At 37.8% G+C, this 72,089-nt stretch overlaps 3 protein-coding genes, 3 long non-coding RNA genes and 1 pseudogene across 12 annotated transcripts; 1 reads left to right on the top strand and 6 right to left on the bottom strand.

The window, feature by feature from the left end:
* Positions 1–22,270: 22,270 nt before the first annotated feature.
* Positions 22,271–23,352, bottom strand: LOC147523259 (uncharacterized). The gene is made up of 3 exons (XR_015196202.1): positions 23,019–23,352; positions 22,606–22,705; positions 22,271–22,511 (listed from the first exon to the last, which is right to left on the bottom strand). It is a non-coding gene; the product is annotated as an uncharacterized LOC147523259 (long non-coding RNA).
* A 336-nt stretch (positions 23,353–23,688) lies between these two features.
* LOC147523258 (ACT domain-containing protein ACR4-like) lies at positions 23,689–24,793 on the bottom strand. The gene is made up of 5 exons (XM_086570132.1): positions 24,597–24,793; positions 24,254–24,326; positions 24,105–24,150; positions 23,896–24,015; positions 23,689–23,754 (listed from the first exon to the last, which is right to left on the bottom strand). The coding sequence occupies exons 1-5, from the start codon at positions 24,598–24,600 to the stop codon at positions 23,689–23,691; spliced, it is 309 nt and encodes a 102-aa protein (XP_086426258.1). The 5' UTR covers positions 24,601–24,793.
* Positions 24,794–26,311: 1,518 nt separating this feature from the next.
* Positions 26,312–26,993, bottom strand: LOC147523257 (uncharacterized). Its single transcript, XR_015196201.1, has 2 exons — positions 26,879–26,993; positions 26,312–26,656 (listed from the first exon to the last, which is right to left on the bottom strand). It is a non-coding gene; the product is annotated as an uncharacterized LOC147523257 (long non-coding RNA).
* A 1,098-nt stretch (positions 26,994–28,091) lies between these two features.
* LOC147523256 (anamorsin homolog pseudogene) lies at positions 28,092–29,021 on the bottom strand (annotated as a pseudogene).
* Positions 29,022–29,353: 332 nt separating this feature from the next.
* On the top strand, positions 29,354–40,434 carry UVH3 (5'-3' exonuclease family protein). 2 transcript variants are annotated; one of them, XM_086597954.1, is made up of 15 exons: positions 29,354–29,776; positions 29,865–30,115; positions 30,191–30,450; positions 30,527–30,644; positions 32,018–32,095; positions 32,179–32,232; positions 32,952–33,136; positions 33,308–35,090; positions 36,518–36,712; positions 36,826–36,911; positions 37,138–37,432; positions 37,546–37,682; positions 38,362–38,446; positions 38,721–39,242; positions 39,574–40,434. In XM_086597954.1, the coding sequence occupies exons 1-15, from the start codon at positions 29,689–29,691 to the stop codon at positions 40,192–40,194; spliced, it is 4,758 nt and encodes a 1,585-aa protein (XP_086454080.1). In that variant the 5' UTR covers positions 29,354–29,688; the 3' UTR covers positions 40,195–40,434. The 2 variants fall into 2 exon arrangements, with proteins under 2 accessions (XP_086454080.1, XP_086454085.1); XM_086597959.1 differs by having other exon boundaries at positions 29,491–29,776; positions 30,535–30,644.
* DEG9 (DegP protease 9) lies at positions 39,757–62,803 on the bottom strand. Of its 6 annotated transcripts, XR_015215975.1 has the most exons (12): positions 62,205–62,803; positions 59,578–59,777; positions 59,295–59,475; positions 58,933–59,124; positions 45,003–45,235; positions 44,039–44,140; positions 43,858–43,908; positions 43,656–43,760; positions 43,211–43,574; positions 42,873–43,045; positions 42,441–42,560; positions 39,757–41,703 (listed from the first exon to the last, which is right to left on the bottom strand). XR_015215975.1 is itself a non-coding variant. In XM_086597966.1 (9 exons), exons 1-9 carry the CDS (start codon positions 62,677–62,679, stop codon positions 43,476–43,478), a joined length of 1,638 nt encoding a protein of 545 aa, XP_086454092.1. In that variant the 5' UTR covers positions 62,680–62,803; the 3' UTR covers positions 43,047–43,475. The 6 variants fall into 6 exon arrangements, 1 of the variants encoding a protein (XP_086454092.1); XR_015215974.1 differs by having other exon boundaries at positions 42,441–43,045; XR_015215972.1 differs by lacking the exon at positions 42,441–42,560.
* Positions 54,864–58,926, bottom strand: LOC147523254 (uncharacterized). The gene is made up of 2 exons (XR_015215977.1): positions 55,666–58,926; positions 54,864–55,594 (listed from the first exon to the last, which is right to left on the bottom strand). It is a non-coding gene; the product is annotated as an uncharacterized LOC147523254 (long non-coding RNA).
* Positions 62,804–72,089: the final 9,286 nt, after the last annotated feature.

The raw sequence follows: 72,089 nt of genomic DNA, 5'->3' as shown, positions 1-72,089 counted from the left end.
AGAACACCATGAACCAGAAGAATCATTAAACCTTAAGCACCGGCTTCATCTTCTCCCTTGAAGGAGAAGATTAGCCTTCCATAAAGAAGGAACAACACGAAGAACAAGAAAAAGAAGAGTCAAAGAACATAAGACTATAAAGACTAATTTATTAAGACTCAGCTAGTTAAAACAGATCTTTTATTATTAATCTCTCTCTGCCTCAAGTTCTGGAGACAAGAGTATAAGTGAATTGGCAATTTACATGAGGCACTTAGGTCCTCTATTTATAGAGGTTACAATGAGCTCTAGAAGCATTCCAAACCGTCATTTGTTTCCTAATACAAATAGACTTCTTTCAGAGTCCAACTTCATCTCCAAAACTGAGAAGAAATTGGCTACATTGTCGTTTTATGCGTCTGGACGCACTATTCATGCGTCTCAGACGTAATCAATGCGTCTGGACGCTCGATCCATGCGTCCCAGACGCATAAGCCTATTTTCTCTCTTCTGCTTTATCCTTCTATCCTCTTTTGTGGGCTTTGGTCTAAGCAACGAATCCTTTGGCCTTGGGCTTCCAAATAGGCTTTAAAATAGGTCCAAGTCGCATCTTTAATAGCTCCATTCCTTGGCCTTCTCTATGATTGTCCACGGGCCTCCCATGTGATCCTTAATTGTCACACCCCGAATTTCGACAGAATTCGGAAAAACATTATTTGTCCCCGACTCTTCGATCTCCGAGGTGTGACGCACTCTCCACTCCCAAAAACCCATCAACAGTTTAAATATGCGGATAATTAAAAAACCAAATAAAAGTTCCATTATACAAATGTCCTCTTCATTACAAAAATTTACAAATGAAAATACAAATAACTTTGTCTCAACTAAAAATCTATATCACCTCAAGGGAAAACAAAACAAATCCTGAGATGCAACGCTAACGGAAACCACAAGCAGCAGCCACTCTTCTTCAACACTAAACCTGTCAAAACTTATCAACTATGTTCATTGAATGAACACACCCGATAAACAAACATGCAAATCGGATTGACATTATAAAAATCTTTGGTGTGAGTAGCTCTAAAAAACAACATATACTTATACAAATATATACATAATCCATACGGCAGTTAGTTCCTCCACCGAGGCACCTTAACTTTCAACGACTAATATAACATACTTAAGTACAATAATCTAGGCAGGTAGTTCCTCCACTGAGGCGTCTTAACTTCCAACAACTAATACAACATACCATACGCATAATAAAAGGCATTTAGTTCTTCCACGCTTTTAGGTTCTAACTAAAATACTAACCAGCCAAATCATATACAATCATCTATCTAAAGATATATCATTTACCAACATATTACCATAATTATATTAATTTAGACTTTCTTTGTGTGTCCCTAAAATCACGTCGTATCTATGTCTTACCTAGTTTCCTGGCTACCACAATCGCTACCCAACGCCGAACATGTACATCCACATGCCTCCCTTACATAATGAGCCACTCCGTGCGTAACTACCACGGCGGGATGCCGCGACACGGGTAAATCCTCACGGAAGCCAAATCTATGTAAATCGCCACTATTCGGCATAAAATATCGTGCGACATCGTTCTATTTTGCGAACGGAATAATCAAGCCACTATTCGGCTCGCCGGAGGGCCATTCACTTTCTTGAAACGCCCGGAGGGCCAATCACATTACTTACGCCGAAGGCCGAAGGCCATTCGGATTAAATCAAAGCGCCCGGAAGGGCCAATCACATTACTTACGCTCGAAGGCCATTCGGATTAAGCGAAGCGCCCGGAAGGGCCAATCACATTATTTACGCCCGAAGGCCATTGGATTAAGCGAAGCGCCCGGAAGGGCCAATCACATGAGTTGTGGTAGTCGGGTTCTAGGATTTTTCGTTCGTAATTTATTGGTGTCATACATTAATGACTCATAAACATTCCACTATATCGCGTGCGGGTTAAATACCTTATTGCACTAAACCACAATATTTAGAAAATATCTCAATTATATCTCATAACCACTTTCATTCTTTCACGTGCCAATATATTATTGCACTACGCCACACTCCCGTGGGCAAATATTCACCAATACTACTACCTCATAGTAGCATCTCACATATATACTAATGGAGTGTTTATACATTTATTTTTCCCAAACATATTGCATTATATATATATCCCAACATATTATATAATATTACAATATCCACGTCAAATCTTAATTAGATAATGACCCCCAAATTTATACAATTGACAACATAAAATGCAGCACAATTAAACAGTCCACAGTCCACAATCAAAGCCCAATATATATATGCTTTACACACTACTCACGTCAAATCATAATTAGATAATAACAAACAACGTTATATAATGTTCGACAATATTTTATTACTATATTAGTCCATATAATCAAATATGTGAAAAACTGGAAAACAGTCAACATTCCACAGTCAACGGTCAACGGTCAAAGTCAACGGTCAAAGTCAATGGTCAACTGTCAAAGTCAACACGTCATGGTCAAAGTCAAACTGACATTGTCAAAGTCAAAGTCAACACGTCATGGTCAAAGTCAAACTGTCATTTCCATGTGCAACAGGTTCATGGTCATAGCCATGGTTCATGGCTAATTAAGGTCAATGTGCATGGCTCGTGGGCTCATGACTAAGGTAATGGTTCGGATCCAACTGGCCAAGCCCAAACCTTATAACCCGAAAGTCTAAACATTTAAAGACCCAATTAGATCTATTTTAAGTCCTATGGACTGGCCCCAAACAATATTAGAAATTGGCCCAAAAACTTATACTGAACTGGCCCAAAACACAACTGAGTTCGGCCCGAAAATTTAAACTGAAACCGGCCCAATCAAAACAAATAAAACGGGCCCTAGACTAATATTAGAACTGGCCCATACAAAACAACTAAGTTTTCGGCCCCAAAAACTAAAACGGAAATTTCGGCCCAACCACCATTGAAATTTCGGCCAAGCCACTAAAAGAATTTGGCCCAAACCAATTAAACACTTAAACCTTTCGGCCCAACTAACCAACCCAAAACCCAACCATCTAAACCGGCCCAAAGCCTAATAGAACTGGCCCAAAACTTAAAATGAAATGGCCCCAAACAACATTAGAAATTGGCCCAAAACAGTTAAGTGATGGGGCCCAAAGGAAATTAATATAACTCGGCCCAACCACTAAAACAAAACCGGGCCCAACACAAAACAAATTAGACCGGCCCAAAAAACTGAAACCGACCCAGGCCCAAGAGAAAGAACTGTTCATCTTCTCCAATGACCTCCACCACCCATTAAATCGACCACCACCACTAATCCCCACTCATCCCAACCAAATCGAATATGGACGAGAATGAAAAACCACACAATATTTACAAAACCCGAAACCCTCAAATCAATCAATATATATCTTCTTGAAATTAGATCTAGAAAAATTTCGAACCGCCATTAATGGCCGTGAGAGCCGACTGACTCCATCTACGCCCTCACACACTACAATCAACCATAACCCATCGATTTTAGTCTATATGCAAGCCCCACAACTCAAATTAAACCAAAAAGCCCAACCACCGATTCGGCCACCGCCATTGGCGACTTCCATAAGCTTCGACAAAGACTACTATCAAGCCCCCACTCAACCCTCAACAACCCATAACCAACAACATAAAAGCGAGTTCAAAACAGACCATAAGCGGGGCGCCATTGCGTCTCGTCAAACTCAATGAGAACAACAGCGGGCCCCAACCACCGGTTTCTGACCCCTCATCGACCCAACAACTTATAACAAAACCACCCAGCGGTTCAAAACATGCACCGACGATTTTTTCTATGGCGCCAATAGCGACCTCATTTCAGCAGGTTCAGCGGTTCAGCGGTTTAACGGTTTAGCAGTTCAATACTAACCCAAAACAATATCACGAATAATTAACCCATTTAATAAATAACGCAACAGATTTTAACAAAAAAGAAATTGACAGTAACGAAGATTTTATAAAAATAAAAATCTATAAAATATCTACTCACAATAATGAACAGCTCGACAAAATCCTCCTAATCCGAGTCGTCGCACTCCAACGCTCCAGCAAATGGGTTTTTAGCTCTGCCTTCATTTTTAATATTTTTTATTCTCCCAGAACCCTATTCTCTAGAACAATGTGTTTATATACTTGGGTCTGAAACCCAAGCCCAAAACAGACTCGGGCCCAAAAACCAGGCCCACATGTCCCGAGTCCAATCCGATCCAATTTTGAAAATAAATAATTAAATTAATTAATAAATAGAAAAATACGTATTTAAAAATACGGGCGTTACATTAATGCTCCAAATTGCTCCGTTTTACCCCTTTTTCTCTAATATTCTACAAAACTCTCTTTTTCACCTGTAGAATCTTAAAACATAACTTACAAACACTATTAGTCCACTAAGATGGCTAAACAAGAGGCATAATCGAGGGTTAAATATCACTTTTTGAACACTTATCAAAGGCATCTTTCTATAATGATCTAACTTTCTCAGGTACTATTTCTTCTAATATATATGATGAGTTAGATTGTCCCCCCTCGTTTGATGAGATCAAAACCACTCTTTTTTCCATGGAGGACAATAAAGCACTTGGCCCTAATGGCTTTAATGCTTTCTTCTTTAAGAAATATTGGAACACTATGGGAGAAGATTTTGTGAAGTCTGTACAATACATGTTTGAGAATCATTATATTCCACAAAGTATTAACTCTACTTTTATTATACTTATTCCCAAGATTCTGATTCCTAAGAAAGTTTCTGATTTCAGACCTATTACGTGTACTAATGTTATCTACAAGTGTGTAGCAAAATTGATAACTAACAGGTTGCAACCTCTCATGGATAGTATTATTGCCCCTTGCCAATCTGCTTTTATACCTGGTCGTTCTACCCAAGAAAATATACTTCTATCTCATGAACTTTTAAGAATTTATACCAGGAAACATGGTACTGCAAGGTGTACTCTTAAAGTTGATATTCAGAAAGCTTATGATTCTGTCTCTTGGTCTGCCATCTCTTACATGCTAGACATTCTCAAGTTTACTCCAAGGATCAAAAGATAGATAACGTGCTGCTATTCTTCTCCATTCTACTCTGTGATAATTAATGGTGTTCCACAAGGCCGGGTATTTTGCAGGAAAGAGAGGATTGAGACAGGGAGACCCTCTTTCTCCATACATTTTTGTCATCATCATGGAATTTTTCAACTCTCTAATGTCACAAGCATACCTGAGTAAGGAAATTATGTATCATTCTAAATGCAAACATTCTAGGATCACACATCTATATTTTGCAGAGGATATCCTTCTTTTTGTCAAAGGTCATGAAGGATCTATCTTGCAATCAAAGCTCTTCTGAGTACTTTTTCTGAAGCAACTGGTCTGTATATCAACTCAAACAAATCTGCTATGATCCTTGGTAGCATGACAGCTGGTGCAGCTGACGAGTTTTCTACTTTGATGGGAGTCCAAGTTATTAAACCACCTGTCAAATATTTAGGACTTCCTTTGATGGCTGTTAAACTAAGTATCAGTGATTGCCTTCCTCTTATCGAGAAGGTCTCATGTAGGATTACCAATTGGAAGTGTATGAATCTAAGTCATGCGGGAAGGCTCCAACTCATTCAATCGATTCTCATGTCTTTTCACTCTTACTGGGCTCGAACCTTTCTCCTCCCTAAAGGCCGGTGTGTTCCTCAAGGTTTCAAAACTCTGTATCAAATTTTTATGGAGTGGGCCACTTATGGAACCTAAAATGCATCAAACTTCTAGAGAAAATTTGTTGTATAGTAAAATGGAAGGTGGGTATCATAGACCCTATCATATGGAACAGAAGTGCTCTGTGTGGATTGCTTCTCAAAATTGCAAGGAAGGAAAATAATATATGGGCTAACTGGATGTGGAGGGAGCAAATAAAGACAAAGTTCTTCTGGACTATGAAAATCCCACAAGACTGCTCATGGTCATGGTGATCTATCCTCAAAAGCAGAAAATATGCTCAACTCTATATCAAGTATATCATTGCTAAAGGTAATGATACCTTGCTCTGGCATGATATTTGGTGTCTTAAGGAGCCTCTTCTATGTAACAGTGAAGCAAAACATATCCTTCATCTACCTGAAAATGATATGGTCAGTGAACTCATTGAGGATGGTAAATGGAACGCTCTGGTTCATGGCTTGCCTGAAGGACACATCAAAAATAGCATTCTAAAGGTAGACATCTTTTCTGAACTTGCTAAGGATCAAGTGGTGTGGATAGATACCCTTTCAGGTGATTTCTCTATCAAATCTGCCTACAATTTTTTAAGTAGGAAAAGGAATAAAAGGATCTGGTCTAATCTTGTTTAGGGAAGATTGGTGATGTCCAAATACTCATTCAATGCTTGGCGACTTTTCTCGGGAAGTTTGCCATCACAAGATAGATTAGTGTATAAGAAAGTTTTGCAAGCTTCTTCATGTTGTTTAAGTCGTGACAAGTCCAGGTTTCCCCAGTCCGAGTGAAAACTCTAAACACGTGGGATTGGTAGGATTATTCTTTAACCGAGTTGCCCAACAACTTTTAGTTGGTTTTAATTAAAATATAATGCAAATAATATAAATTACTTCTGGCGATTATATGTAGGTAAATAAAAGTCGTTTCTTTTTAAAAGGTAAAAGTTGCTATTGGATTGGGGCGGCAAGTGGAACATTCAAACAAGGAGTGGTGCAATCTCATCAATATGGTTCGAGGTAAAACACCATGGGCAGAAGTAATCAAGCTATATATTTGTGCTACTATTGGGTACTTATAGACTAAACGCAATAATAGAAGATTTAATGGAGTGTCCTTGAGTCCAATAGTCATCAGTTCAATGTTGCTCAGAGATATAAAGCAATACTTGGAAGTACAAGTGGAGGAGATACAAGATTCTGCCAAACTGAGAGTTCTGGCTGACAAGATAGGTCTGAATTTTAAGTATAAGAAGACTATAATCCAATAGGTTAGATGGCTTTTTCCACCTTCTGGTTATGTCAAACTTAACTGTGATGGTTCAATGAATCTAGAGCATGTTGGCTATGGTGGAATGGCTTGAGATGAGCATGGACATGTCATGTTTGCTTTCACTGGAGGAGGAAATGTCCAGTCCATTTTGTTTCAAGAATTGAAAGCTATCGAGATTGGGATTAGTTTGTGTATTGCTCAGGATTACACAAAGGTGGTAGTAGCTTCAGATTCTTTGAGAGCAATCTAGATTCTAAAGAAAATAAAGCAACCTCCATGGACAAGATGGAACCTTGTAACTACAGTTAAAAGTCTCTGACTAAGGCTTCATGAAGTGAATTTAATTCATGTTTACAGAGAGGAAAACCGAGCAGCATATCATCTAGCAAAACTTTCATTAGGAGAACCTTTGCAACCTCATGTATTTACACCCCCTTTATGTAATCGATTAAGTTCTATAATAGAGGACGATGTAACTGAAATTTATGAGAGGTTATAATATAGATAGGGATCTGCAAAATCCCAGCATCATTTAAAAAAATAAAAATAAATAAATAAAATAAATAAATAAAAAATCTCATAGCTTTTATTGACATTTTCAGGTTACAGAGTAATTCAGACCACTTATCATGAAAGCTGCGTATTAACAACAAAAGAAGCATTAATTACGCTTATTATGAAGATTCGAAGCTACCATAAAAAAGTGCTGAAAAAAATTAAAGGTCAAAGTCAAAGGTCAAAGGTCAAGGACTCATAACCAAGGAGCTGAAAGTCAAGTCCTCAACACAAAAAGCAATAAAAAAACCTATCTTGATCAAGAAGAAATCAAAAGGGAAAAGGAAAAAGGAAAATCATAAAGCAAAGGGTGAGGTGTCTCAAATGTAATGGAGAATGGCAAATCAGTAAAAGGCATAAAGTAGGGGTATATAACCCAAAAGCTAGGGAGAGATAATGCACCTAGACTTAATCTAGTGCCATGTAGGATTTATTTTCTTGTCTAGTTTTTCAATTCAAGTCATTTTACTTTATTGTTCTTCATTCAATCTTGTTATTTGCTTTTATATTTTCAATCAATCAATCTTCTTTTTGTTGTTATTCATTTCAATCATTCATTTCAATGTTTTTGTTATTCAATCATTTACAACTTCAAACTTTCAATGTTCTTCATAGCTTAGAAACCAACTTGTCCTAAACTAAAGATCCTACCTTCCTTTCTTCAAACTCCCATCATTAAAGCCCAAACAATCTATGGTGAACCACATCAAAACAAACTTTGAGATACTCCAAACTAGTCTACTTCAAATGGCGCCGCCGTCATGGATTGAAGGAGCTAAGATGAATGGTTGAGCATCTTAGCAGGAAAATATCTTTCTCTCCTCTTCACTTCTTATTTTCTAATTTTTGTTAATTTACTTTGTTGTTTTTTCACTACTGACTTGTTGTTTTGCAAATCCAGGTTCGAGATCAACATACTGGAGAGGAGCTGAAGCTACAGTTGAAAAACGACTGAACTTCACACGGGCGTCCGCCCCCTTGCTGGAGCGCGACCGCCCAGTCACCTCCATACGCCGTGGTCCAGTTTTTTCCAGTTCCAGCTTTTTTGTGATGTGTAGTTGAGATCCAGATCCAGATTTTGTAATACAGTAGTCTAATCAGTGGAACTTGTTTGCAATAGTTAGAGATAAATAAGAAAAACGAAAATAAAATAGAAAATATGAGTTTTGATTGATTTCTTTTGATGAACATGAGTTGAACTTGGTTGAAGTTATAAACTTACCAAGGGATTAGAGTTTTCATTGCCTTGGAAAGTTCAAGTACGTGAGGCAAGTTGTGAATCATCGCTCACACACTTTGAATCAACTTGGTAATCAACACTCTAATTAGTCCATTTAACTCTAGTTAATCTAGATAATCAATCTAAACTAGTTAATCTATTAGATGAGTTTAGTATTAGTTTAGCTTTAAGTTTTGGGCCCTTGAAGGCAAAGTTGTTTAATTATAAAAAACCCAAATTGTGGGCTTTTTTAAGTGGACTTTTATTGTAACTTAAAACAAGGTAAAACTCGAAAGGTTGGGCTTGATTATCAGATCACATGTCAACCGACGTTGCCTTCTCCTCAAGCAACGTGTAAACATGGCTTGAAAGGTGAATTCTCAATCTCCTCGAAGCCCATGTAAGAGGATAACTTGGTTGTTCAAGCATGCTTACGTGATTATTTGAAATTTAATTTCCACACTGTAATTTACATTTACGTATAAGGCTAAACCCGAGCTATAACAACCATTGGGAAGTCATTGCCCAATATAGATAAATCAGACGTTGCTTGATTCTTGAAGCCCTAGACCAAAAAAATGAATTAAAATCAATCAACTAAAGCCCAAGTAGTCACGCTCCTCCAGAAAAGGACAAAAATATAACCATGAAGATTTAGAGTAATCAGTTACCAGATTCTGGTGGACCAACTACCTTCCTCACTCCCCTCCCCTAGATTCGTCGTGAGTGAGATTCTTGATAGCACACCACTTGGTGAAGTGACTGCCTACTCTTCTGAGACGTGTAGTAGAGCTATCCTAGTCTCGCGTGCCAATTGTTCCCTTGAACAGGGCATAGTAAATAATAGACCATGTAAAGTTTTCAAAACTCCATACTTACAAAAATGAATTTCGATTGTCTAAGCATACCTTGCATCGTTTGCGCATGTTAAGATAGTTTTGCTTTCTTGTTGAAAGTGCATGATATTGCATTCAAGCACTTCAAGTATTAGTAAAAGTAAAACATACTCACGTAGGAGAGCACGTCGTCATCGACAATCTCCGATTTCTTGTCCTCCACCTAGTAAGATGGCAGATGAGATAGTGCAAGCTAAAGAGCCTCTCTACAACTTCTACACACCGTTGCAAGATGGGCCTCCATCTTGTATACGACTCACCCCGCTCACGAGCAATTTTTCGCATTCCACCGAACGTGTTCAATCTTTTACCCATATTCCATGGGTTTGAACACGAGTTACTATATGAACATCTACGCAGGATATATGAAGTATGTAATATTTTCCACCATCCGGGCGTCACGGACGATCAAGTGAAGCTACAAGTGTTTTCTTGTGCCCATTGGAATGTTTTTTCATGCTTTGGGCCGCTAAATTTGGCTGGGCTGCTAGAAAGTTTAAAAATCCCTGCATTGGACTTGCTCTAAGGAGTGGGGAGAATATTTATGGCCGCCCAAATAGAGCTAGTAGATTGGGCTTGTGGAATGAATTAAAAGTTGTTTCCTTTATGTCAAATTGTCCGTGGGCTGTAATGTAAGGTGGGCTGGAACTGTGCGCTTCTCTGATGTTCTAAAAAACGCTAAGGCATTTTTATTTTTATTTTTATAATAAATAAATAAATATTATAATATATAGGCATGCACATACCATATACTACAAGACGTTAAGAAATCAAGCATTTACCATAATTTGAAAAATAAACACAAACAAAAATATTTATTACAAAAGGGCTTAACAGTTGAGGAAGTTGGCAAATGATTTGCTCGAGTTGAATAAAAATACTAAAGAGGACTCCATATAAAAACGCATTCTTTTTCTTATAGTGGCATATAATTTACATTGTGATCTAGTCTTTTAAACTCATTCAAATCTTAAGCCTTTACGAGCCTTTTATTTTTGACATTAAATCATTTTTTGAAAAAAAATTAACAATAATTAAAAATAAAATAAAAATTGAACTGACTTAGACCGATTTTTAGAACACTGACTGGTACCGCGTGGCTTCTCAACCGGAAGAATTAACAGAGGTTGATGAGGGAATATTTTCCAGGTTGTTTGGAATTCATTTCAAAATTGTAAAATGGGGACCCATTGGACACCTTTACATAAAACTCCAAATTGGAGAAAAATCTTTGAGAAATCTTTTCCCTCCGAAAATGGTAGCAAAAGTGAAACAATCCTCTCTCAGTCTCTCGAGCTGTTCTATCTCGTTCTGGACATCCATTATTATCTCAAAATCTCGCCCTAAGAGAGCTCCGGGTTGCAATAATACCAAGCGGAGCCATTTTAACATTTTGGACCGAAATTTTCCTACAATAATAATCAGTAAAGATTATGGTGAATCCTCTTTCCTTCCCAAATGCACAGGTCACAAATCTTCCTTTTTTCAATTCTGATCACTGTGCATTTACTAATAATAGTTCTACCTACTCAAAAGACGTTCATCAGCATTCAAACCAGACAGAAAGAATCATACTAACTGACAAACTCAGATAATTTAAGTTATGAAGATATGGAAGCCAAGACTGCAAAGTGATCGACAACTTGGTGTTTGGTATGGCTACATGGCTCTTTCCAGCTGTTGGGTCCATGTTTCTGATTTCCATGGGATATATTGACCCTGGAAAGTGGTCTGTAGTTGTGGAGGGTGGTGCCCATAGATGGATGTAGGGGGGTGTGTGTGGGGGAGGTCGCACCCCCTGAGATTAGAAAAGCTCTACTACCATATAACTAATTGCCTAGAAAAATCTTCAAACTATAAGGACTCGCACCCCCAATATTTTTAGCAAACTTCCACTACCGCACCTCCAAAATTGTCACAACTATAGTAAAAAAACATTTTAGAAATTCTTCGAAGTAAAAAATATGAAATCCATTTTCTTAATGTAAGTGCTGTGGAAATTGGATTTAATGTTTTTTACTTCGAAGAATTTCTTATATAAGGCACTTATTAAACTATATATGTATTCTAGCTCCTATATTAAGAAAATGGATTTAATGTTCTTTACTTCGAAGAATTTCTTAAATGTCACTTCTCGTTTATAAAAATAGATGTAAAGAGATCGATTACATATAAACTAGCAAATATTCCTGCCAATGGCTGGGCTTACTATATATTTCCTATTAATTAGTAATTGTGGGTAACAAATAGTAAGATAAGTGAACCTAGTAGCCTTCTTTATTCCTATTCCCTGTACATGGTATATTGGTACCACTTCATTATTTGTATTTCCTTTAGATTCTTTGGAGTTGTCAGTCCTACAAATGGTAAAATGACATATGATCGAGCTTATGTTGGATTCAATTATAAGAGTAGCTAGAGTTTAATACAACATGGGGAAATGATATGTTGTTATAGCATCTTCTAGTGCATATCATGCTGAAATTCAGTAGTACCAAAATATTACATAACTTAGTATTGTAATATGGATGAGATTGTTATAAGAAAAATAAACAAGAAAGTATAAATAATGTCTTTTGGGGATTTTATTGGGGGTTTTTAGGTATTGGTCCTAGTTGATAATAGGAAATTAAACATTAAGGACCAAATAATGTATAATTAAGGATTGGTCTTACTCCTGTCACTTGACTAGTTTGACCATAGGTTGACTGCTACTTGACTCAAATCATAAAAATTGGTATAATGTCTGAAATACCCATCACATGGCAAACACATGTTTCTTATTATTTCCCCAATTAAAAAGATTCCACGTGTAATAATCTTACGTATAATCCAATGACTAATAGGTTATGTCTTCTTCATTCAAACTCTCAAAAAGCAAATCTAATAAGCATAAGAAGAAACGTATGAAATACCCATCACCACCTCCTCTGTTGACTTTCCCACCTACTTCATCAACTTTGAGAAAGCAATTGATGAAGGTTTTTTCCATTGCCTCTTCCAATCATCCATGATGCTACCATTACTCAACCCTTGTTTCAATATCTCTATCTCCTCAATTAGAGTTGAATGCCTACGATCACAGCAATAATTTGCAACCTGCATAGTCAATGAAGTATTACAGAGTTACACTTGAAACCTATATATGTGCTTGAAATCAACTTCAACATTATATAAACAAGAACAAAATATTGCCTGGAACCTCCATGACCATCTGACTCCAAAGAAATGATCGAGTTGTAGCGTGACTGAGCCTTTGGTTCATTCCCTCCAATACACGGGTATCAAGGAGCATCTCAAGTGGAATTTTCAAAAGTTGGGGTATTGCAATAACAACACCCTCCATCTCCAGTCTTGTCCTACAAATGGAAACAAACCCCCAAAGAGGAATGCAATCTAATTTAAAAATGCCTCGATTGCCTATTTCACTAATTTTCTTCTCCTAGGGTAAGTTAAGATCGAATGGATTAGTGGGTTAAGATGGAATTAGTGGGGTAAGTTAAAAAACTGAAATAAGCACAAATACACAATCAAGATTGGGAAAGATAAAATCAAATTGGGTATTAACTTTAGTTTTATATCATTGAAAAAAAAATTGTATTAACTTTAGTTTCAATTATTTCATTAATCCGATCAAATTTTTTGTTTGTTTTAGATTCCTCGAGATATGTGTTTCCATTTCATTTTGTGAGATAGACGGCACGAGATTAAAACACTAAAAGCATGACACGTATAAAACCATTCCCTAATTCTAAAGGCTCTAATTCAACGCCACACTGAAGGGTATGATAGGAATTTGAGAAATATAAACAGATTGGTCACGACCAAACTTCTTAAAAGACGAAACTGGGACCAATCCCTAATTACACATTATTTAGCCCTTAATGTCTAATTTCCTATTATCAACTAGGACCAATACCTACATTTTATTGGGACTAATTAATCAAGGGAGCAACCAAAATAAGAATACTCACCAAAATAAAGATGAAACAATATCTAATCAAAATATGTTGCTTCTATAAAGTGACAAAGTTATGATCAATTTTGGCCGTACCTCTGGTTATGCAACACAACTAACACAAGAACTTAGTTTAGCTTAAAATCAATTAAAGTGGTAAACAATTATACTGAGTAATGAAACCTCGAGCAAATGTGTTTTCTAAAACTCATTTTAGGTTTGACATCTTGTGGATTAGTTAATGGATAATTTTCAAACATGGACTTTACTTTAACCATTGGAATGGGAAGCATTGAGTTGAATTTAGTTGTACCAAATCCAAAACATCTTAGAAGAACAAATACCAAATGATGGTGGCCTTTAGGTCCACTAAAATAACGGTAAAGTTGTCTTTGTTTTCGTTTTGGAGAGCAAGTTTAGATATGCACCCTTCTACTACTCGAGTGGCTGGATGAACTCTTCAGCTCCAGCTCTTTCTGCAAGAGTTTAAATACCATTCTTTTTGTGCCAGAGATGGTTCCTTCTTCGAGCCACACCACACCCTATTGCTGCAACATAACGATCATACTAGGAGTGTTCATGGGTCGGTTCCGGTTTGGTTTTTATCGGTTTCGATTTTATTTTTAACGATTCCTATCGGGTTCGGTTCTTTCAGGTTTTTTCTTGTATTTAGAAAACCCAGACCCATACCCATTAATTAAGTCGGTTCGGGTTTGGGTTTCAATTTCTTCTCGGGTTATACATTAGTATTACTAAAATAATATTTTTAATTATGTACGTAATCGATATAAAAGTTGGTTTTTAGTGTGACAACCTAATATTTTTGTCATCTCATAAAAAGTAATGGTTCTAAATTCAATAGTCTTTGAAAGTTATCTAAAAACTTTATATACATCTCATAAATTGTACATACACATGTATTTTAAATTGAACATGTGTACATTATACTATATACGTATACGCGTCATATATAAATATATATCACATTAAATTTTAACGTACATGTAGAGTTATATAGTTAGCATTGCACGTATTAGATCATTATCCTATTCATGTAATATAACAAACATGTACACATTTATCAGTTAATATATCTGATGTATTAGTTAATTCATAGTATACATGTATGTAGACGTTGATATTATTATTAACATTTATAAAACACATGTTTAACGTAATGTTATATAAAACATGTATTTAATAACACATATATTATATTTAGTAGACTTTTATACATCTAACAACAAAAACTATATATTTGTTTATTTAGTGTAATATAATAGTAAACTGTATATATCAAAATCATAATAATCAGTTCCGATTTCAGTACCCATCGGTTTTTTACTATTCAGTTCAAACGGTTTCGGTTATTTATCGATTCGGTTCTTGAAGACCCACTTTTAATAGGTCTAATATTTTAAGACCCAGAACCTCTATAAACGGTTCAAGTTCGGTTTCAGGTAATTGGGTACCCATGCACACCCCTAGATCATCACTGCAATACCATTACTGCTATTGAAGTGATAATGTACAATCTCAAACAAATAAAAAACCAAAAACTAAGAAAACCCAAATTCACAAAAATAAATAAAATTGCGAAACTAATCCAAACAATATCATATAATAAATTGCTATAATATATTCATTATGTTCTCTCAATTCTCAACCCATGTTATCCAAAACTCAAGGTTAATTTGAAAAATTAAACAAACCCCAATTAATCATAAATTTAGAAGGAAAAAGAATTCTTACCGATTTCTTAATACTTCAACACTAACTTGAAGATTCAACACCATCATTTTAGTTGGTCTCTGAGACAATTGTAGATAAGGAGGTCGCTGATGCTGAATTGCCTTCAGAGGATTCCTTGCATGAGATTGAGATTGTTACCCCAGTTGGGAAAACTTTGGAAGTGGAGGTAGATTTACAGATTGAGAAGGATGAAGATATGGGGGATATTTGGGAACATAATGAATTATATAGAGAGGTTTCTGGACCCACTTCAACATCTGAAGGCCCATAATCTTTTAGGAGTTTTAGTGGGAAGAGTGAAGAAGGTGGCAATGGTAATGGAAGCCTTTCAAGATTGTCTGGACTGGGTTGTTCTGCCAAGCGTTCATTGACTGCAATTCTTGATGAGTTCTGGGGGCTGTTGTATGACTTCCATGGGCAAGCAACTAAATAAGCGAAAATGAAGAACCTGGACGTTTTGTTTGGCATTGATTTAAAACCAACTACTCCTTCAATACAAGTGAATTCCACAATGACCTTATCTTCAGGATACTTCCCTACAGTGGCAGAAAGAGGAGCTGCACTTCCATTTAGTTCAAATATTTACAACTCTCCTAAGCAACAGAGGATAGCTAGCGGTATAGAGTCACCTTATGGATTGCAAACAGGATCCCCAATGTGGTCGACTAATACGCAATATATTCGATGGATATATTCAAAGTCAGTCCTGCAGTGTATAAGATTTTGGCGAGATGCATTATTCTAGTTTGCGCCTGCCAGCATCACCTGAAGGGTGGGATGACCAGCCACACCTATATATTAAGAAAATGTATTTAATGTTTTTTACTTCAAAGAATTTCTAAAATGTCTCTTCTCGTTTATAACAATATATAAACTAGCAAATATGTCCACCGATGGCTGGGCTTGCAACATATTTCCTGTTAATTAGTAATTTTTGGTAACAACCAATAAGATAAGTGAACCTAGTAGCCTTCTTCACTCTCATTCCATGTACATGGTATATATTGTTACCGCTTTAATTCATTGTTTTCATTGCCTTCAGATTATTTTGGAGTTGTGAGTCCTACAAATATGGTAAAATAAACATATGAGCTTATATTGGATTCAATGGTAAGAGTATTTATAAACGAGAAGTGACATTTAAGAAAATTTTCGAAGTAAAAAATATTAAATCTATTTTTTTAATGTAGGTGCTAGAATACATATATCTATTAAACTATATATGTATTCTAGCACCTATATTAAGAAAATGGATTTAATATTTTTTACTTCGAAGAATTTCTTAAATGTCACCTATTAAACTATATATGTATTCTAGCACCTGCATTAAGAAAATTGATTTAATGTTTTTTACTTCGAAGAATTTCTTATATAAGGCACTTATTAAACTATATATGTATTCTAGCACCTATATTAAGAAAATGGATTTAATGTTCTTTACTTCAAAGAATTTCTTAAATGTCACTTCTCGTTTATAAAAATATATAGATGTAAAGATATTACATATAAACTAGCAAATATGCCCGCCGATGGCTGGGCTTGTTATATATTTCCTATTAATTAGTAATTGTTGGTAACAAATAATAAGATAAGTGAACCTAGTAGCCTTCTTTATTCTCATTCCCTGTACATGGTATATTGGTACCGCTTTATTATTTGTATTGCCTTCAGATTCTTTGGAGTTATCAGTCCTACAAATGGTAAAATAAACATATGAGTTTATGTTGGATTCAATGATAAGAGTAGCTAGAGTTTAATACAACATGGGGAAATGATATGTTGTTATAGCACCTTATGGTGCATATCATGCTGAAATTCTGTAGTACCAAAATATTACATAACACAATATTGTAATATGGATGAGAGTGTTATAAGAAAAATAAACAATAAAGTATAAATGTCTTTTGGAAATTTTATTGGGGGTTTTTAGGTATTGGTCCTAGTTGATAATAAGAAATTAGACATTAAGGACCAAATAATGTATAATTACATATTGGTCTTACTCCCGTCACTTAACTAGTTTGACCATAGGTTGACTGTTACTTGACTCAAATCATAAAAATTGATATAATGTCTGAAATACCCATCACATGGCAAACACATGTTTCTTATTTTTCCCCAATTAAAAAGATGTCACGTGTAATAATCTTACATATAATCCAACAACTAATAGGTTATGTCTTCTTCATTCAAACTCTTAAAAAGCAAATCTAATAAGCATAAGAAGAAACGTATGAAATACCCATCACCACCTCCTCTGTTGACTTTTCCACCAACTTCATCAACTTTGATAAAGCAATTGATGAAGGTTTTTTTTTCCATTGTCTCTTCCAATCATCCATGATGCTACCATTACTCAACCCTTGTTTCAATATCTCTATATTCTCAATTGGAGTTGAATGCATACGATCACAGTAGTAATTTGCAACCTGCATATAGTCAATGGAGTATTACATAGTTACACTTGAAACATATATATGTGCTTGAAATCAACTTCAACATTATATAAACAAGAACAAAATATTACCTGGAACTTCCATGATCATCTGACTCCAAAGAAATGACCTGTAGTGTGACTGAGCCTTTGGTTCATTCCCTCCAATACACGGGTATCAAGGAGCATCTCAAGTGGAATTTTCAAAAGTCGGGGTATTGCAATAACAACGCCCTCCATCTCTGGTCTTGTCCTACAAATGGAAACAGACCCCCAAAGAGGAATGCAATCTAATTACAAAATGCCTCAATTGCCTATTCCACTAATTTTCTTCTCCTGGGGTAAGTTAAGATAGAATGAATTAGTGGGTTAAGATGGAATTAGTGGGGTAAGTTTAAAAACTGAAATAAACACAAATACACAATCAAGAATGGGAATGATAAGATCAAATTGGGTATTAACTTTAGTTTTATATCATTGAAAAAAAAATTGTATTAACTTTAGTTTCAATTATGTCATTAACTCAATCAAATTTTTTGTTTGTTTGTTTGTTTAGAGTTAGTTAGCACTGCACGAATTCGATCATTATCCTATTCGTGTAATATAGCAAACATGTACACGTTTATCAGTTAATATATCTGATGTATTAGTTAATTCATAGTATACATGTATGTAGACATTGATATTATTATTAACATTTATAAAACACATGTTTAACGTAATATTATATAAAACATGTATTTAATAACACACATTATATTTAGTAGACTTTTATACATCTAACAACAAAAACTATATATTATAATTAATGTTTGGGTGTGCGTTTATTTAGTGTAGTATAATACTAAACTATATATATCAAAATCATAATAATCAGTTCCTGTTTCAGTTCAGATACCCATCGGTTTTTTACTATATTCAGTTCAAATGGTTTCAGGTTCTTTATTGGTTCGGTTCTTGAAGACCCACTTTTAATGCGTCTAACATTTTAAGACCCAGAACCTCTTTAAATGGTTCCAGTTCGATTTTGGGTAATTGGGTACCCATGCACACCCGTAGATCATACTGCAGTGCTATTACTACTATTGAAGCAATAAGGTACAGTCTCAAACAAATAAAAATCCAAAAACTAAGAAAACCCAATTTCACAAAAATAAATAAAATTGCGAAACTAATCCAAACAATATTATATAACAAATTGCTATAATATATTCATTATGTACAATAATATATTCGTTATGTTCTCTCAATTCTCAACCCATGTTATCCAAAACTCAAGATTAATTTGAAAAATTAAACAAACCCCAATTAATCATAAATTTAGAAGGAAAAAGAATTTTTACCAATTTCTTAATCTGATTGCTCGTCCCAAATAAGTTATCAAATCAAGAATAACCATCACTAATACAAAATTCAGTTGAAGGAAGGTAAAATTAAAGTTGAAAAGTAGCATTTTAAAGATCGTGCTTACTTATTTTGTATTGGGCGATGGTTAGTTTAACATATAAATACAAAAAGTTTAAGATCGATTATTTCCTTTAAATTGTTGTAAGCATGATTATGTTAGCTTGGATAAAGACGCCAACCGTGTGTTTGGGTTGCTATGTAGATATGTTAGAGATATATCCATAGATTATATTAACTGGTTAATTGTAATAGTCACAACCATTTCTTGTTGTGACATTCTTCTACCTAATCAAATTTAAGAAATCTTTATTTGCGTTTGAAAAAATTGTTAGAGATATATCGCTATAACTTGAAAAACTCTTCTCTCATCACCCATCAATCAATCAAGACAATCAGGGAGTGCATTCCCAACTAAAATAGAAAAACTAATGCCCCTAAAAACAAATAAATACTTTGTAAGACAAGCGGTTTATCACATGGAATGAAGTCGGAATGATCTCATCTCTAATGAAACCTCCTTATATCCTTTATACAAATCTCCATTACATAATTTATCAAAGTCGAATGCATTAGCCTCTTCATTAGGGTTGTCAATGGGCCAGACCTGAACAGGACACACCTAGGTCCAGGCCCGACCCAGAACATATACGAATTTTCGAGTCCAGGCCCAGTCTAGGTCTTATTGGACAAGTTCAAATTTGAGCCAGGCCTAGGTCCGTTAGCAATATACATGGAAACTATTTTTTTTTCCTAAAAATCAATCAAATTTATAAGTAACAAGAGTCAAACCCTTATCTCTTATGTGGCAAGCACAACAATGACCAACATTGTTTCCAATTTTCTATGTACAATATTAGTAAATATATTACTAATATTAACTATAAAACACACAAATCTACCATAGATTTCGGGCCAGACCATTATCAGACCGGACAATAATATGTCCAGACCTGGCCCAATAATCTTATTAGACTAAATGTGAAGTCTAAGTCATTATCTTATCATTTTGGTTTCAATTCGGCTTCAGGCTTGTCCCGCCCCATTGACAGGTCTACTCCTCATCCCCTTGCTCATCACCTTTTGAAAGCGTTCCCTGCCCGACTCGCCATCAAAGCATCTTTCTTAGCCTATTGCATTGCTCGGTTCTGGTCCACCAACTTCTCTATCATCAACTGAAACTCTTCCAGTACTACAACATGGGAGAGAGTTATAGCCACGTGATCAACAACAATCTTCACAATTTTCCAATTCCTGATAGCTCCAAACTCTAGCATTGTCACTCGAAAGAACCAAAACAAGAATCACATATATATAACACGTTTGGATCAGTTATGGCGTTCATCTTTTAAAGTTCGACACCCTTAGCATTCGAATAGCAGCCACAGCACCAAGCTCATTAGCCCACTACTACTTGCAGCCCCAAGAGACGAGTTCGGTCTTAGTATCTTCTCTCCTCCAACAAGCAACAGATGAGCGCCCTCTGATCGAAGTCCACGTTGCGCTAAATTGCATCCGTTTTCTTGTGTGACTACATTAATTGAACCTAGCCTAAAAGAAGCTTGTTCCGGCCGTAGGAAACTTGCAAGCATATGCTTCTAAGCCCACATACTTACTAATAGCGGCACTAGCCTTGTTCACTGCTTTCATCTTTCCATCGAATATGCCACGCTACTACAAACAAGATGAAAAAATGCCCCGTACTATAGAAGAAGAGAAAAACAAATAAACAATTGTAACAATATATTGAAGTAGTAGAGATTACATATAAATAATGAGACGTATGGTACGAGCTTATATATATATTGTTTTATCTAAATATATCATATTGAAAACAAATATGAACTATTGAGGAGTGTGTTGCCAATGAGAGACATACAAAAGTTTTCATGGTACGGTACTATACGATGAAAAGAAATGACGAAAAAAATAAAAACATTTGGAGCCTATGATACCATAAATTATTTTTCACTTCTCGAACTATTTTTTCCAATTCAATTATATCATTTATGTGTGAAACTCCGGCCATAACATAATCGAAAGATAATACAAGACGTGTGATTTGCTTATGTATCGTTCCTTTACATAATAGTGATTTTCGAGATTTGCTTTATTATTTGATTATTTGGTTTAAAAATTATAAGTTTTTATTTGATTATTTTTTATTCCACACGGTCAGTTGTTATACAACTAGTAACAATCTTGTCTTGCCATCAAAGTGGCGCACCAAATTTAACACCAAAATTGCATCCCATTGAGCCTGTTGCACAAAATTGGTCCAACCCAACTTAGAAATAAATAACTATGAAAGTGGCATTTCATAGAGTTGTAACACTTTAGTTGATTATTTTCGGAGGCTTTTAGGTATTGAAAATGGTTATTTAGGGATAGGTCCTAAAATTATCGATTATTAGGCTTTAAACCTACTTCTATCGATTGACCTTGAGTCATCTCAGTTGACTGTGGTCAACCCATTTTATAATAATATAATTTTCGTTTTTTATAAAAATAGCCAAACTACCTTTGAGTGGGCTTGACCAGACTATCTCTAAAATGGAAAGCCCATGAGTTTTATTCCAAACTACAACATCTCCATCGTAAATAAATTCTTCAACAACAAACACCACACCATAACAGGCTATTTGCAACGGCAAAAAAGCGTTGCTAATAATAATTTTCGCAACGCTTTTTAAGCGTTGCAAATATGGCGTCGGTAAAGTGTTGGAAATATTTGCAACGCTTAAAAAGCGTTGCAAACAGAAATTTCCAACGCTTAAAAAGCGTTGCAAGCAGAACTTTCCAACGCTTATTATAACTATTGCGTACACATATTTAAAACCTTTGCAACGCTTTTTAAGCGTTGGTAATTTGTTAAAATTTTTACCAACAGTTTTTAACCGTTGCAAAGTTGTTAGTTAATTTAAAAAAAATAATTTAAAATTCGTTTGTAACGGTTATAAACCGTTGCTGATGGGTTGCTATTAAAAAAATAATAATTTCTCATATTTTGTAGCGAGACCAACTAAACCTACAATAAACAATAAATACAAGAATGGTTTCATTGTTTTTCTTCTTAAAGCGATAAGCCAAATAAGCAGCAGTAGGCTCATTACAAGAATGGTTTCATTGTTTTTCTTCTCAAAACCATAAGCCAAATAAACAGCAGTAGGCTCATTGATAATACGCAGTCTTGCTAGCTTTATTGTCAATTACAACCCATGATGACCCTGGGGGTAATGCTTTAAGACTTCATCCAACTCTTGGAATTCAAAATCCTAATGAATGAACCAACATAATAAACATGTCAATCCAACAAGATAAATGAGGCACTTGAGAGATCCTCCATCGTCGTATAAAAAAAAATATTACCTCCAAAATAGTGTCAGCACCAAACTCCTTTCTCCACTGAATCATTTCAGCCCACATGTGCTTTGCTTTCTCAACGTCCATCTTTCTTGCTTTTAAGAATCTGCAATTTAAATAATCCATTAGCATGCAAACAAACAAACAAAAAACACACATACATACAGAACCCATAAGAGAATTGATATTCACAAATTTAATTGAGCAATTATCATCAAACTTTTCATTACCAGACAAGCATATGCTCATTAGAAGGGAGGCAAAATGTCAACCTTGAGAACTTTAAGTTAAAAAAAGTATTGTCTCCATTATAACCTCAAACTTGACATAACATAAACATTCTAAAAATACTAATGTATGCAGACATGAAGAAATAAAAAAATTATTCCTTTTAACAAAAGGTATGATAGAGAGAGTACCTCAACATCATGTGATAATTGTCATGTCTTGCAGGCAAAATTCATCAAAAATCAATGCTTGACGAAATGAATCTACAGCCTACAGCTCCTCAACGTCCCAAACATCCTCAATTGAAACACAACTAACTCGAGGGTCGCTTTTCCTTCGACTGCTCTTTTTCTTAAGGGAATGTCTAAATTTGGTGGACGCATTGATTGCTTTCTTCCTCAAAGATCCAATTCTTGTCATCCTTTCATCTTCTGAATTTTCAAAATCTGACTTCCTTTCTCTTCGTTCTTCATGGCTCCTTTCTCTTCGTTTGTCATGGCTAGAGAACCCCTCAAAACTTGCAACGTAATACACATAAGACATGAACTATTCAACATCAAAACCTGCATGCAACTCTTCCAAATAAATCAATAAAAAATGGTCAAACCACAGCCTTCACGAGAGGGTGGAGTGTTGAACAGATTAATTGATTGAGTTCATTAATATTTGTGAATAGGTGTATGATGATGCTACGACAATAAAGATGAAAAGGAAAGAAGACAAAATTCCTAATATATAACAAATAAAAGTATCCTTTCCTTCCCAATAAATAAACAGAACACTCTAACAAACTAAAAACTAAAAACACTAGAATATCTTCCCAACCAACAAACATAGGTTATGATAAAAACATTATGGAACTCATAGAATGATCACTTTAGGGTTTTCACCAAAACTACTCATGCCAACAATATTCCCAAGATCGTTCTATAAAAGCGTTAAAGCAGTAAATAAACTTCCAATTGTAGAAAAATAAAATGAAACTCAATCATTTACACACACACACTAACATAAAAAGAAGTTCCGGAGAAAATAATGTACATTACCAATATTAAAAAGAAACCTTACCGATCCATAAACTAGCCTCCATCTGAAGAAATATAAGCTTTGGTAACAATAAGCTAGGTTCATATCAAGAAGAACTTGTACAACTTCAAGAAGAATACCATGTTTGTTTGCACTATCAACCTTCATTACAAAGTAAACAAAAATCAGGGAAAATGCCAACCGGATACAAACACCCGTGATTCATAAAAGGGAAATAAAACAAGGCTTACTCTAATAACTGTTGCAATCTTGCTAGCTTCATTGTCAATTACAACCCTGAAAAGTACAAAGAGAACATAATAAGTTTTCATACAACTCATTATACTGGGTTGTCTTAAAAGTGACTTTTTAACTACATGGAAAAAAGTAAATTTTGTACCTGGGTGGATTCATTCTTCTTATGAATTTCTCATATTCATCTTTTGGATCCCATGAACAACTGATGTCATACTCTGAAAAATTTAATAATCATGTTTACAGTTAATTAGAAACAACCCCCCAGGATTGGATATCACATACCAAAAAAATAGTGAAAGAACAAAAAACTGAATTAATTGAAGAAAACCCATCAACCAAAACAAGACCACCCCATAAGTGACTAATTCAACAAGAAAGGAACTAGAAAACCCTTTAAAAACAACCAGTTAAAAAAGTGATTAGAAAAAAAAAACGAACCCATTAGAGTCACAGAACAATTGGAAACGAGAAGAAAAGAGACATACCCATTATAAAATCAAATTCCTTGCTTCTCACGAAACAAAACAAAAAAGTTTCCTTAACCACTGACTAGTCTCTCTGTTTATTAAAGAAACTTATAAACAGAAACCTCTCTGTAGATTCTGAAAACAGTAGTACAACAAGAAGAAAGTAACTGAGTTTTCTCTCTTCTTCTTCTTCTTCTCTTCTCGCTTGGTGTGCTTTTATTTATTTACTAAGGAAGTCTAAACTTCACTGCGTATTAAATGAGTTTCCAAAATTTGTAGAGTTATATATACTATTTGAGCAAGAATGTATTCTTTATTATATAGCTATATATGTTTATTCATTTAGGATCAGTGAGGCCGGAGTGCCAGGCTAACTATAAACCTAGACACCCTAGAATCACTCGTCTTTTCGTGTGGTGGGGAAGTATGTAGTTGATGTTTCATATATTAGAGATGAAGTAAGCGATGTGGTTGCAATTTGCAAGTGCCTCAAGTGGCGGTGCCTATGCACCTAGCATAGGCCAACTAAATTAGGTTTAATTTGGGTCCCCAAGTACTCCCAACACAAACAGACACTTCTAAGTTGTAAGTTGGAATAGCTCATGAAGCTTCATTCACACTTTCAATTTTTAGAAAGTGGAAATTTCAGCCTTTCATAAACAATTTAAACCGCAAACGAACAAAGACATACACAATCAAAACCATAACACAACTGGCAAGTGTCAACCAAGCTAGGATGTTAAAAAGTAAAGAAAATAGTGCAATAGTGCAAAGTCCATTCTAATAAAATCTATTTATCCAAAAAAAATATACGGACGCATGGATACGAATCGACCAAACTTGGATCTAAAGCAAGAATTGTGTAATTCTAATAATTTTAAAAGTAAAAATTTAACCAACATACGAAATTTAGTGAAAAAGAGATCAGCCCAGATCTATTAGTCAAAAACCAAAAGCAGGGGGCATCTATAATTCAGTAGCTTTGATTATGACAGTCATAAACTAGAGTCTTAAATCATTAATTATTAAAACTTTTACATTTCATCTTCAGAGATCTTGGGTCCATTTCACACGCATTTGCTTACTACATTCACTAAAAGTCATAAAGGAAGAAAAAAAACACGAGTACATGACCACTCACCTAACATAGTAACATGGGAAAAAAAAAGGAGAAAGCTACAAACAATCAATCATAGACATATAATTTATTACTTTATTCATACAGAAGAAAACTCCTTCCAATACCTATGATCATTCCTTTCATTCCCACTTGCTCAAAAATATAGTCTAGTGAAACTAACAAAATTTATATAGGAGCAAAACACATGGTCGTTAAAATTATGTGTATACTTGTTTATTAACAAGAATGGGCTCGAAAAGAAATGAGAGATCCAATAAAAATAAGTTGTGTAAATGCTATGCAAAAAAGACCCCAAGATGGAAAAAAAAAAAAAAACTCTTGCTTGGTCATTTATAAGAAAAAAAGTCAGAGAAGATGAAGAAAAAGAAGGTGGTACCTGAATTTAGTGGTGGTCTTTTTGTCTTTCTTTGGAAAGAGAAGAGAAATGAAAAGACTTTGAAGAATAAGAGAAAAAAATGGGATATGAGCTGCAAACTCAGCCATTAATTCCACATGCCACGAGGTTTGGATACAAAGGAGTAGTGATGTTTAAGTTACAAGTAGTCTCACATAAGAAAATATGATTTATGGACTCCACAAACATGTATGAAGCCAATACGTGGAATGTTCACAGTAAAATCCTTACCCTAAACCAATTGTGAACAACACTTTCACAATATTGACCACACAACTACAAAACAGAACACACCCTAAGGAAATCACAACAATATAAGGCATATTATACATGTGTAATTTTAAAACCTTAGAAGATTCGGAATGAGCTCATAGTGCATATAAAAGATTGAGGTTCAATTACCTCCATATTTTCATCAACAACACACACTTGAACTAATGCTTCTGTATTGTCTTGACAAAGGACCATCTCACAATCGACAGCAACCATGGAATTTGATTTTACTGCCTTTGAAGATTTACCTAGTTTTGTGGCAACCCACTCCTGTTTATCGTTCCACAATTATAAAGCAGCAGAATTAGTCATGTTTACCGACTAATGTTACTAACAGGATGGTAATCATTTGAATTGTAAAACTAGTACACTAGTAATATATCTTTTACTAAAAGCAAAGTTCTAAAGCATTTGTACATAAATTGAGGACAGATGACTGCTAGATTACCATTGACATAAAATATATAAGCAAGTAATAAAATAGGATATGACCTCATTCTTGGATGGGAATGAGTAGTTCAACAAGTAGTCTGGGTGTTGAATTGTTGATCAAACCAGTTTATGCACTACCACAATAACAACCAAACAGGGGTTAAAAATTTACAATATACAAAAGCAGGTCAAATATTGTAATGTCCAACCAAGCCCCCTTTTTTGGGGATTCGCTACGTAGAGCTCTCTCGACAGTTGTTTGATCTGCTGCACATTTTGTGATACACCGAACCATTGTTGCAAAAAAACTGAATGAGAGAGAGCAAAAAGTTGTAAACGCGTGCTTGACCCATAGAGAAGAAGCTAATTATTATTAGTTACCTTTAAATCTTCCTCCTTTGAGAATGTTCTAAGAAAAGCAACTAAGTCATCGACCGATCTCTTTTTGCAGGATCACTCATACTAGTTCCCATCTTTGTATCATGAGCAGTCAAGAAGTCCTTCCATCCCCTTTAGTCCTTGCTTTTTGTGCCATCTTCACCACACCAACAAGAACCTACCACATTAACAATTTTTTTTTGTCATTCATAACTAAACATGTTCTTGATTCATTTTGAAACAAAAACGAGAACAAAATCAATTACAAATTAAAGTAAAGTTTGAAACTTTATGTTAAAATTAATACCTGATTGAATTTGAAGTAAAATTAATTAGACTTCGAGGAGAAGCATAGATTTGGAGGATTGATTGATTTTTGATTGGTTGAATGATGGTGGTTTTTGAGGAAAGAGAAATAAGAAAGTGATCTGAAGAAGGAGACCAAGCAAAAAAAAAAGACTATTGAAGACAGAACTGCGAAATCAAGTCATCATTTGTATTATTACTTCATACAAGTCAAGCATTTGAAGAGAGAGAACTGAAAATTTGAGGAGTGCGAGAATGCGAGATCTATTTTTCAATTTTAGGGATCTGCGACGGTGAGAGAGAGAAGAGAGAAGAGAGAAGAGAGAAGAGAAAGTTATGTTTTATACTTAGACCGAAATAATAGAGCGCGATTTTTATTGTTTCTCTCTTTCGCGAAATTTTAATTTGTAACACTTCTCAAACGCTTTGTAAGCATTAGCAATTAATTCATGAAATTCACTGAAATAACGCAACGCTTTACAACATTACTAACGCTTATATAGCGTTGGCAACTTACTAACGGTAAATAACCGTTGCAAAGCAAAAAAGGTACATGTTGCAAATATCCTATTATGGTGTAGTGAAACTTCTCTATAGATTTCTTTTGTGATAACTAGAAGTCAGATGCAAAAAAATTTCCAGCCAATGATACCTTCTCACCCAGTTTAAATGGAGGCAGACCTTTGTAAGGGCACGAGCCACAACGGAATGCATCACCTAGACCACAACTACCACATGAGGACTGAGGATTCTCAATCTGGTCCATAGTGAGTCCCAACTTCTCCACTTTCTCCACTGCCTCAGCACGTCCACAACTACAATTTTTGCATGCTTTCCTTGTGCTTCCAACTTCACAATCATCAACTGGTAGCAATTGTGGTTTCTTCAAGTCTTCTTCCGTTAAAAGATCGACTATCTTCATCAATCAGATCCAAATCATCGTCAATCTGTACTTTGGGCAGACTCTTTGTAGACTTTTTTTATTGTAAAGGAGGACCCATCTTCCACGAAGGCTTATTGGCCCTAATTGTGAAGGAATTGAGATTTTCCAATGATACTTTTGCATCTAGAAATCCCGCCTGCAATAACCTACGCTTAAGAGAGGAAACTATCTCATCTTTGTTCACTGCGACTGACTGAGACTTTTGAAAGGTAACTGCACCACCAGGCTTTAACGCTCTAAACATCTCTTCGAGCAACTCATGACCAGGAAGCTAGCTTGTGTGTCGTCAAGACAAAGACAACAGCATCCAGTGAGGAAGATGTAATTGGCAACTATTTTAAAGATAAAGCTTGTGTGATAATTAAGAGATCGTTCTGTTCAATTCCTTTAACCCCATGCTCTTCAATTGCATTCAAAACTGCACTGACAGGCATGACCACATTGTCTGTAAGTGCTAGAACACTTCCGTTCATCTCAGCAGTATCCTGAGAAATAGATCCCATTTAGTTTTGATCGAAATTTTTCCAAGATTTGACTTTGGTTTTTTTTTTTTTGGGTGTCAAAAATGAGGATTTGATGAAGCAGTTTTTGCGAGTCGCGAACGCGTTTGAGTGTTGGGATTAAAGTGAAATTTGGAATAAAACTCATGGGCATTCCATTTTAGAGATAGTCTGGTCAAGCCCGCTCAAGAGTAGTTTGGCCATTTTTATAAAAAAACAAAAATTATATTATTATAAAATGGGTTGACCACGGTCAACTGAGATAACTCAAGGTCAATTGATAGAAGTAGGACTAAAGCCTAATAATCAATAATTTTAGGACCTATTCCTAAATATCCCTAAATAAGTAGGACCAATCCCTAAATAGCCCTATTGAAAAAAAGTACTTGCTATAGCACCTTCCATTTTGGGTTGGGCGGATCCCAAATTTGTTTTTTACCATTTTCCAAAAAAAAAAAAATTATTATAAAATTACTATTGACCTAAAAAACATATTTTCCAGTTATCTCTGTCAAAAAAGAAAAGTTGTTTTCGGTTGGAGAGTTGTTTTTCCAGTTTTGTTAAGAAATCGGTTTTGGATGTAGGGCCAACACAATTAATTGAACCCGAACACAAAATGGGTCCGTGTCCCACCCAAAAGAACCATCAGTGTTTAATATCGACACTGATATTTGAGCTATATAAAAAAATAAAAAAATAAAAAAATTGGCGGACAGAGAAAAGAGGATCATCCTGATACAAAAATGGGAGTCCACGGACTATGGGAACTCCTCTCACCAGTCGGTCGTCGTGTTTCTGTAGAAACACTAGCTGGAAAGAAACTCGCTATAGGTAAATTAAAAAAACACAAAACCCTAACCCTAATTTTTAAAATTACAATTATACCCTATTAATTGTCATCTGATTATGTTTATTTTAGATGCAAGTATATGGATGGTACAATTTATTAAAGCAATGAGAGATGAAAAGGGAGAGATGGCACGAAATGCGCATATTTTGGGATTTTTTAGAAGGATATGTAAGTTATTGTTTCTTAGGACTATGCCCGTTTTCGTGTTTGATGGGGGTACGCCTGCGATTAAACGTCGTACGGTTATTGCTAGACGGAGGTTTAAAGAAAATGCCCAGGGGAAAATTCGTAAAACTGCTGAGAAATTGCTACTTAATCATGTAAGTATGGGTGTTTTTTGGAATTTTGATTGATTTGTGTTTTTATTTTGATTGATTTGTATTTTATTTTTCTAGTTAAAGGTGATGAGAGTGAAGGAGTTGGCGGAGAAGCTTGAGGAACAAAGGAAGGAAAATGAAATTAAGGGGAAGAATGTTGTTGGGGAAATAGAGAAGGATATTGAGAAGGGGAAAGATGTTGCATTGGAATTGGAGAAGGCGAAGGTTGATTTGAAGGGGAAGGGTGTTTTGTTGGAAGATGATGAAGTGGGAGGTGATAGTATGAAAGGGAATGGTACTACTTCTCAGTGGTATGATCAGCAAACACTTGATGCAATGTAAGTTTTTGAACATATGGTTGTTTTAGTAGACTTATTTTTAGTCGCTGTGAATTGTTTTGACGAGTTGGTTTAGGTTGGCAGCATCTCTTGCAGCAGAGGAGGATGGGGGGTCCGGTGGTACTGCATCGAATTCTGATCACAATGGCATTTCTGAGGAAGGTGATGGGGATGGAGATGAAGAAATGATACTTGTATGTACTTACTTGTTTTATGTTTATTACACTTTTCTTGATTTGGGTTGGTCGTGGTTTCAACAGTCTCGCTTCTATTTTGGCAAAATCCTGGTCAGTGGTAAAAATGCAACCATGCTACTTTATGTGCTTTGTTTAAGCTAATCTTAAGGTTAAGCATTTTCGTGTACGAGCAGTTTCAATATAAAACACAAAACTAAGATTTTTCTTCTTTTAGTTCAATTTCTTATTTTCTTTCCATTATTTGATTATTTTATGTATTTGAAATATCAGGATTCTCGAGGTTGAAAAAGTTAAGCTAATACTCGTGCATACATGATGTGTTCATTGGACTTTTGTTGCTCTTATGCTGTTAGTTGATCCTTCTCTTTTGACAATTAACATGTCCTTCAACTTTTCTTGCCTATATTCACCTGGTCGTTGGACACTTGGTCATAGTCATTACCTTTTGGTAACTCAACATGCAATTTAGTGGTAGACTCAACTTGATTGGATAAGTATTTGAATATTTTTGGACATTAAGTACAAAGATCACCAGATTTTATAAAACTGAGAGCTTATCCTAATAATCTCCTTCTTTATGATTTTCTTCTATCTATTAAAGTTAAGAGAATATTGTTATTGTTATTTATTCAACCACGAAGAGATACTTTAAGCTTTATGTTTCTTTTTCATCCTTTCTGTAAACTCGCAAACTTCATGCTAGTATAAGAAGCAATAATAGAGTGACTTTGAATCTCTGGCATCTTGAACTATGCAGAGGTTGAATGTTGACATAAATCTAATAGCTTCAGATGTATAACGGAAGCTATGAAAATTTGTTGTTGATGTGCTGGTGGTTGGGTACATACGTTTTTCAGTTGAAAATTGTTGGGGATGGCTTAGGGTTGCTTCTATACTTCAGTTGGTGGTTGGAGATGGATCGATTTTCAAGAAATAAGGGACGATATGGGAAGAAGATATATCATCATTTTCAATTGTTGGGGATATATTTTGCAAATTTTATAACTTCTATAATTAAATAAAATTTCAAAGTGACAATCTTGGCATTGTTGCCAAATTTTATCCTCATTAGTCATACACGCAGACCTGCTTAAGCATGAAAATGAACAGTTTGCATAAATTTAGGATCACAATTCATGGTAATTATAGTATTTGATGATCCAACTTTGTAGTTTGTAAGTTTGCTCCCATTAGTAATAGGTATGTTTTGTCTCTTTATGATAAATAATTAAATAGTCTCCGGGGATGTACTATGGTTCAAGGATTGCCTCTGTAAAGCACTTTTGTATGGTAGCACTAGTCGTACTTTTAAGCATACAGTAATATAACTCTACTTTAGTAGGTGACTTGACCTTTTCTAATTGGTTCAGCCTGTAATGCATGGCAAAGTTGATCCAGCCATCTTAGCTGCTCTGCCTCCCTCTATGCAACTAGATCTTCTTGTTCAGGTATGTATTTGGACCTCAATATTTGTTTATTTTTGTTTTTAGTAGTCTATAATACATTTTTTATATATTTTCGTATTTGATAGATGAGAGAGAGATTGATGGCAGAAAACAGGCAGAAGTATCAGAAAGTAAAGAAGGTAATACCTTATATGGTAGCACCCTTTAACCATTATTTGTGCACATCAACTTCTTACATGCACATTAAAATATTAAATCATTCTTCCAGATAGGCAGTTTAGTTAGTTTGTTTGTTTGTGTTTGTTTGTCCTTTGTTGTTGTTTCCCACTTTCCCAGCATGATATTTATTTACGATTATGCCATACTACCTGAAGACCGAACCCATCATCGTGCACAAATAACCGTGGATTCCTTCAGGTCATAAGAGATGACATGAAAACATAAAGGGAACCATTACATTTTTTTTTTGTGCACTACACTAAGCTTCCTTTGAGATGGATTAAAATTTAGTCATTTACTATGTTCCATAGGCACAATGGTTGAAGAGAAAGGGTAAATATAAGAAAATTGTTGGTGGATGTGGTAACTGTTACCATATGAGTGTCTGGAAATTTACTTCGTACAATCGACCTTATTTTCAATATTTTGTACAAACGCATTATTGAAAATTCCTACAATCACTTACCAAATCTATAATTTACAATACATTAAGCTTTAATTATGTGTCTCGTAAAATGCCTTCTCTTTTTTATTTCAGTTATTTCTTGCAAGTGCAGAATCAAAAAATCTTGTATATAGTTCTACCTCGAGTTTATTGAGTAAAATACATCTTTTGCATTGATTTAGTTTGCTCATTTTCGAACTGTAAGTCTCTATTCATTGGCTTTGATTAATGCAGGCCCCTGAAAAATTTTCTGAGCTACAAATACAGTCTTATCTCAAAACTGTCGCGTTTCGCCGTGAAATAAATGAGGTACAGAAATCTGCTGCTGGGAAGGGAGTGGGTGGGGTGCAGACTTCACGAATAGCCTCTGAAGCGAATAGAGAATACATATTTTCATCATCATTTACTGGAGATAAACAGTGAGTGAACGTCTGTCAAGCGTCTTATTTTATAGTCTGTGGATTAGTATTTTAGATTTTATACATGTTGAAGGTTTTTTTGGGCAGTCCCATTATATTTTTAGATAATTAGACACTATTTTATTGTGCCCCACAAAAAATTTCCATAAATTGCTTTTTACATTTAATCAGAACACTAACATCTGCTGGAGTTGAGCGAGATGGAGACACATCTACATCATCATCTACAAATCACATTTCAGCTGTCCCTCAGCCTAGTATTGAAACAGAGTCTGGGCGAGATGTACCTGAAAGTCATCTGAATGATGTTGAGACATATGTTGATGAGAGAGGGCGCCTCCGCGTTAGCAGGGTAAGAGCAATGGGGATTCGTATGACCCGAGATTTGCAACGGAATTTGGATCTCATGAAAGAGATCGAGCAAGAGAAGAGGGAGGACAACCATTCTGAAAGTAGAGAGGCTATCTTCAACAAAATTGTATTCGGTTGCCCTGAAGCCTTTTCCGTAAACAACCACAACCTGGATGCTACTGAGGGCAGAAATGGTGTAATTAGTAACTCTGACGATGATGGTACTGATGCAATGGAAGAAAGCAGGACTTCTCAGACCTTAGAAAACAGAACTGGCTTGAAGGTATCATTCTTTGAAGATGACACGGGAAGCAAAAGTACAGAGGATGATGATTTATTTACGTACTTAGTAGCAGGAAGTTCAGTCGCTCTATCTCCTGCTAAGAATGATTTGTCTGGTGAACATCCTTCTGATACTGCATCAGTTTGTTTGTGGGAGGATGGAATTAATGATGAACAAGGTGTTAGCTTTAGCAATGTTGTTAAGGAGGAAAATCAGCTGTCTTTGGGAAAAGAAACTAATAAAGATGAAGATGAAGTGGAATGGGAGGAAGTAGTGTGTGATGTTAGTGGAAATGCTTTACCATGTCTCGATGCAAATAACAAAGCTATGTCAAGGGGTTCTTTAATGGAAGAAGCTGATCTGGAAGAAGCAATTAGGAGAAGTATTGAGGATTTCGCGAGAGATGAGTTAAAGTTCACATCTTCTGGAAAAGAAAACGTTGAAATTTCCAGAGAAATGGATCAGCAGAACAGATTGATTCCTGATTTGATTCTTGAAAAAGATGAAATAGATTCACTTAATTTGCCCGCAGAAAAAGATATCAGACCATGCAAAACATCATACAAGGCTGCCGTAGGAGTAAAAGAGCTGGATCATGTGGTTAAAAATGATAACACGAAAATCATTGAATCCCCACACGTAGAAGTTTCATTTTCTGTAGAAGTTGAAAGTGGGAGTGAAGAAAAAGAAACACTGATGCATAGACCGTGTGAAGGAAACTTGGTCTTTGAACATGGGATCTTGAGCAAAGCGACCACTGAACTTGGCAGTGCTCACAGGGAAACACCCTACATTCATCCAGTTAGTCCTGCGGAACCAAAGGCTGTTCTCTTGATTGTTAACCAAGTTTTGGATACTTCTGTGGATGGTGCAAAAGAAAGTAACTTTGTTGGGTCAATCTGTAGCTCTAAGGTTACTTCTCATGTTTCTGCTGCATTGATGGGTGATACCACTGAGGAAAATCTTGTTGGTGCTTACCAAAATTATTTTGAAGCTGCACCAAGGTGTCATTCACTTGCGACAACCGAAGCTGCTAATTATCCGGAGAAACATTCTGCAAAAGAATTAGCAACTTCAGTCCACTTAGAGCAGATTCGGGTTTCAGAAAATGGTTTGGATGTCCCTGCTGAGGAAATGAGGCACAACATAAATAATTCTACAATCCAAAACAACGTTGAGGTCCCAATAGAAGTTTCAGAGGGTAGTTTAGATGAAGAGATGCTACAACTAAGACAAGAGCGTATAAATTTAGGAGAGGAGCAAAGAAAGCTTGAACGTAATGCAGAATCTGTCACTAGTGAGATGTTTGCAGAATGTCAGGTCTCTGCTTAAACTTATAAATTAGTATTCATTAATATAGAATTCTACCAGTTTCTTTATAGTGACACAAAGGAGGTTCTTATCCTCTTTGAACGGGAGTTCTCCATAAGTAGGTCTCTGTGTGAAAGTGCAGGGATCTTGCTAGTCTCAGTTGCAAAATTTTGTTAAATATCTCTAACCGGCAGGTTGATACTGTATACTACTTTTTGTTTTTGTCTGTGGTATTTATTCCTTCTTGGTACAGCATGAATAGTCTTTTCTGTGTCATTATTATCAGATTGCTGTCTTCGTTATTAATACCTATTTTTCCGCAATCATTGATAACCAACCCACTGAAACCAAAACTATGGCATAGCAGCGATGAACCCAAGGTCTAGACATTAAGCACGATTCTCTTCTTAAAGTTCCGTCAAGCATTAAGAAACTCTGATATTATGGTGATAATTGTACTTTTGTTATTGGTATTTGCATTCACAACATTTTACTTAAGCCTACTTTGGGTATATCCTTATTAACAAAAAGGAAATAAATGCTGTAAAGCAATTTATGTCAGTAAGAATTTAAGTGTCAAGTTATTTCTAAACATCATATTCATTATGATAATTGATTAATTTATGCGCTTTCAGTACTAACTGATGCATCCTATAGTTGATCATCCCCAAATTAATTACTATTATTATTAGTAATTTTAGGGATTTTTAGGAATTGAGTCTAATTAGTGTTTTAGAGTGTTTTAGGCTATTTCTATTTTTAGGATTATTTTAATTACGAATTTAATGTTTCTATTTTGATTAGAATTGGTTTCAAAGCAGTAGAAAGCTATAAATTGAGTTGTAGGCCATTGGCCATAGTCAGTGTGGATGAATAATAAAGTTTGAGTGTTAGAGAAAGGTTTTCTAATTCTTGAGTGAGAGTTCGTGTTCTTCGCGAGGAACAAGGTTGTCGAACCCTAAAATCGACATAGACATTGGAATTAGGTTCCAAAGTCATATTTTGGTCATACTTGACCATCACCAACTCTCGGAGATTAATTACGGAAGCAATGATTTGCTTGGCCTGGTCACTTGGTCAGATTCACGGACCAAACAGTATAAGCTGTAACCCATTGTTTAATAGTTTGAATACTGAAGACTCAAATTATACCGGAAGCCGCATATGTTTATCTTTTCTGTTATGTGAATTGTTTTGGCGAAACTCAAAAGTAGAGATGCATGGGATGTTGTTGCAGAGAAGAGTTGAAGTTTTTCAGTATTCGGCCTATGATTATGGAAGTGTTCATCTCACTATGATTAATAGGCAACATTTTGAATATAACAAAGTGTCCAATATTAGGCATCAATTAGTGCCTGATTGAAAATCTGTATATATTGTTGGATACAGCTGTTTAACCTGAATGCTTAACGGGATTTTTGTTTGGTGGTTGCTAGGAACTACTGCAAATGTTTGGCTTGCCATATATTATTGCGCCTATGGAAGCTGAAGCTCAATGTGCTTATATGGAATTAACAGATCTTGTTGATGGTGTTGTTACTGATGATTCAGATGTGTTCTTGTTTGGGGCCCGAAGTGTTTACAAGAATATCTTTGATGATCGCAAGTATGTTGAGACATACTTTATGAAGGTCTGCATCTAAGAGATGTGATTATTTTGTATATTTTCCTGACTGTTTGATGATATATCAGAGTACTTTTTATTTCCTTAATTTTAAAGTTATTGTTCGTATACTGTGGTTAGGACATTGAGAGTGACCTTGGGCTTACAAGAGAACAACTTATCCGCATGGCTCTGCTACTTGGAAGTGATTATACTGAAGGTGTTAGGTAAGTTCTGGTTCAACAGTCACAAGGATGCTGTATTCTCTTGCTTTTATGTTTTTTCTCCTCACTTTTGGGTTAATTAATTTGTGAGAATTTGGACCTGCATAACCATGGCTTGCTGTCGACAGACAGCCAACACTAGGTGATACATGTAGTATTTTCGGTTGTAATTCGTTTGAGTTGATCTATGAGCCATAAGCAGAAGTCTTACAGCTTTTTTTAACTGCAGTGGTATTGGCATTGTAAATGCTATTGAGGTTGTAAATGCATTTCCCGAGGAAGCTGGCCTAAAAAATTTCAGGGAATGGATTGAATCCCCAGATCCAACTATTTTAGGAAAGCTTGACACTCAAACTGGAGCTGGTTCGAAGAAAAGGGGGTCAAAAGCAAGTTACAATGGTGAAGATTGCTCTAAAGAGATGAATGGAGGTATTGCAACTGGTGGAGATGTTTCGGAAGGTCATGATAATAAACAGTCTACCGATGATATCCATAAGACGCAGCGTATATTTATGGATAAACATGTAATGCTCTGATTACTTTCTTTTGTTTCTTTTGGTCTTGCATTGAATGAATTACTTCACTTTTAGGCCAGCTCTTAATTTTTCTTATGTTTCTCATTCATTCATGTGCACAGAGGAATGTGAGCAAGAATTGGCATATTCCTTCATCTTTTCCAAGTGAGGCAGTCGTTTCTGCTTATGTTTCTCCACAAGTGGACAAGTCAACAGATCCTTTCTCATGGGGAAAACCAGATTTATTAGTTCTTCGCAAGTAAGTCATATTTAAAATATTCCTACTAGTTTCTATTGGGCCTTCACTTTCATTGTTATTATTATATGGGCTATAAATATAGACATCTTTTTGACTTGTTAGTAAAGATGAGCACCACAAGGCATTTTAGTCCAGGATGGTATTGGTGAATGTGTTGTCTAATGGTATATCTAAAGATATAAATATTGGATTATTTGATGCTGAAAGGGGAGATAGCATGGTTTTTGAGGTTTACAATGTGGATATTGAATTAAAACAGTAGTATTTTCACTGATTGTTATGCAAAAGTGGCCTGTTGAAGTAGCATATCATGCACCTTTGCAGTTTATGATATCTAGTGGGTGCCTGGGCCTCGTATCTGCAGTGACACCATATGCCTCTGTAGATGGTAAACTTGGTTTTACGAAAATGTTATGGGTGGGACTTGTGGCTCTACATTAAGAGTGTGTGTGTGTATGTGTGTGTTTGGGGACGTGGGGGATTAGATCCAGCAGCACATATTTACTTTCTCCATATTATCCCAACCATCCAGAAGTTGAGGGGATGAAGATATAAATTTGAGGAGTGAAATTGATATGGAGCAGTGGATGGTTGTGATGGTGAGGTACCACACCACTGCTCCATATTATATAGATGAGAATGCCACTGCTGATCTTCTGAGCAAACTGTGTACTTGCAGATTATGTTGGGAAAAGTTTGGATGGAGTAATCAGAAGGCTGATGAGTTGCTAGTGCCTGTATTAAAGGAGTATAACAAACATGAGGTCTGGCTTTTATTCCTCTCATCCTTTGTATTATTTTATGATAATCTGCTTGAATTCCATAATAATGCTATTATCCCACATATTGGTTGTTGTTTAGGCAGTATTAGAAAATTAAAAAATTATTTTGTTTGTTATGTTTCCTTTTCATTCGTAAGAAATCTATTTTCATGAGAAGAAATCAGTTGAGAATAGGCTACTAAATGTTCATATTTTTGTTGAATGAAAATGTTTCATCTTTGAGAACGTAATCATCTTACAAACCTACCTGATGCAGACCCAGCTGCGTTTGGAAGCATTTTACACTTTCAATGAGAGATTTGCAAAAATTCGTAGCAAGAGAATCAAGAAAGCTGTTAAAGGAATTACTGGGAAAAGGTCATCCGATGTGATGGATCCTCTTCCAGAGGAAGCGTCCACGAAAAGGATTAGTCCGTCTGGACCTGATAGGATCAAAGAGAACTCTTTTGTAGAGGAGGATACTATTGCTGAGAACGAATGTAGCACTTCAAGAAAATTGACTGTAAAGCAGTCAAGGAGGAAGAAGAACTCTGTACCTGTGTCAACTGAAGCAGGAGAGTCCTTGATTGAGGAAGAACAAAGACGAAGTTCTAGGAAAGGATCAAGTGGAAATGGGAGAGGGAGGGGAAGAGGAAGAGGCAGGGCAGCAGCAAAAGGAAGGGGAAAAGAAACTCCTGGACATGAATCAACTAAAACTAGCTCTAGCAATATAAACAGTTCCAATGATGAACTGGAGATGCAACTTGAAAACACAGAAAGGCTGTACGAGATGCGAGAGGTACATTTGCAGCTTTTCCATTTCAGGAAAATTACGAGGAAACTTGACATCTCGTAGATAACTGGTTATTTTACAACCACTCTAACATTCAATTTAGGAAGTTTATATCCAAAAACAAATGTGGATTTTAGCTCTCGAATTCCAGTTAGCATAGGAGATCTCTTACTTGGGAGTCGTCAATATGCTGTCTGGCTTTCTGGCCCCACATGTGGGCCCAGCCCAGCTTAATATGGTGCCGTATTCATTATTAGCTGAACTGACCTTTGCAAATACTCTACTTATTTATTTTCTTATCACTTTCTCTTCTTTTGATCAAATCTCCTTTAATCAGTCGAGAAGACCTCGGAAGCAAGTAAAATACACAGAAGATGATCCAGAGACTGCTGGACTAAGCAACCCAACTAACCAAACAGACATACAAGGCTTGGATAAGGAAGTGGAGCAAGAACCAGTTTGTGAAGACATTTGCAAAGATGCTGGTTCTAATCTCAGTCAAAAGGATGGCGAGCCATTTTCCGAAGATGGCTGCGACTACCACGAAAAGGGTGGTGGGTTTTGCTTAGATGAAGATAAGGATGAAAATGATTCACCTCAGGTAGTTTCAACGTCCACAAGATTCCCTGAAGATGTGAATGTATCTCTTGAAGATGGATTCTCTGCAGACTACCTTGCAATGGGAGGTGGGTTTTGTATGGACGAAGGTGAGCCAGATACTGAACCAGTTCAATTGTTTCCTAGTCCAACAAGAGATTTGGATGAATCAACTGGAAGGAGGGTGGACGATCTTATTATCACTGACAGTCTGAATCCTCTAAATTGCATAGTTGACCATGACTCGACTAGGGTAGGTGTATTGCAAGGAGACAGACTGCCGAAGGGGGATCCTAGTACAACTTCTACTGCTTGCTTGACTCCTATGCCTTTTCTGAGGAGAAAAAGAAGGAAGACTTGAATTTCTTGCACAGTTGCACATGGTCTCTTGCCTTCTTTTAGCATATGCAATAGTTATCTATGATTGGAAAAGAGAAAATTAGCTTTAAAGAGATTACCTGCTGGCGTTTTGAGGTTTGGTGCCTCGAGGAATGGTGTAAAAAACATTCGCAATGTACATTTTGGATCCTATGTTCTTAACAATTAACTTATTTTGGGTTGTCAACCTGGTACACAGAAATACAAAATAATTGTTTTATCCCGACTAGTCTGGATGCAGCACTGACGTTAATAACTTATTAATATGGTCCCATTCTTTTGTTTTAAAAAAAATAAGTTATAGGGTTAAGGCGGACCCCTACCTGTATCATTAATCGAAACCAAAAGTATTTCATTCCTACCTAAGAGTATGATCATTGGCGGGAGACCCAAATACAACTACGCAAGGAAAAGACCCATAAGAACTTTAGCACAGTATTAAACTCGGCGTCTTCTAGATTATATTTCCGACTAATCAATACCTTTTTGAACAGGGATTACATTATTATTATTATTATTTTGTTTTGCCCAGATACTTACTGGAATAGTGCCAGTTTAAGTGCTCAATGATCGATAATAGCCATATAGGCCAAAGCAAAGGGTACAAGTAGTTCAATCCTGAAAATGCAGAGACAAGTAGTCATGTACTGTCCCCTTCAGGAATGTCAGTGGCGAGTTCGTAGGAACTTAGCAGTTTCAAAAAATCATTTAGCAGAGGGCACTGTACTGCTATATTGGAGAGCATTGAAATCTCTGTCTGAACTCTGAAGTGGGTGGATATCTTTTTGGCAAGTCTGACTCGAAGGCGGCAGTGCGGAATTTGGCTCAGGAGTCAGGAGCAATACCATGGCAACTGAGAAGCAGATGGATAGCTAATGCAACAAGGCACAATGAGTGCGGAATCATTTACACATGGAGAGACGTGATTATAGCTTCTAACCTACCTAGTAGCAAATCGTTGAACGAGAAGTCACGTGAGCGATATGTGCATTTTTTAGGTGCCGGGTATGGTGTGTGTACTATTGGACTATTGGTTTGATTAAGCTGTAACAGACTTGTACACTATTTCTTTCATTATTTTATTCTGGCGCACATTTTTTTTTTCCAATTGTCCTCCAAACAAGATAGAATGTGCAATTGCCAAAAGTCTGTAACTACAAGAATCATAAAACTAAAATAACCGCAATATTTCATTGTATTTGTCCTTCAAACTTCCATTCCAAACTTTATTTCAGCACAGATAGATCAATATTCTCAACAAATGTTTGGGTGCAAATGTGCAATATGGTACTTGAATTGCAAGTCTTCCACTCTTCCTATGCATGACGGAACACAGTGTTCTCACATCTACATCGCTTGTCATAACATACTCCGACGCATTCTATGCATCTGATCCCACAGTCTTGGTTAGTCTTACAAGGCTTTCCCATATTTTTAAAGCAATCCTCACCAATACTTTCTGTTGATAAAGACAGAACCAAAGATGGCAGACCTGCACAAATTACAGACAATATTGTTAAGGTCTTTCTTTTACTGATTGCAACTTTTTTTGGTTAATTGACAAACAAGAAGTAGAGTACGATTGTAAGTCCATTGATTCCTTGGAGAATTAACGTTACTGATTGGCTAGTAAGTCCAGCACGAGGATAAAAGTACGTCCTTTGATGAGTGATTGTGTTCAGACAAAACATGAGATTAACTTTTATATGAAGCACAACCGAAAAGTTATAAATACACACAAAATTGTAGAATGAGAAAATTAATTTATGCATACAACTTCTTCATTTGTGTATGTACATTCTTAGCACACACTTTGAAAGCTAAAATTCAGATTTTTCAGTATTTTCGAGTACAAAAACGAGAGAATTTATATAATTTAATATCCCCACATCTAAATGGTATTAGATAAATGAAACCAAAACTAAAACCACATCTATACTTGATGCAATAAGCAAAAGAACGCAAAGGAAACCAAACTTGTTGAAGGAGGTCTTCTCCATTTCTTCTATATATGTGGTAGAGGACAAAGATTTGAGCATCATATATAAGAGAAGAAGGGAGATGATATTTCACACTACGCTGTTGGTACATATAGAAGGTCTCATAGATTTCATTTCACATTAACACTTTACATATTAGCAAATTCAGTTATAGAGATACATTGAAAACATACATCTTATTACTTATTCTTTCTCATCTTGAAGATTTTATTTGATTTAGTTGTTCTACCTAGAATGAGCTGTGTCATACTGTCATGGTTGACTATTATTCTTTTGGACTGCATTGGTGGTTCAAACGTCCAACTTCTGTTCTGGACAGCAACATCTCTAATCAACTTCACGTCTTCACCTGTGTGCTAAAAAATATAATGCATCTTCTTCGCTAGAACAATATTTGAAGAGCTATTGCTATCTTCCTCCATTTTTCAATAGTAAATTATCATTCTCGTAGTTTGTTGTAGACTTCGAACTTTCGAAGGGACGAGTTAGCATATTAGTGTCTATAACAGAAAGATCGTACTATTTTATAGATTTCTTTATCAAAGCCGTAATGGTTTCATAACATTATCTTGGGATAGAATTTAACTCCGTAACTTGAGGATCAAAAACTCAAAGAATGGAAGGATTAGAAAGAGACTGAAAGATGAAGGACAGAACTCACAGAAGTCACAGAACGCGTCTACACGAAATTGGGCCTTCGAGCCTACGTTGTTATCTGTACTATAAAGGTAGAGAGTACTAGACTCTCACTGATCTTAAACTCCATGAGCCAAGCCTAGCCCACCTGAAATGGTCCATTCATTAGTTTGCATATGGAACCGCAAGATGTCATTCCTGAATAAAATTGTTGGGATTTCAAATTGAGTTCTCATAAATTCATTAGAAATACAAAATTGATATGTGAGTTGATGCTGTTACAGTAAACTTTGTCTCAAGTACTTGTAAAAAGACCAAAAAGTATAACCAACTAATTCATTTGCGTAAAAAAAATGTTTTAACCTTCGATTTCAAACAGAGGGAGCTCAAACCACGCTTCTTCTCCTGGCGATCTCAGCAATGTGATGGCATCCAACTGTTTTAGAGAAGAGCAGCTTTAGGGTAACATCCCACTGTCTCTGGATGGAGATGGCAAAACATGGTAACCAGCATGAGTTTCTGATGGCTTTGCTGCTTACAGGAGTTGATTCTTTCTGGCTCCCTTTTCTTTCAACTATAATTTGGGTGCTAAGTAACCAAAACTGGGGTGATTGCTTATATCTCATCTTCACTGTTTGAGATCATCAGACATTGCCGACGGTATGCAATGAGTGGCGAGAATATCTAGTGTTGCTGCCTTGGCATTCTTAGTCTGAAGAACAACTATCTGCCAGAAAGTAAAAAGGGTGTGTATGAGTGTTTGTAGAGAGAGAGAGAGAGAGAGAGAGAGAGAGAGAGAGAGAGAGACCTGTTGGAACTCCAGATCAAACTTCAAATACTCGTCATTGCAGCTGTCTACCATTTTGGCCAAGTCTTTCAGATTCTTCACAGGTTTACCATTGAATTGAAGAACCTATAATACACCACGCAAGAAATTAGGTTTCGGCAACTGAAGAGTTTCAACCAGGAAACCTAGTTATGCATGAGGCATTTCTGGGAGATCTACCAACCTGAGTATTGACAATGTCCTCATACCCTATATTTATATCAGCTACAAGTACCTACAGAAATGTGCAAACACTCTCATTACACAATCCAGGACCAATACAAAGTGCATCAAGAATAAGCCATTATCACTTGGCGAAATCAAAATCAGATGCCAAAAAAATGAGAAAACAGGATACAAAATACCTGAGAAACAACCACAAGTTGCTCATCTTTTGATTGTGCCATCTCGTGCAAATGCTTTACCAATAGCTTCACCGGTGCCTCAAATTCATAATCTTTTCCATACTGTGACAAGATATTACAAAAAATTAGCACGCTTAACCAGGAGATAACTACTATTTGGTAAGTAGCACGTACTTAAGAAAAATAACAAGTTGTGTGTAGTCTTGCATTCTATTAGTACAATGACCAAATCCACACCTGGACACATGACAGATGCTACACCATTATACTTTCTAAAAAGCATAAATAACTCACAACAGATGAAAAAGGATATATGAATATATCAAAGAGTTGTTGAGAGATTTAAATCTGAAACATTTCTTGAAGACCCCAGCTTCTACATAGTTTCTTAGGATTCAAAATCTCAGTATTTCCATCTCTTACCATAAAGAAAAGCAAAGCTGAATTAGAACAATGCTCAAAAATTATCCAACTCTTGTTTTTCTCTTGCTAACTAAAATCATATCAAGGTGAGAAAAGAGAAAACACAGCTGCCCCTGGTTCAAATAATTATTCTTTTGTTACATTGGTATTTCACTACTTAATAATAAGGAAAATTACCCCGCACATTGACATGATAAGGCCTTTCATTAGGGACGGTAATGACAATGCAGTCTTAGATCAAGACCTTCCTTTTTCTTTGGATAGTGTGCTAAAGTGAGAACAATGTTATCAACCTTTAGCATGAACAGAACGAGAAACTAGCATACTTGCATATTTGCTGGTAAACAACTTCAGTTACCATAAGACCGCTTAACTATCATGAAATTTTCATGCTGTTAATTCAATTAGACTGGTACACAACTTTCCATGCATAAGCTTCCGACAATAGAAGCACTAAACAGAGATAAAGGTAAAAATGCCAAACCAAAGAAAAGAGAGAACAAGGAAGAAGCAGGAAAAACAGTGTCAAGTTTAACTCCACCTCAGAGCGAAGATACGGGACAGATACAGTTGTAAAGACGAGTCCACCAACAATGTAATACGAAGGAGGCTTTCCCTTGATGTGCGCCTGGATGAGTCGTTTTTGAGTTGCAAGATTTATGTTGAATTCAAGAATCTTTTTACTCCGGAGAACTTTAACTAAAGCATTTTCTCCAGTATATTTCTGAGAAACAAGGTAACTAAACCCAATACGCTCTCCATGCCTAAAAGGAACTGCATAGACAGCAAGAGTGAAAGTGAATGCAATGCATGTCTAGAGAAGGAAACAAAAAGAATCAGGTCAAGTGTATACAGGAATTCAAGACTACTAAGCATATCACTTTCAATATGATTTAGCTTCATACAGTAAAAATATACAAGTTATGGAATGTAAAATATATGTTTCAAAAAAAAATTGAGTAGAAACATTTGAGAGAGAGGACGGGGGGAAATTATTAATGATAATAATGCTTTATGCCTGACTATGAAGAAGTGTCAGCCTAAAGCCATTATGGTGCCCTAATGTGGTATAACCAAAGCAACATATATATCATCTGAATGATGATAAGCTAAACGCCCTGCCTTAGTGTCTTCTCAATTCTTGGAAGAAGTCGTTGAATTTTGAGGGCCTCCCATAAATTGTTCAGTACTTACTAATTCGGTGGTAATTTTCTTAAATCTGACTTTCCGTAACTTTCCCTATGCCAACTTGATCCTCGAGAGTAACAAAGACATACATCACATAAAATCTAAGTATCTACCCAACTGTGGAAGTCGAATAGAAAAGGTGCGACATTTGACCGAGTGCCCTCAAAGAAACATTGTTGCTGGGCAGTTAAATCGCTACTCGGTCGCTACTCGGCGGAGGTGCGAGTAGCGAGTAGGTCTACTCGGTCGGGGATTAATCGGGATTACTCGGGCGATTTTTTAAACCGCTACTCGGTGGAGGAGCGAGTAGCGAGTAGGTCTACTCGGTCGGGGATTAATCGGGATTACTCGAGATGTCTTAATTTTTATGTTTATATGTAGCATGTACATTGATGCTGGGCAATGTGACATACAACATGGTACCAAATTTTTGCTATCAATATGCTATAGAAATGTTGACATTGTCCATAGTTATTTGACCACTAAAGTTTCAGTCAATATCATTGTTTTTTCAATCTTTTCTTTTCTTTAACTTGTCATAGTTACAAATGCAAAACATGGGTCGCACATTTATTTTTATTTTTTTTATATTAAGTTGTCATCAAGTATTCAAGTGGGTTCTTAAAAATCATAATACACCACATAGTGTTCAGTCAAAATACACAACATAGTGTTCACTGAACATATTTTGTGAAGATTATCGGGGGGAAAAAAATCGACGTTTTGCATTTGTAAAGAGAGTGGAGAGGAGAAGAGAGTGGAGAGTGGGCGAGTGGCAGACTGGAGAGGAGAAGAGAAGGGGAAAAAAAACGTAGAGAAGAAGAGACTGGAGAGAGTGAGAGACAGAGAGAAAAAGAAAAAAAGAAAGTGGAGAAAGTGGAGAAAAAGAAAAAAACGTACCTGGAATTGGAGCTTGTTTTCACGGCTAGAATTGGAGAGAAGCTAGAATTGGAGCTTGTTTTTGCGGCTGGAGAAAAGCCCTAACTTGATTTCGCGGTTGAAAAAAAGAAAAATCTCGGTTTTCTTTTATATACCGATTTATGGTGAGTAACTCGCCCGATTCCGATTCGTCATAAATCGGCAACTCGGCCGATTACTCGGTGATTTTTGGACCCCGATCACTTATGGGGAGTAATTGGTTGGTCGGGTCGGCTAGGTACCGAGTAGCGATTCCACACCGCTGAGTACTCGCCGATTTAATAGCACAGCATTGTTGGTTAAGTTACATTATTGACCCGGGTATGTAAGCAAGATAAACGCTTCAAGTGTTTTCAACCATCTATTGTCAACTCATCTTACATGGATGCAATTTCTTGCATATTATAAAGATGTAATACCCATTGTCGGACCACATAACACACACCACGAAAAATTTAGCATTAGACCATCAGAGTCCTAAGGAAGGTAACAGTTAAGTCTTTTTATTTTTCTATCATTTCTTGGTTGTGTAATTCTAGCCCCATTCCTGAATTCCCTAGGACTATAATTTGGAAATCCAAAATTCCCTCCAACATTGCTTTCTTTGCATGGTGTGCTTTCTTGGAACGCATCCTTACCATTAATAACCTCAGGCGTCGTAAAATGTGTTTGATAAATTATTGTCAGTTGTGTTGAAAGGATGGCGAGTCTGTGAATCATGTACTTCTTTGGTGTCCTTTTTCTTGGAAAATATGGTATGCTTTTCTTTTAGAGTTTGGAATGACTTGGGTATGCCCGGGCCGTGTATTGGATTTGCTTAAAAGTTGGGGTCATAGTTCTTTCTCTTCTTTTGGAAATCGCATGTGGAGCTTATTACCTTTTGCGATCCTATGGGGCATCTGGCTAGAGCGAAACCGTCGTCACTTTGATGGCATCTCAATCTCGCTTAAGAAGACAATTCTCTTGATAAAAGTTTTGTTATTTCGGTAGTCTAAAGTCTTCAAAGAGTTAAGAGAATGTTTTTTTTGAGTCTTTTGTAGCTAGATAGGATCGTCTTATGTTCTTAGACATGGGGTGACGGTGCATGTGTTGGGGTTATTTTTCTCATGTTTTGTTTCATCTCTTGTAAATATTTATTTTTCGGTTTTTCTCTTGTAATGTAGGCCTTCTAAACCTACTTTTCTTTATTAATGAAATATCACTTTTACCGAGTGTGTTAGCCTATTTTGTGACGACCGAGGTGGCATGCTCGTTGGCCAGAAGTAAGATAAGAGAGCGGAGGCGCGAAACACCAGATCGTGTCCGCGGCACCCTAAAAGGGGACAGGCCGTACAGGAGGATGTGAGAAAAAGTGCGGTCAGAGTCAAAGAAGAGGCAACTTAGTGGAGAAGGAACGGGGGGTACAGCAGCAAGGCCGCGGAACCCTAAGAGGATAGGTGTTCCAGTGTAGACTAGAGGATGGGAGAGAGATCAACGGATAGGAAAGAAGGGAGAAAAATATAAATAGGAACAGTAGAGGGAAAGGAAAAGAGGAGGAAAAAAGAAAAAGAAAAAAGAGAGAGAGTGAGGGAGAGAGTATTAGGACATTGGATCTTAGAGGTTGTAATTTGTGTTCATACATTTGGCGCCGTCTGTGGGGACGAGGTAGGTCCACGATTTGGAAAGTTGCAAAAGATGGCTCCAGCTAAGAGAGGAAGAGGTAGAGGAAGGCTGACGAGAGAGGAGGCCGTATAGAACGAAACAGCGAGTGTGGAAAACATAGAGGTGGGGGAAGAGGAAGTCGAAGATTCAGTGGCTAAGGCAACTAGGTTGCTTCAGGAGGAGGTAGGTAAACTTAGAGAAGAAAATGAGGAGTTGAGGAGAGAGAGAAGGCACTCAGGAAGGAACGGAAACCGCCGTACCTGCGGGTAGTGAAGTGGAAGTGCAAGGTGAGGATCTTCGTCAGGAAGCCGGAAGGAACCATGCAGGAGGCATTACCATGGAGATGGTGTAGACAATGATCGAAAGAGACAGAGAGGCTAACCGCGCTGTGGAAAAGGAAAAACACGGGGCAGCCAAGAAAGTGGTGGACGGCTGAATCGAATCCAGCGCCTCGGTCACGGAATTCAGAGGTACCCAAGAGGTTTACGCAGCCGTGGTTTGAAAGGTATGACGGAAAAGGAGATCCGGCGGACCATTTGCATCACTTCCGACAACAGATGCCGCTGTGGCAAGAGGCGAAGTATGATGGCCTCCGTTGCATGATGTTTCCTGCCAGTCTAAAAGGGGAAGCCTCGGACTGGTATTACCGGTTGGCATCACGGAGCATTCAAAGGTTCGAGGAGTTGGAGCAAGCTTTTGTGGGCCACTTCATCCATCAGAAGGAGAGGGTAGTGGACATAGCGGATCTCTTTAATGTCAAGCAGAAGTCCGCAAAGACACTCAGAGATTTCCTATGCAGATTCAAAGAAGAGACGCTGAGGGTGGAGAGTTTGGATGAGCGCACCGCGGTCATAGCATTCCAACATGGATTGAAACAGGGATAATCAGTATCGAAGATTGAAGTCACCACCTTGCATGCTTTGTAATTGAAGGTAGAAAGATACATACGCTACGAGGACATTTTGCGGAGAAATAGTAAGGAGCCCAGGAAATCCGACAAGTCAGTGCACGCCGTGGCCGCGGAGGATAGGAGGGACAGAGACAGGGCCGTGGCACGGGACGGAGTAGCTTCTGGGGAGGCCCGAGGTCGGAGAGGAGAGAGAGCCCAAGCGGAACAGGGGAGAGAAAACCTTATCGCGATATGGACATGACTCCACTGAACAAGCCGTTGGAGGAAGTCCTGCCCCTGATCAAGGGACAACGACATTACAAAGAACCGCGGAGCTCACCTAAGGAGATAGAGGGTAAGCCGTTTTGTGCGTACCATCAGGTCAGGAATCATGCTACCAATGAATGCTTTGCTTTACAATGGCTAGTGGAGAGAATGATTGGGAGAGGACAGCTGAAGGAACATATCAAAGAAATTCAGCCGGTCGAAAGGGTTCTAGCTGCGGCGCGTAATCACGGCACTATAAATGTCATATATTCAAGCGAGAAACGAAGGAAAGGAACATAGGGGGATAAAAGAGAAAAAACGTACCGGTCTGCGGCGGATAAATGAAGTGGTGAGTAGTCCGCGGCGGTTCAAGGGTAGCAAAGGAAATGGCGGGATAGAGTTCTCACGAAGAATTTGGAGTCGATGAGCTCACCCACGAAGATCGCTACCGGTGATTACCATAGCGATGGGGAATTACATGGTGAATAGTGGGCCGATAGATCGCGAAAGTTCGATTGGATTTCTTCGGAGTGCGATGGAAGAAATGGGCATAGAAAGGGAGCAGATGAAGCCTCCGCAGACTAACTTGTTCGGGTTCAATGGCAGCATGACTGAGCCATTGGGGGAACTAGTACTGCCGGTGACCGTTTTCCCCAAGTTTATGATAGTGGACACTAACTCGCAATACAACACGATCCTGGGAAGAAAGTGGATTCATGAGATGAAGGCAATCCCCTCTACTTATTACCAGGTGATCCGTTTTCCGACGAATGGGGGAATGTACGAGATAAGGGTTGATCAAGTCGCGGCTCAGAACCTCCACCAGATAACAGTGAGGGATCTTGTCCGCGTACCTTGTGGCGAGGCACCGGAGACAGGGGACAAGCTAGCATAGCAATTACAGACCGCGGCCGAAGAAAAGAGGCCGCTCGTCGGGGGCAAGACCATGGATGAGATTGAGATTGAGATTGAGATTGTGAACATCGGAGTGTCCGAGGAGGAGAAGTTTGTGAATGTGGGGGCAAGCTTGTAGGAGGATTGGAAAGCGAGACTGAGTGCCTTGTTAGCTGAAAACAGCGATGTATTTGTATGGACGATCGAGGATCTGGTGGGATTGGACCCGGAGTTCGCGTGTCATAGATTGCATATGCAGGAAGGGGCCCGCCCAATCCAGCAGAAAATGAGAGGTATGAAACCACAATATGCGCAAGGAATTCGAGAGGAGGTAAAGAAACTCAAGGATGCGGGTATCATCCGCGAATGCAAGTTCATTGAATGGCTGTCGAATGTGGTGGTGGTGCCTAAAAAGAATGGGAAAGTAAGAATGTGCGTGGATTTCACGGAAGTCAACAAGGAATGTCCGAAAGATTGTTACCCGATGCCGCGGATAGATGAGTTGGTGGATCGTACTGCAGAGTATAAGTTCTTCTCATTCATGGACGCATCGATGGGCTACAATCAAGTGATGATGTACGGCCCGGATAAAGACGGCGTTCATAGTGGAAGAAGGAACGTACTGTTACACCAGGATGCCCTTCGGTTTGAAGAATGCGGGGGCAACATTTCAAAGAGTGGGGGAGAAGATGTTTGAGAGTAAGATCAGAAAGCGGATGGAAATTTATATAGACGACATGGTGGAGAAGAGTATGACTGAAGACGAGCATTTGGCGGGACTAAAGGAGACATTCTCTATACTATGGAGGCACAAACTGATGTTGAATCCAGAAAAGTGTACATTTGGGGTGACATCCGGGAAGTTCCTGGGGTACATAGTCACGTACCGCGGAATAGAAGCCAACCCAGATCAAATAAGGGCATTGTTGGAAGTGCTCTCTCCGCAGAACGTGAAAGAGGTTCAACGGCTGGCCTGTAGGGTTGCGGCATTCAATAGGTTCATATCTAAGTCCTCAGATAAGTGCTGACCCTTGTACTTGCTATTGAGAAGGACGACTGACTTTCAGTGGACCGAGGCATGTGAAAAGGCTTTCCAGGAGTTGAAAGAATACTTAGGCAGGGCCCCAATCTTGTCGCGGCCAGGGCAGGAGGAGAAGTTGTACTTATACTTACGGGTGTCGGAGGGTGCAATCAGTTCAGTGTTGATCAGGATAGTGGACAAGGCAGAAAGACCGGTGTACTTCCAAAGCAAAACGATGTTGGACGCCGAAACAAGATATAGTAAGATTGAGAAGTATGCCTTGGCTCTGGTCTTCTTGACACTCAAGTTGAAACCCTATTTCAAACTTGCCACTCAAACAGGCATTGAAGGCAGAGAAATCGGGGAGAATGTTGAAATAGGCTGTGCTGCTGAGCTCGTATGACATTGAGTACCAAACCAGAACCGCGGAGAAGGCCCAGGCAATGGCAGAATTTCTGGCCGAGTTCCCAACCGAGGACCCCACATGGGGGGAGGAGATGGTCATGGAACAGGAGGCAAACCCGAGCCAAGACCCCCTGGACCCGTGGGACATGCGAAACGGATAGAGGGTCTTCGCAGACGGGTCATCTACTGACACGGGTAATGGGATGGGGGTGGTGCTAGTCACCCCCGATAATGCTCGCCTGGAGCTGTCAATGAAACTGGGGTTTGCTGCTTCGAATAATGAATCAGAATATGAGGCGGTGATAGTAGGGTTAGACTTGGCCAGAGACCTGGGCGTGCAGGAGCTGAGAGTATATTCTTATTCGAACTTAGGGTGTGTTTGTTATGATGGAAACATTATGGAAAGGAAAGGAAAATAAGAGTGGTCCACATTTTCCATAGTTTTTAAGGCGTTTGTTTACCCATGGAAAGGAAATGAGTTTTTCCATATGGAAACAAAATCATAGAAATGGAAAAGGTTTTGTGTCCTTAGCTAACCCCTAAAAATTTTGTGGAAAAAAAAGGAAAGGAAATAGATAGATAGGGACTTACTACTAATACACCCACGACCCAACAATACAATTATTCATTTCCATAGCTTTTGCAAACAAACATGATTATTCCTTTCCCCAGTTTTTACTTTCCTTTCCCCAGTTTACCAAACACATACCATTTAAAATTATTTCCTTTCCATTCCATTCCATAGTGTACCACCTATTTTATTTCCTTTCCTTTCCATGAGTTAAAATTTAACAAACACACCCTTAGTGGTAAGTCAGGTCAATGGGGGGTTCACGGCCCGATGTCCTAGGATGGCTAAATACTTAGAGGTGTTGTGGCGGTCGGGCCGCCGAGAAAATCGGTTTCGTTCATCCGAGCCTCGGGAGAGAACGGACATGCCAACATACGGCATACGCGCGCGTGGTTCTACTAGGGGCAGAGGGCAGATCCATTGAAGTCCGGGTGCTAAGTAAACCAAGCATTGCAGAGGACCAGGGGGTGTGGTCAGTCACTGAGCAAGAGCCCGGGTGGGTGGAGTCCATCAAAAGTTACCTTACGGGGATAGAAATAGAAGACAAGGGGGAAAGGAGGAGAATAGAACAGAGATCACGGAGATACATTCTGCTAGATGGTGAATTATATCGGTGAGTGTCGATGAGACCCTCTCCGAAATGCCAGGACCGCATGAGAAGGTGCAAGAGGTATTGGGTGAGGTTCACGAAGGAGATTGTGGAAAATTTCACTCACCGGGAAGGACAACGGCTTCATCTACCGCTATCGGGGGTACTTTTGGCCTCACATGAAAAGGGGACGCCACCGAGTATGCCAAGAGATTCGAAATGCGGATCTTTCGGCGGGCCGATACATGCTCTGAGAACCATCTGCACAAAGTTCTCGGCCCATGGCCGTTCGCTATGTGGCGTTGGATGTCGTCGGACCTTTGCCTATGGCCAGCGGGAAAAGGAGATTTATGCTAGCCGTGACCGATTACTTCACAAAATGGGTTGAGGGTGTGGCTCTGCAGCAGGTGAAAGAGGAACAGGTGAGAAAATTCTTGTGGGAGAATATAATATGCAGGTTTGGGCTGCCGCATACCATCATCGCGAATAATGGAACTCAGTTCACAGGGGGAAAGGTGAGAGCCTTCCTCCAAGCCTTCAAAGTGAAGCAAGATTTTTATGCCCCTTACAATCTAGAGGGGAATGGTCAGGCACAGTCCTCTAACAAAGTGATAATGGATAACCTGAAGAAAGAGTTGGAGAAACGCATGAGGATGTTAGGCGGATAGGTTACGCGTGTAATCGTGGGTAGACGTATCGCGACGACACATGAACATCTACAGGGGAATCCCCGTTCGCGATGGCCTATGGGGTAGAGGCAGTGATCCCTGTGGCGATGATGGCATCGACAACTAGATACAGAGCTGTGGAAGCGGGGATTAATGAGAAAATATTGGCGGGGGAGTTGAACCTTACTGAGAAAAGAAGGGACACCGCTCGCATCAGACTGGAAGAATACCACAGGAGGCTGCAGAGACAGTACAACAAACGTGTGAAGCCACGGAAGTTCATGGTTGGTGACCGAGTGCTTCGGAGGGTGACCCTATCCACCAAGGAGGAGACAGACGGGAAGCTAGGTCCCAACTGGGAGGGACCTTATCTTGTGTGGTGGTTTGGGACGCCGAGGAACCCTGAGGTTCGCGAGACTACACTAGGGAGGACATCAAGCGGCCGTGGAACATCCGGATGTTGAAGAAATCCTATGAGTAACTTAGTCATTAGTTTATCTTTGTTGTGTTCAAAATTAAAGAAAAGTGTATTTGCTTCATCTGCGCTTTGTAATGATGTTTTGAATTAGCTAATATGTCAATGAAAGTAATAGCAATCTTCATTCATCTGATGTATGGATATTCGTTTATGCGTGGTTTAGGCCAAAGGCAGCGGACAGGTGGTTCCAGGTGAAAAGCAATCTGGTGGCCCACTCAGTGGCCCGGGATACTCAGTGGCCCTCAACCGCTCCACGGTCAACTTGGGGAGCATACTCAGCGGCCCTCAACATCTCCAAGATCAACTTGGGGGCACACTGAGTGGCCCGGGCATACTCAGCGGCCCTCAACATCTCCAAGGTCAACTTGGGGGCATGTTGAGTGGCCCGGGCATGCTCAGCTGCCCTCAACATCTCCATGGCCAACTTGAGGGCGCGTTGAGTGGCCCGGGCATGCTCAGCGGTCCTCAACATCTCCAAGGTCAACTTGGGGGCACGCTGAGTGGCCCGGGAATGCTTAGCGGCCCTCAACATCTCCAAGGTCAACTTGGGGGCACGCTGAGTGGCCCGAGCATTCTCAGTGGCCCTCAACATCTCCACGGTCAACTTGGGGGAACGCTGAGTGGCCCGGGCATGCTCGGCAGCCCTCAACCTCTCCATGGTCCACTTGGAGGCGCGCTGAGTGGCTCGGGCATACTCAAGGGCCCTCAACATCGCCAAGGCCAACTTGGGGGCACGCTGAGTGGCCCGGGCATGCTCAACGGCCCTCAACGCCTCGAGGGTAGCGTTGAATAAAGGGTTAGGTCAGACAAACGAAAATATAATGCAAAAGAGTCAACAAGTGCGGAAATAAAGGCACTCGGTACGCAAAAATAGATATATCTATCACCCAGTTAATTGGGGGCAAAGTGTTTTACTAGAAACGCATTCGTCCACCGCTTGCTGGGACTACCCAGAAATCCAAGCCCGCAAGTTGTAACAAAAAGAAATTGAATTCGTAGAAGTACATGACCAGAAAGATAAACAGTTAAAGCTGAACACAGGCAAGTGTCACTTGGGGTCCTCCGAGGCATCCACCGGCAGTCGATCCTCCTCCGCTGCCTCAGTGACTTCATCCACATCTATAAGGGAGGATGACACGCCAGGCTGGACAGCAGCCTCAGGGGTCCAGAGCGGGAGAGGCGACCGCGGAGTCAGGAGGGGCAGTGGTCGGTGGTTGGTCAGGAAGAAGATGCCCAGCTGCGATGAGGGCTTCTAGCTGTTGCCTCAGCTCCCTGGCTATCTTTTTAGAGGCCAAGGTTTTGAAATGTTCTGCGGCATCCTTCAGTGATTGTTCAAGGTCCTTCTTAGCCGCGGTCCTATCCGATTCCCTCTGTCGCTCCAACTGAAAGGTGATGCCAGCCACATAATCTTGATGCGCTTGTTCTACACGCTAGAGCTCCTTGTGGTGTTTGATGGCTGAAAGACGGGCATCATCTCTCTCGGCCTCCATTTTTGCATACTTGGCCTTCCATCCTTTGGGCCCGTGGATTTCCGCCTTCACCATCTCAAGGGCATCCAGGGTGTTGGTAAGACCGCAGATAACATAGCCCACATCAAGGCTCAGCTGAAAAAGGGAACAAAATTAGGGAGAAGTAAGTAGTAAAGGAGAAAAGGGGAAAAGGGGGGGAGGCATACCCTCTCCCATCCAGTATAGATCGCAGCCTTGTGGGAGGCAAAGGAGCCGGAGTCCTCATAAGCTTGGTCCCGCGGGAGATGGGAGCTGAAGAATAAAGAGGCGGCTACCGCATGGTTGTCTAGCGCGGAGTCCCTTGTTGTGATGTCACGGTCCCTAGCCTTGAATTGAGGGTGCCAGAGTTCGATTGGCCCCGAAGGCAGGGGACCGATGGGGACGGCCTCTTTCCCGGGATGGCGTAAGGGGGTTGCCGGCCGTGGTGAAGCTGACCGAGAAGTAGCGGGCTTCGAGGTTGAAGCGGTGGTCTTGGCCTTCTTGGCAGGAGGACCCTTGGCCGCGGTGTTGGAGGGAGCCTCACCCTCAGAATCACTCTCCCAGAGCTTAAGTTTGGAGACGTCCATGTTGGCAGTAGGAGCAAAGTCGTCCTCCCAATCAGCTATGGAAGAATAGGATCGGGGAGTAGGGTCGAATGGGCTATTTCGGGGAACCAACGGGGGGCCTTCAAAGATCGAAGCCCGCGACGCAAAGAGCTTGACTGTGAGATATTTTGGTGGTGAACCCAAAAGACCGATGGACCGGGCGCTTGCGTCGCCGGCTTTTAGGTGGAGAGAGTTTGGGTTTCCTCTCTTTGGGCGGCGGAAGAAGGTACAAAAGACCGCGGTACTTTCCGATATCTTTAAGGGAAGGGTCTAGAAGGAGCGGGCTGCCCTTGTCTGGGGTCAATGCCGAGGATGTTGCACTGGCCATCTCCTAAGCCGCAGAGTCTGTCGAAAATTTCAAAGGAAACACCTGCGTACACGTGGGAGTGCGAGTCCGGGGCCTAACCTGAAACATAGAAGAATAAACTGGTTAAGAAAGGTATCACCTTAAGGGCAAACACAACAGCTAACTAAACTCACCGTGATCAATGAAATGGGAGTGTCTAAGGGACAGCTTTGGAGGGAGATCCGCAGAAAGGAAATTCCCGGACACATACAAAAGTAGTGGTGCCACACCTTGTCAGAGGTGGTAACACGGATAACAAAGGACTTCTTCTGCGGGCGCACGCAGAACGATTGATATCCTATACTCCCAAGCTTGGTGCTCTTTTTTATGAAGTAATGAGCCGTGATATCATGCAGGCCAATCCGCGGAGTATTCATTCTGTTGTAATAGTTGGCGGCATACATGATACGCCAGAAGTTGTCAATGCCTTTACACGGCGGGATGTTGAAGTGATTGCAGACTTCAACGTCCAGTAAGGATAGGGGGAAGCGGATCCCAACGGCGATTTGCCCCACAGTAGCTACTAAGCATCCGGGCCGCGGTGGAACCAAGTGGGGAAAGTGGGTGACACCTGGTACGTGCTCTAACACCACGTCTCCCGGGATGCCATATGCGGCTTGAACGGCGGCCAAGTTGGGCCTCCGATAATGAGAAAGCTGGGGAGGGAGCGTTGAGGGTCTCCCTAAGGTAGAAGGAGCTGCGGATGAGAGAGTAGGCCCCGAAGAAGGGGACTCCGACCGGTCTGTGGTGGGTCCAGCCGGTTCAGATTGTGCGGTGGAGTCAGCAGATCTGGAGGAAGAAGCCCTAGATCCGCCAGATCTGGTAACGGAGGAGCCACCAGAATGGGAGTCCGACATGGCAGTGACTAGTGTGTAATGGTGAGTTAGGTTTGGGATCGCAAAAAGCACACAAGGGCAAAGGAAGTGAACAGAGGGGGGGAAATAAACGCATGTAGCAAAAGAAAAAAAAAAAAAAAAATGCCTATAAACGAAAAGAGAGGAGAGGAAAGCACAAACCTGATGAGGGAGAAGCTGAACCAGATGATGATCTATGATGGAGCGAGTGCAAGAGAGACGGACAGCTCGCCGGAAGAAAAGGAAAGAAGGAGGTGGATGGCTTAGGGGCTAGAGAAAATGGGAGACAGTTGCAAGGAGCTGGAGAGGAAAGGTTGGAAGTGGGAAAGACAAAGGGGGAGCAAAGAGTTTTATTTTAGGCGGGAAAAGAAAAGGCAAGGGTAGAAGTGTAAAAAACATGGAAAAAGTGAGCCACACGGGGAGAGACGCGTGTTCGCACAAAACTCGAGGAGGCAAAGGTGGTGGCGCGTGCGAGGAGAGGCACGTGCTATGAGACACGTGTTCGGTGACCCAAGGTTCAAAGCGAGCGTGGGAGCAGGGATGTCAGATGCAATGATGCTTCAGAGGTCAGCGACAGGTCCTAGGATGGGACATCACCTCAAGGGATTAGCTGGCGAGTCTCGACCCGCGGACCCAAGCGGATCCGAGGGCCGAGAGGGGGCATCTGTGTTAGCCTATTTTGTAACGACCGAGGTGGCATGCTCGCTGGCCAGAAGTAAGATAAAAGAGCGGAGGTGTGAAGCACCAGATCGTGTCCGCGGCACCCTAAAAGGGGACAGGCCGTACAGGAGCATGTGAGAAAAAGTGCGGTCAGAGTCAAAGAAGAGGCAACTTAGTGGAGAAGGAACGGGGGGTACAGCAGCAAGGCCGCGGAACCCTAAGAGGACAGGTGTTCCAGTGTGGACCAGAGGATGGGAGGGAGATCAACGGATAGGAAAGAAGGGAGAAGGATATAAATAGGAATAGTAGAGGGAAAGGAAAAGAGGAGGAAAAAAGAAAAAGAAAAAAGAGAGAGAGTGAGGGAGAGAGTATTAGGACATTAGATCTTAGAGGTTGTAATTTGTGTTCATACACCGAGCAAAAAAAAAAGTAATGGCAATGACTAAGGAAATATTGATCCCTCCTATTCCTATTTTGTTTTCTTGACTAAAAGAATTCATTCAAGTTACATCTCTTGGGAGCCGAACTTTAAGACGACGTTCATATGGTATTTCAATTCCCTCATTTCATGTTCTTGAGTTGACACTCGTCTTGAACATTTCATTAGATATATATGTTCAGGACAATTATGTGTATCAACGATCTGGTTAAATGGAGGTCGCACTTTCAAGTCATTTCAGTTCAGCCTTATCTAACAAAAGACAACTGTTCACCACCTTCTCCAGTTGAATAGTAGCACCTTATTTGTTTACTCAAGTGGAACACGATAGACTAATCGAACCTAAGGAAAAGATTCATCATGAACGCCGAAGCATTAACCTAACCTCGCAAGCTAGAAAGAAACTCAATGAGACAATTTTCATCACTTAAGTGAAAACAAATGGATAAAGAATAGGAAGAAGGTAAAAAATAACAACAAGGAGCAACCAGCATACATAAGAATAAGATCAAAATGAATTATTAAAAAAAAACTAAATAAGAAAATCTTACCTGTTCCATCATTTGCAATATCAATTTCATCAAAACTAAGGATAATATCAGATGGCTTCAGAACATGAAACTCAGGAGCAGTAGGCTCAATTCTTCTTATACGAACACCTTTTTGATCTGAACCCATTCCCATTGCCATGCGCAAATCAGGATTTTCCATCTTCTGCCACTCGATCCCAAGAGCTGGGAAGCCTGAATATATATACAAAGGCTTCAGGTTTTAAGCCCCCAAATAATAACAGTAACAATAATAATGTGAACCCCTTCTCCAAGGAGGAGAAGAAGTTGAGGGCATAATTAACAATCACAGAAGGGAAAAGGAGAAGGAACAAACCCAAGTCATTTCCACAAATGAAACCTACCTGTATATCCTCCATTCTTCTCATAGTCTTGAATGAAGTGCTGAATAACAGGGGTTGGGATGACATAACCTATATTCTCCACATCTTCATGTTTAAGGGACTGAAATGCAATTCCCACACAATTACCCTTGTTATTAAATGCCGGACCACCAGAATTTCCTGAGTTTATAGCTGCATCAATCTGTAATCACAGCTCAAAACAGTTTCTGAGGTTATAGCAGAAAGAATCACATTGTTAAGACAGTAGGAGAGATGGAGAATAATTGATAACTAATTCTGTCACCTGCAATCCCAAAAGTTCTGTGGAACCATGGACATATGACAAAATCTCCATGCGTGACACAACCCCACTTGTCACAGAAATTGTGTCTCCTCCTATTGGATAGCCCACAACAGTCACAGCATCTTGAAGTGCAGGCAATGGGCCGAACTCCACGGGTAACACACCTTCCCAGAAATCATTGTCTTCAACGGTTAACAGTGCTGTGAATATATCAATATAAACAACATATATAAGGAAACATACAGTACTATATCATCAAAGGAAAATTCTCAAGTTACACTACAAAGTAACACTAGGTATGTATAAACGGATTCTCCACATTCTCTTTTACAGCGACAATACAACTACCAAAGATAGTAGCAGATTTACAAAGAGGTAATCTACAAAGTATACCTCCCACAATGAGTCAAAATACATAGTTATCCGATCCCACTTACACTCATATTCCTAGAATCCAAACTCCTTTAAGTACACACTACCCCTAGCCTAATCGTACAAGAACTCCTTAATTTCCTCCATAATTACATGTTCATGTTTCCTAAAATTCTTCGATTGCACTCTTTCCAAATACTCACACTACGCTCGGCTTGACTACCTTAAAGGTAACCTCACTATATCTAGCATTTCTACCAGTCCAAAAAACAATTGATCGAAAAGAGCCTCGAATTCCAGCATGAGACACTCTGTATCGTTTGAGGATTCAAATAGTAAAATATATAAATTTTTCCCAAGGATATAGACTGCTGTTTGGATCACCGACTCCAAATTCCTGCAAAGTGGAGATAAAACAGGAGAGAAAGAGACTACACAGAGGAGAGACGGGGATACGGTTGAACATCACTACGCTGCAGGCAAATAATAAATTAAACTCCTACATTTAGCAAGTTGTTTTCCTAATCAATTTCCTGCAAACATGGAGATGTACAGCTTTCACCTTATTCTCTCTCCTTCTCTCCTAATTTATCTTATCTCAACCTTCCTGATATTTGGATTTATAAACCCATGCACACTCTCACAATGGAAAGCTATTTTCAGCTTTTCCACAGCCAGCGGAAAGCTCCAAGTCATTTAGCATATCTAAAGGAACAGATCCAAGCTAAAGTTATGTGGCCAAGGCAACCAAGCTCAATAATTAACCACTACGACTCCAAAGATTATGTACCCTCAAACAGCGTTAAACCATAACAGCAAAAGTATCTAATTATTTGTGGCCATATATAGCAAAATATTCACTGCTCGAATATTGCCACGCTTTAAACTTTGGCTTACATATGCCCTTTGCGTGAAAAAAAACTGCTCAAATCAGAGAGAGGTTGACAAAGGGTGTTGTCTAAGACTATGGGTGTGGAAGATTCATGCACCAGTTCAGGAGCACGTTGGACTTTAGACTTTTAAAGTGCTAACATGAAAAATCTTCTTTTGACAAATAGAAAATATCATTTCATCGATGTGAACAGACGATACATCAGGCAAAGAGGAGGAGAGCATATAGACTCCACCTCAATATACCTTAGCAAGACCAATAGCTTCACAATGAGCTTAAGTCTAAAGTCTACACTTTAAACAGTTTACTTAATAAAACTGTATGATAATTTCCTGATCCCCTACAAAAAGCACCAATTGGAAATAGCTTTATATTTCCAGTTGACACTTGTATCATCAAGCATTTCTTGTCATAAATTTCCATCCGCAGCAATGTTGCTTCATCAAATAACTTAAGCATCGTCAATTTTTATAATCGTCAAACAATGGCAACAGGTGTCAATATACAGCTCTCACTAGACAGGAAATCTTTGTCATCTCCACTGTCCAAGACATTAACTTCCAAGTGTATAAATCTCCTGCCCACCCGAAATGGACAGAAGATTCCAAAAGAAGTATATTAATCCACCATCATTATCGAAGTGTTGCTGATTACATACATTTTCAGGAATTACTCTTTGTTTCCTTAAATAATCCGCACTCAAAGTCTGTCCCAAGACTATAGCTCACATTAGTAATAAAACTTGGGGAGGAGCAGATCACTTGCAAATGCATCTCAGAGAAAAGTAGGAATCAACCAATTAGCACAGACGCAGGAGTTTCTGAACAGAAACCAGGCTGCATCAACCAAATATTTATCTACAACATCTATGAAAATACTTCAAGACTGAAATCACACTCCACTCTACCTTATATGCTTCCCATGTGATCCTCATTAAACCACACCTTTTCTTTTCAAAGCGAAAATAGCTGACAAAATGAATATGACAAGGTCGTCCCATAATACATGCTTTCAATATGTTGCCTGAAACATTTTTTAACATTTGATTATGACACTACGAGAAACCTAAACATAACACTACATAAGCCTCCTTAATAAGTCAAGATAACCGACCACCCTCTTTTGTTCCCCGCTAATGTTCTTCCACAATTTATTACCTACTTCTAAAACGCGCCCAAACCATTTCATGGACAAACCAAACTTTTTCCTCCCTAATGTGTTCAAGACTCATAATCACATAGTAGGGATAACTCAATAATGATTCATTTATTCATACCATCTTTAAGCTACATAAATTACCACACTAAAGCTAAAAACTTTGCATCAAAACAATTAGTAATAATATTATAATTATTATCATTACCTATATCACATTCAGTCCCAATAGCTAGTACATTGGCCAAGTACTTAGTGTCGGAGCCGCGCTTCTTAAGCTTAACTTGAGTAAAATGCTCAACAGAATGAGCATTGGTCAAGACTCTTTTCCCATTGATAATGAAGCCACTACTACTAGAACTATACTGCCTTTTCCTTTGCCATGGTAATGAAAAATTAGGTTCTGTATGTACACAAAACACTTTGACTACTGCATCCATTGATGGCATTACTTTTTCCACAACATAATTATTAACATCCCCATTGCTCTCATTCTTGTTTTGTTGATGGGAGTGTTTTGGGAGTTTTTTTGGTGGTCTGCCACGTGTACTGCGGCGTGTAATGGGTTCGATGATTTCTACGTTGTTTAAGGAGAATACTTGTTCTTCCTCGTTTTCGATTTCGTTAGTTGTGCTTTCTGGTGGGGTCGGGGATTTCGGTTTTCTTCCTCTTTTTTTTACCATTTTTTTTTTTTTTTTTTTTAGGGTTTTGGCCTTTGGGGGTTTGAGGGGGATGGTGGTCAGGACTCAGGACCCAAAGTATATATCTATGGTAATAAATTGGATTTTTTGTAATTTTATTTAAGTTAATTATTTGGTGGAAAAAAAAATGGAAGGGTTTTGAATTTGAAGTTAATGTGTAATTAACTAGTCTATGAATCATAAAGGCAAAAAAAGATTTAGGTGACTCATCTCCAAAATTTCACAATTCAATTCAAAATTTTGACATCAATTAAGATTGAAATTCCACAATTCAAACTCATCTTTTTCAATTTATATCACTGATAAGTGCTAAAAAAATATATTTTAATCCTCAATTATATCGCTTGTTAGTCTAATTTACTGGACTTATTATGTTTGTTGATAAGTGCTCAAAAAATATATTTTAACCCTCAATTATACCTCTTGTTTAGCCATCTTATTGAACTAATAATATTTATAAGTTGTGTTTTATGACTTTACAGATGAAAAAGAGATTTTTACTAAATATTAGAGTTAAAGGGGGCAAAAAGGAGCAATTTGGAGCATTAAGGATTATATGGGAGCTCATGGATAATTATGAAGAAGGCCTAAGGTTTTGAAGTTATGAAAAGATAGGACTTGGACCTGTTTTAGAGATTACTTGAAAGCCAAAGGCAAAATGACCCATTACTTGGACCAAAGCCCGCAAAAGAGGAAAGAAAGATGGAGCAAAATAGGAAAACATATTCATGCTTCTGGGATGCATAGATTACTATCCCGTGCGTCCAAACACATGGAACCGACTCAACAGCTCCACATCTTAACACTTTTGGAAACGAAGATGGAATCGGAAGGAGGTCGATATATAATAGGAAATTAGGTCAAAAAGCCTATGTTTTGAGATATTTCTAGAGCTCATTGTAACCCCTATATAAGGAGCACTTCGTTTCTTCCTAGTCTTATGTTCTTCATTTTTTCTTCTTCGTGTTATTCCTTTTTGATGGAAGGGTAATTTTCTCCTTCAAGGGATGAGATGAAGTCGGTGCTTAGGGTTTGGTGATTTTTCTAGTTCATGGTATTCTCCAATCAGGTTAGTTTTTTTATGTTTTTAGTTATTAGTCTTATTGCCCACACCAGGAGATGGAAGTATAGAATAGGGTTTATGTGTTGCAATATTAATATCATGCTAGTGTTATTTACTTTTCTTCTAGTAATATAGTTCTTTAGAGTTAGGGAAATATTCTTTGTGTTACCCTAAAAGGGATAGCTCAGGGAGTAGCTGTCTAGAGAAAGTATTCTTTGTGTTTGCCTTAAGTGGTGATTCATTGAATGACTGCCTAATTAGAAAGTACTCCTTGATGTTGCTCTCGGTAATACATTGAATGGCTGCCTTAAAATGAAAGAATATATTAATAAGTGTTAACGATGTTTCGTCAAAGAAGACATCAACACTCACTTGATTGCATAATTGTAGTCTACTTGTGAGAACAACCATGAAGTATAAGGTCGCAGATCAAAAGTATATGTGGATTCAAATCTCTTGAATTCTCTCTCATAGAATCAATCACTAGTTTAGTTTAGTTTAGTTTAGCTTAGCATTAGTAATTCACAATCTCTACAACCATAGTTTTTAATCCCTCAAACCCCATTTCCAATCTTGTTCTTATTCACAATACAACTTAAAAGTGGAACGATATCCACTCATCATTTACTCATTGAGGGATAATTAGATTTTGATCTCGTGTAGTTTTGGTCAACGACATCCATCATCCATCATCATTCATAATCTTACATACCATTCTCAACTAACAAAACTAAGTGTGTCAAATAGCGTCGCTGCCATTTTAAGTTGTGGTTTGTGGTGGGGTTGGGGATTTGGGTTTTCTTCCTTTTTTTTTAGGGTTTTGGCATTTGGGGGTTTGAGGGGGAGAAAATGTGGGACATATGGTTTGGTCACTTGGTGAGGTGGTGAGGACTAAGGACCCAAAGTATATATGGTAATAAATTGGACTTTTGGTAATTTTATTTAAGTTAATTATTAAATGGAAGGGTTTTGAATTTGAAGTTAATGTGTCATTAACTAGTCTATGAATCACAAAGATAAAAAAAGATTTGGGTGACTCATCTCCAAAATTTCACAATTCAATTCAAAATTTTGACATCAATTAAGATTGAAATTACACAATTCCAACTCAGCTTTAATTTTTCAATCTACACTACTGATAAGTGCTAAAAAAAATTATTTTAACCCTCAATTATATCACTTGTTAATCCAATTTACTAGACTTATTATGCTTGTAAATTAGGTTTTGTGACATTTCAGATGAAAAATGAGAAACTACATGACATCTCTACTACTTATAAGTGGCGTGGGTGAGTGAGCCGATGGAGCTACCTATCGGTTATGCAGTTCTGCTCTTGCATAATTTCGTGACCTGTGTTGTATATATCTGCTTTAACATTTTTTTTTTTTTTTTTGCTTTTTTCATTTATGTGTAGGGTCCATGAAACAGAAATATAGAGTACGAGACAACGAGAGAAACGGCAAGAGGATAAGGGGAGAGAGAAAAAGCATACAAAATGAAAACAATTTATTGCTTTTAATGGGCACATGTAATAAAGTTGTTGGTTATAATAAAACGTGCGAAGCATGTGTACCATTATAGTGACATTTAAAGGGTGAAAATGAGTTATTTGGAGTATTTTAGATTATGTGACTATTGTGGAGATGGCCCAAAGATTATAATACATAATAAAAATAGTCATGCAGCATGGATTAGCGGAAAAAAAGACGTGTGGTCAAGCCTGCTATTTTTAAACATATCAGGTGGGTCTGTTACTTTTAATTGGGTTTTTATGTTATTCAATTTTTATTTTACTTTAACGGGTTGGTAGTTTTTTTTTTTTTTTTTTTTTTTTTTTTTTTTGTTTTTGGGCTTTAGGCCTTAGTCCAATTTTATTTTTATGTTATTACCAAGTGTAACGATTATCACCGCTTGTTTTGGATTTGTAAGAGAAGATAGCACGTGTACACATTTTGGAGAAACCTTTTTGACAATGTTTTGAGTAAAAAACCTTCGGTTATCTTATTCCCCATTTTTTTTTTCTTTTGACGTATTTATCATCTCTTTAATTTAGCACTAAATCTTCATTAAAAAGTGAACTCACCACAATATGAATTAGTGGTCTTCATTTAATCACTTCTGAAACAAAAATTTAAATTAATGATGGAAAAGTTCACTGAAATGAGCTTCAGTGGTTGAACTATTGGAATTTCATTAAGCATGTGGAGCAAACTTGGTTAATCTCTCAAGTTCAATTTTAATATTTAGAGCTTAAAAGTTGTAGTCTTTTATGTTATTTAGATATATATTTTTCTACGATGATTGGTATATGATTGACGATTATTTGTTAACAGTTTGTGCTTTGGATAACAGTGTTTGCAATTAGATAATGGTTTGCATCTCAGAATGAGAAAGTTTTCGAGGTTTGTTTTTGCACTCATAACACTATCTTAGTAGTTGTCCTTGAAGTTTAACATCTTCATCATTTAAACATATGTGGAAATGACTACTCTTACCATTTTTTTTTTATGTTAAATACACAGTGTCACAATTGGATTGCATACTGGATATTTTATTTGTATTTAAATGTAAGTGTATTTATCCTCTTGTTTCCACTCCACTTTGTCTGACCGTATTCCCCGCTTCGCATATATTTTCTATGTTTCTATTTGGTATTTTTTGTTTGTGATGCTGTAAAGAATTATAAGTTTTGAAAAATGTTAGTATCGTACATGAAAATTTGTTGTTGTCTGTAGGTAGTGTCTTATGCAACTAATAAATGTATTACCTTTGTTTTTTGTAGGCTAATTATTTTCATTTCAAGTTCATTCTTTTCTTGTATCTAGAACTTTGTTTCCCTAAAACCAAGAACAATTGAAAATGATAGATGACCGTAAATATTGGGTAAACATTGTTAAATTGAAGCTCACCATTGTTCTTGTTGCTCAATCATTTGCTTTTCAAGAAATCTTTTTTTTTTTTTTTTTTTTTTTTTAGCTCCTTGTAGTTGTAATCTATTATCTCATGCATGTTTAGGTGTCTCATAAATTTTAGAGCTCGCCTTGCTACTTCATTTTTTGATTTATGTTAATTTTTTGAACGAAAACCTGTAAACGTTTTAGCTTTATAGATATCTTCTAATGGATTTACCACCAATCCAACCCAACTGAACTTGATTTTTTCTGTGTAGTGTCCATTTTCAAAATCAAAATCGTAACTTGGTTTTTTCTCTGTGTCAACTTTTTCCATGAAATCTTTGAGAATTTTCTTGAATGATACCTCAATTTCATGGCACGCCTGTCACACAAATTGTCATGGTTGCTTAAATTCATATTTTAGTTTCTTTTGCATCACCATTTTTTAATTTCTTTGTGATTAACTATCAATTTCTCAAATGATTGTTTGTTATGAAACCTAAATTCTTAATCTAATTACAATGTTTTTACTAAGTCTGTTACTAACTTGATCTAGGCATAAAGTGATCGTTAAAGAAATAAAAAATAATAAAATAGAATTGAAATAGTAAGGGAAAAGAGAGGCATAAGAACCACACAGGTAAGTAGAATTATTAACTAATCTAAAAAATATATTTTAAGAACCACACAAGTCATTTAAAAAGATAACTCTCCTAATTCTAAAAACTACTATTTGTTTTCACATTTTCTCTTCATAATGGCCTTTAAATATTCGATCTCTTCCTTAAGACTCTGAATTTATTCTTGCTAAAATTGTATGCACTGATTCTTAAGCATCTCGTTATGTTCTACAATCTCAAGTTTCTCACAATTTTCTTCTAGTTTTTCATAGTTGTAGTCCACCACTTCGAATAATTCTGCACGTCGCAGAAAATCAATTGTTTTTTTAGCGGCTGAATTTTTTGATTCTTCTTGCGTAGTTGTTGATGTTCCTTCAAATTTGTGTGTTTCCCACTCTTCAACGTTAATTGATATTGTACATCTGTACTTATCTTCTCCTAATTTTTTGTTTTGAATTTCTAGGTCGTTGACTTTGAGTTTTTCGGTGTAGCACATTAACATCTCTTTGAATTGTACAGGGATTCGTTTTGGATATAGTATTTTCTGCATCAAGTTACATTGTTTTATGTACTAGTAAACGCCCGTGCTGAAACCGAATGTTCTATTGCATTGCCATAATAGAAAATAAAATAAAAAATAAAACAAATTCTTTCAAATTGGTAAGACTTATCAAGCAACTAAATCTGTACTACCTAAAATATGAAACCCTTTGCATTGCTTTTAAATAATTACAACATTAAAGTTTTACATATGCGAGTTAGATACTTAGTCGCCTTTATCCTTCTTATGTTTTTCCTGAATAAGCATATTAGATCAACGAAAGGAAATTGTTTACAACGATTTGTATCAAAAATGAATAAACCATCTCCAATTGCAATACAAATTTTTCATATGTCGCACATGGCCCTTCCCACTTAGTAAGCCATGCAAGTTGGTTTGCCGAATGTGATCTCACGATTTTGGTGGCTAACTACATACTTAGCAGCTTTATTTGCCGCAAAGTTTGCTTCAGACCAAGTACTTGACAGAAAACACAAGTATAGCAATCTATTACACTTCAACCATTGAGGCTACACGAACCAAGGTAGCTCTGAGAATCCATAAGCCATGACAGTAGCCACATAATCAGATTCCACCCATAGATCTCCTCCACCCATTCCGGCCTGATCCCTCCAAAATATGCCAAATACCCAACCGCATAGCTTGTGTTAAGCTAACACCAATATTTTTGCATATCACCTGAAGTATGCAGGCACATTTACGATCTTTATACAAAACCTACCACGGCTGGATTAGCATTTGATGGCCCATCTGCATTCATTGATTTTGATTATCCTATGTTCCCCTGGTTCCCATTTATTGCCTGGGACGCCATGTCTATCCAGCACCCCAACTTCCTTAACATCATAGCATCAACTGTGTTGTTGACCATACAACCCTTCAAGAGACAGAAAGATGCACCATTCAAAAAATAATTGTAGCAACCCAAGGATGTTCACTGATTGTGTTATGGGCCTTGCACTGCCTAAGTGCCTCTTTAGTGCCATAAAGTTGCTCTTGAAGCCAAAAGATCTCCAAAAATCCCATTCCCACATCTTGTGTGCATTCTTTCATCCTCATAGTAAATGATCAAGTGACTCATCATTCCTGCAACCATATTAGCATTTAGACGTTATTCTGAAGTATCTATTTTCATGCCAAGATCAGTTGCTACATACACATAGCTTGGGATGAATATATCCATTACCACCCACCTTTTTCATGTCAAGAGCATAGCCTTTCACATTTTTGAAGGTGATATGATATAGGCTTGAATTGGTCAGCAAGTAATGAATGCAAGTACTTACTCTTTCTCGTCTCAATATGAAAAATAAAATATTATAAAAGAAATTTAATAAGAAAGACTTAATAGGTTTCCAAAGAATAAATGAAAACGTGAAACTACAAATGGCAATTTCCTTGATACACCCCACCTTGCATATCGAAACACAAAAAGCTCAAAGGAAAATCACAAAAGAAACAGTAAGAAAACTGTACCCTACCCTAAATCTCTAATGGATTATTCTTTAAGTGGGTAATCTGAATGGAAGATAAATTACATACCTGCAGATTTTTAAGGAGGATGATCTTCTTTGACTAATACACAGGTGTGGATCAAAGATGCCAACGTTCATAATTTTTTCTTTGAACAAAATTTCATTTTCTCGAGTGCAGTCCCTAGTAGACGATGACCCAACCAAATAGGCGGGTGATTGTGGTATGCTGCGGTTCTGGTGGCAAATCATAAGTTGTGTTCTTTGGTGGTTTTTCCTTTTTTTCATTTTGACCTTTTGGTTTTCCAGAAAAAATAGTTCAAATTTGATCCTTAAATTCCGTAGGAGTAAATTTTTTTCAATAAACTTTAATTTTAGTCGTGCCAATTAATTTATAATCTTCCTAACATAGTTATTGAAATGAGATTTTAAAATAGCCATGTCATTTTTTTCCTGCTATCAATGTTGCATAATGTTTGGCAACTTGGTATGTTGGAACGAATAAAAAGGATGTAAACACCACCTAACCTTTTATTGTTAAGAAGGGATGGTGTTCTTCTAGTTCACTTTACAAAGAATCTCAATAATCATAAAGTGGTGTAAATGTATTATATTCAATTAGCGATGTGATGGGTGCGTCCAAGAACAAAGAACAATTGGCAGTTTAACTCGCTATCTGTGTTGTTGTCCCAAGAACAAAGAGACAGATAATTTACTATAAAGAATGGTACAATCGTTCCAACAATATTTTCCTTCTTTATTTAGTTGACCATATGCGCTGAAAAGCTTATCCCATATCAACAAACTCACCCCTAAACTATGACGGAGAAGACCATGTACGCAGCACACTAAAATGCAATATATAAAATTATTGGCTTATTGAGAATAGAAGAATGTCAAGTGGAACTTTCTTCTCCTTTGCTAACACTGTTCTGACAACAACTGATAGTGTATTCTACATGGCAGTAACCATAAGAAAAAAAAATGAAGAACCAAATAATGGAATACAGTAGCAACTAACCTAGTAGTTTACCAACTTGGAGCTTGATCACTCATTATCTGCATCCCCAATAGTACCTCCTTGCAAAATGATTGAGGATCGAAGACAAACATAATATAATTACAAAGTAATTAATCAAGATAGATTATTGATTTACTCATAACTTGCAGTAAAAGAAAAGATTAAAACGTAAAATAAGTTTGTGACCTGTCCAAACACATCCAAACATATTTTCTTTACCTTCTTCTCCCCATTAGTGAAGAATACCAACCGCGGCAACAAAGAGTTTAGAGAGCAGTGCAACTAAAATCTATAAAGAGAAGAAGAAAAAGATTAGTTAAAAATGTGTAAAAGAAAAACTTTCGAAAGCTGCAAAGAGCATAGTTTCTTCAAATGATATTCGATTTTTTGTTTACAGTCATCTATGTAAACCACCAATGAAGATGGTAGCGAAATTAAAAGAGAGAAAGGAAACACCCTACAACAGTTCACATCAATTTTTAATCCAAAATCAATCATATCTTTATGTAACATTCATGAAATGCAACATGAAATTCAACCATTGCGCTGCCTTGTAACATTCAACTTAAGGTGAAATTGTCCCTAATCTACAATTCCCACAACTATTCCATGTGTAACCAAAATTTACTGAAGAGGGAAACCTTGAAAAAATTCTAAAAAGTGATCTTTAACACTATTGGTTACTCTATAATTGCATTCTAGTGAATTCGTAAATACAAATTTTAGTCATTGAGAAAACCCGGCCCATAAATATCATAACTGTTTATCAACGTTTTATGTAAACTATTTATCAAATTTTTGATGGCTTCCAAATCCAACCAAAATTTTCACCTTGTGGCTTGCAGCTTGTGCTAACTCCACTAACAAAATATAATAATTCAAATATATGCAAATCACAATCTTATAAGCATATTCTTAAATAGTACGCCTAAAAATAAACTTAAATAACAATACCTTTACATCTAACCTGCACTCCATCAGATATTCTATATGCAGTGATAGTGAAGCTGTAGCAAGCGTATTGAACTAACACAATTTACTAAAATAAGAACTACATATAAGTGCAATAACAAAATGAACTAAGCCCATAATTATAGAAAGTATTGTATATTGCATGAAGAGTATAAATACCTGAGCATCGATCTCCCGATAGCGTAATCGATTGCGAATGCAATGTTGAAGGTAAGATGAAGCCTATGCACATAAGGAGAAAATGAGATTGAGATTAACGTCAAAGAGTTTTAGAAATTATGGAGAAGTTGATTTGATTAAATCCCCAATTGATATAATAAAGAGAATGGAGAATGGACAATTTGCCAACTGATAACATAAAGAGAATGGGAGTGTGCATACTATTTATTTCCTTTCAGTGAGAAGGTGTTAATGATCATCAATAACCATTGAATCAAGAGAATCGAGGATCGCAGAGAGAAGAGAGGTTGTGAGAGAGAAAGCCTTAAGTCAATACTGGAGACTTATGAGCTCATCAACAAAAGTGAAAATTAGAAGTTAGAAGTTTAAAAACGCGCTCAATAATAATAGTTATAAATCTACAATGGCGCATCTGTTAAACCTCAATTTATGGAATAAGTGTTTTTCTCCATTGAATAAGTGTTTTTCTCAATTTATGGAATAAGTGTTTTTACATGTATTTTAATAGTTATAAAGAGTTCTGATTGTCATACTATTGAGGTTAACCCAAAATTGATGAGAGGAAAAAAAAAAAAAATCATAAAGCAGTATGATCAAGCTTTGGTTT

The sequence above is a fragment of the Coptis chinensis genome, chromosome 1, assembly GCF_015680905.1.
Source record: "Coptis chinensis isolate HL-2020 chromosome 1, ASM1568090v1, whole genome shotgun sequence".
Classification (NCBI taxonomy): domain Eukaryota; kingdom Viridiplantae; phylum Streptophyta; class Magnoliopsida; order Ranunculales; family Ranunculaceae; genus Coptis; species Coptis chinensis.
The sequence above is the reverse complement of the archived record's forward strand: the minus strand, read 5'-3'. Positions and strand labels throughout refer to the sequence as shown.

Excerpts from the sequence above, each read along its gene's own strand:
- UVH3 (XM_086597954.1), top strand. The coding sequence starts at position 29,689 with ATGGGAGTCCACGGACTATGGGAACTCCTCTCACCAGTCGGTCGTCGT. Across the intron at positions 37,433-37,545 it reads GTATATTTATGGATAAACAT|AGGAATGTGAGCAAGAATTG; the intron begins GTAATGCTCTGA and ends TCATGTGCACAG. Across the intron at positions 37,683-38,361 it reads GATTTATTAGTTCTTCGCAA|ATTATGTTGGGAAAAGTTTG; the intron begins GTAAGTCATATT and ends GTGTACTTGCAG.
- DEG9 (XM_086597966.1), bottom strand. The coding sequence starts at position 62,679 with ATGGTAAAAAAAAGAGGAAGAAAACCGAAATCCCCGACCCCACCAGAA. Across the intron at positions 59,125-59,294 it reads GAAGAATGGAGGATATACAG|GCTTCCCAGCTCTTGGGATC; the intron begins GTAGGTTTCATT and ends ATATATATTCAG. Across the intron at positions 45,236-58,932 it reads TATTGCAAATGATGGAACAG|TTCCTTTTAGGCATGGAGAG; the intron begins GTAAGATTTTCT and ends CTGTCTATGCAG.
- LOC147523258 (XM_086570132.1), bottom strand. Across the intron at positions 24,151-24,253 it reads AGAAGAATGAATCCACCCAG|GGTTGTAATTGACAATGAAG; the intron begins GTACAAAATTTA and ends TGTACTTTTCAG. Across the intron at positions 24,016-24,104 it reads AGATTGCAACAGTTATTAGA|GTTGATAGTGCAAACAAACA; the intron begins GTAAGCCTTGTT and ends TTTGTAATGAAG.